The sequence below is a fragment of the Hypanus sabinus genome, unplaced genomic scaffold, assembly GCF_030144855.1.
Source record: "Hypanus sabinus isolate sHypSab1 unplaced genomic scaffold, sHypSab1.hap1 scaffold_1208, whole genome shotgun sequence".
Classification (NCBI taxonomy): Eukaryota; Metazoa; Chordata; class Chondrichthyes; order Myliobatiformes; family Dasyatidae; genus Hypanus; species Hypanus sabinus.
The window spans coordinates 61891-127686 of NW_026779269.1; the positions used below are offsets into that span (position 1 = coordinate 61891).

Genomic DNA, 65796 nt, shown 5'->3' on the forward strand with positions numbered 1-65796 from the left:
AGCCATAGAAAGGGTGCGGAGGAGATTTACAAGGATGTTGCCTGGATTGAGTTTAGGAGCCGAGAGGTAATGTTACAGCTCTATAGGACCCTGGTCAGACCCCACTTGGAGTACTGTGCTCAGTTCTGGTCGCCTCACTACAGGAAGGACGTGGAAACCATAGAAAGGGTGCGGAGGAGATTTACAAGGATGTTGCCTGGATTGAGTTTAGGAGCCGAGGGGTAATGTTACAGCTCTATAGGACCCTGGTCAGACCCCACTTGGAGTACTGTGCTCAGTTCTGGTCGCCTCACTACAGGAGGGACGTGGAAACCATAGAAAGGGAGCGGAGGAGATTTACAAGGATGTTGCCTGGATTGAGCTTAGGAGCCGAGGGGTAATGTTACAGCTCTATAGGACCCTGGTCAGACCCCACTTGGAGTACTGTGCTCAGTTTTGGTCGCCTCACTACAGGAAGGACGTGGAAACCATAGAAAGGGTGCGGAGGAGATTTACAAGGATGTTGCCTGGATTGAGTTTAGGAGCCGAGGGGTAATGTTACAGCTCTATAGGACCCTGGTCAGACCCCACTTGGAGTACTGTGCTCAGTTTTGGTCGCCTCACTACAGGAAGGACGTGGAAACCATAGAAAGGGTGCGGAGGAGATTTACAAGGATGTTGCCTGGATTGGGGAGCGTGCCCTGTGAGAATAGGTTGAGTGAACTCGTCCTTTTGTCCCTGGAGCGACGGAGGATGAGAGGTGACGTGATAGAGGGGTACGAGAGACCCCCAAATAGCCCTCGGGACACTGAGGAGCAGATAAGCAGGCAGATTTTAGAAAGGTGCAGGAAATACAGGGTAGTAGTTATGGGTGATTTCAACTTCCCTCATATTGACTGGCACCTCCTGAGTGCGAGGGGGAGAGACGGGGCTGAATTTGTCAGGTGTGTTCAAGAAGGATTCCTGACACAGTATGTGGACTGGCCGATGAGAGGAGAGGCCGTACTGGATCTAGTTCTGGGTAATGAACCTGGTCGGGTGACAGACATCTTGGTGGGGGAGCATTTTGGTGGGAGTGACCACAACTCCCTTAGCTTCAGCATAGCAATGGAAAGGGATAAAATCAGACAAAATGGTAAAGTGCTTAACTGGGGAAGGGCTAACTGTGAAGGGATGAGGCAGGAACTAACGGGAGTAAACTGGAAACAGGTGTTCAAAGGGGAAAGCACAGAAGTAATGTGGGAGAAGTTTAGGGACCACTTGAGCTGGGTTCAGGATAGGTTTGTCCCACTGAGGCAAGGAGAAAATGGTAGGAAAAGGGAACCGTGGCTGATGAAACATGTGAGGCAACTCGTCAAGAGGAAAAAGGAAGCGTATGTTAGATATAAGAAGCAGGAAGTAGGAGGGGCTCATGAGAAATATAGGGTAGCCAGGAAGGAGCTAAAGAAAGGACTTAGGAGAGCTCGAAGGGGGCATGAGAAGGCCTTGGCATGTAGGATTAAGGAGAACCCCAAGGCGTTCTATGCGTATGTGAAGAACAGGAGGATGACGTGAACGAAGGTGGGGCCGCTAAAGGATAAAGAGGGCAACATGCGCCTGGAGGCGGAGGAGGTTGGGGAGGTCCTAAATGAATACTTTGCTTCAGTATTCACAGGTGAAAGGGATCTTGATCAGGGTGAGGTCGAAGTCGAGCGGGCCTGTGCGCTGGACAATGTGGAGATTGAGGAAGAATAAGTGCTGGGTCTTCTTAAAAATCCCCAGGGCCGGATATGACACACCCCAGGTTGCTGTGGGAATTGAGAGAATAGATCGCAGGAGCATTAGCCATGATCGTTGAATTCTCTTTGGCTGCAGGGGAAGTGCCGGAGGACTGGAGAATGGCAAATGTAGTTCCCTTGTTTAAAAAGGGTAACAGGGAGAAACCTGGGAACTATAGACCGGTGAGTCTTACGTCAGTGGTATACAAACTACTGGAAAGGATTCTTAAGGAGAGGATCTACGAACATTTGGAGAAGTACGGTCTACTCATGGATAGTCAACATGGCTTTGTGAAGGGAAGATCGTGCCTCACGAGCCTGATTGAGTTTTTTGAAGAGGTAACAAAAGAAATTGATGAGGGTAGGGCAGTGGATATGGTCTGCATGGACTTTAACAAAGCACTGACTTAGGCAGTGCATTCCACGCACCAACCACTCTCTGAGTGAAAAACCTTCCTCTAATATCCCCCTTGAACTTCCCTCCCCTCACCTTAAAGCCACGTCCTCTTGTACTGAGCAGTGGTGCCCTGGGGAAGAGGCGCTGGCTGTCCACTCTGTCTATTCCTCTTAATATCTTGTACACCTCTACCATGTCACCTCTCGTCCTCCTTCTCTCCAGAGAGTAAAGCCCTAGCTCCCTTAATCTCTGATCATCATGCACACTCTCTAAACCAGGCAGCATCCTGGTAAATCTCCTCTGTTCCCTTTCCAGTGCTTCCACATCCTTCCTCTAGTGAGGCGACCAGAACTGGACACAGTACTCCAAGTGTGGCCCAACCAGAGTTTTATAGAGCTGCATCATTACCCCGTGACTATCCCTCCACTTGTGAAAGCTAACACCCCATAAGCTTTCGTAACTACCCTATCTACCTGTGAGGCAACTTTCAGGGATCTGTGGACATGTACCCCCAGATCCCTCTGGTCCTCCACACTACCCAGAATCCTGCCATTTACTTTGTACTCTGCCTTGGAGTTTGTCCTTCCAAAGTGTACCATTTCACTCTTCTCCGGGTTGAACTCCATCTGCCACTTCTCAGCCCACTTCTGCATCCCATCAATGTCCCTCTGCAATCTTCCACAATCCTCTACACTCTCCACAACACCAACAACCTTTGTGTCGTCTGCAAACTTGCCAACCCACCCTTCCACCCCCACATCCCGGTCTTGAGTTCAAGAGTAGAGAGGTCATGTTGCAACTCTACAAATCTCTGGTGAGACCACACTTGTGTCCAATTCCGGTCACCTCATTATGGGAAGGATGTGGAAGCTGTGGAGAGGGTGCAGTGGAGATTTACCAGGATGTTGCCTGGTTTGGAGAACAAGTCACGTGAAGCAAGGTCAGCAGAGCTGGGACTTTTCCCTTTGGAGCGTCGAAGAACGAGAGGGGACTTGATGGAGGTCTACAAGATTATGAGAGGCATAGATAGGGTGGATAGTCAGTCCCTGTTTCCCGGGGCACCAACAGCAAACACCAGAGGGCACAGGTACAAAATTAAGGGAGGGAAGTTTAGGGGAGACATCAGGGGTAAGTTTTTTTACACGGAGGGTTGTGAGCGCCTGCAATGACTTGGCAGGGATGGTGGTGGAGGCTAAAACATAAGGGGGTATTTAAGAGCCTCTTGGACAGGCACGTGGATGAAAGAAAAATGGAGGGTTATGGGGTAGTGTGGGTTTAGTACTTTTTTTAAGGATTATGTGGGTCAGCACAACATGAAGGGCTGAAGGGCCTGTACTGTGCTGTAGTGTTCTATGGTTCGACGATGAGAGGCATTGATGGTGTGGATAGTCAGAGGCTTTTCCCCAGGGCTGAAATGGTTGCCACAAGAGGACACAGGTTTGAGGTGCTGGGGAGCAGGTACAGAGGGGATGTCGGGGGTAAATTTTTCACTCAGAGAGTGGCGAGTGTGTGGAATGTTACAGCTCTATAGGACCCTGGTCAGACCCCACTTGGAGTACTGTGCTCAGTTCTGGTCGCCTCACTACAGGAAGGACGTGGAAACCATAGAAAGGGTGCGGAGGAGATTTACAAGGATGTTGCCTGGATTGAGTTTAGGAGCCGAGAGGTAATGTTACAGCTCTATAGGACCCTGGTCAGACCCCACTTGGAGTACTGTGCTCAGTTCTGGTCGCCTCACTACAGGAAGGACGTGGAAGCCATAGAAAGGGTGCGGAGGAGATTTACAAGGATGTTGCCTGGATTGAGTTTAGGAGCCGAGAGGTAATGTTACAGCTCTATAGGACCCTGGTCAGACCCCACTTGGAGTACTGTGCTCAGTTCTGGTCGCCTCACTACAGGAAGGACGTGGAAGCCATAGAAAGGGTGCGGAGGAGATTTACAAGGATGTTGCCTGGATTGAGTTTAGGAGCCGAGAGGTAATGTTACAGCTCTATAGGACCCTGGTCAGACCCCACTTGGAGTACTGTGCTCAGTTCTGGTCGCCTCACTACAGGAAGGACGTGGAAACCATAGAAAGGGTGCGGAGGAGATTTACAAGGATGTTGCCTGGATTGAGTTTAGGAGCCGAGAGGTAATGTTACAGCTCTATAGGACCCTGGTCAGACCCCACTTGGAGTACTGTGCTCAGTTCTGGTCGCCTCACTACAGGAAGGACGTGGAAGCCATAGAAAGGGTGCGGAGGAGATTTACAAGGATGTTGCCTGGATTGAGTTTAGGAGCCGAGAGGTAATGTTACAGCTCTATAGGACCCTGGTCAGACCCCACTTGGAGTACTGTGCTCAGTTCTGGTCGCCTCACTACAGGAAGGACGTGGAAGCCATAGAAAGGGTGCGGAGGAGATTTACAAGGATGTTGCCTGGATTGAGTTTAGGAGCCGAGAGGTAATGTTACAGCTCTATAGGACCCTGGTCAGACCCCACTTGGAGTACTGTGCTCAGTTCTGGTCGCCTCACTACAGGAAGGACGTGGAAGCCATAGAAAGGGAGCGGAGGAGATTTACAAGGATGTTGCCTGATTGAGTTTAGGAGCCGAGAGGTAATGTTACAGCTCTATAGGACCCTGGTCAGACCCCACTTGGAGTACTGTGCTCAGTTCTGGTTGCCTCACTACAGGAAGGACGTGGAAACCATAGAAAGGGTGCGGAGGAGATTTACAAGGATGTTGCCTGGATTGAGTTTAGGAGCCGAGGGGTAATGTTACAGCTCTATAGGACCCTGGTCAGACCCCACTTGGAGTACTGTGCTCAGTTCTGGTCGCCTCACTACAGGAAGGACGTGGAAACCATAGAAAGGGTGCGGAGGAGATTTACAAGGATGTTGCCTGGATTGAGTTTAGGAGCCGAGGGGTAATGTTACAGCTCTATCGGACCCTGGTCAGACCCCACTTGGAGTACTGTGCTCAGTTCTGGTCACCTCACTACAGGAAGGACGTGGAAGCCATAGAAAGGGTGCGGAGGAGATTTACAAGGATGTTGCCTGGATTGAGTTTAGGAGCCGAGGGGTAATGTTACAGCTCTATAGGACCCTGGTCAGACCCCACTTGGAGTACTGTGCTCAGTTCCGGTCGCCTCACTACAGGAAGGACGTGGAAGCCATAGAAAGGGTGCGGAGGAGATTTACAAGGATGTTGCCTGGATTGAGTTTAGGAGCCGAGAGGTAATGTTACAGCTCTATAGGACCCTGGTCAGACCCCACTTGGAGTACTGTGCTCAGTTCTGGTCGCCTCACTACAGGAAGGACGTGGAAACCATAGAAAGGGTGCGGAGGAGATTTACAAGGATGTTGCCTGGATTGAGTTTAGGAGCCGAGGGGTAATGTTACAGCTCTATAGGACCCTGGTCAGACCCCACTTGGAGTACTCTGCTCAGTTCTGGTCGCCTCACTACAGGAAGGACGTGGAAACCATAGAAAGGGTGCGGAGGAGATTTACAAGGATGTTGCCTGGATTGAGTTTAGGAGCCGAGGGGTAATGTTACAGCTCTATAGGACCCTGGTCAGACCCCACTTGGAGTACTGTGCTCAGTTCTGGTCGCCTCACTACAGGAAGGACGTGGAAACCATAGAAAGGGTGCGGAGGAGATTTACAAGGATGTTGCCTGGATTGGGGAGCGTGCCCTGTGAGAATAGGTTGAGTGAACTTGGCCTTTTCTCCTCGGAGCGACGGAGGGTGAGAGGTGACCCGATAGAGGGGTACGAGATGATGAGAGGCATTGATGGTGTGGATAGTCAGAGGCTTTTTCCCCAGGGCTGAAATGGTTGCCACAAGAGGACACAGGTTTAAGGTGCTGGGGGGCAGGTACAGAGGAGATGTCGGGGGTAAATTTTTCACTCAGAGAGTGGTGAGTGTGTGGAATGGGCTGCCGGCGACGGTGGGTTTGGGGGGATACGAGAGGGTCTTTTAAGAGACTCCTGGACGGCTACATGGAGCTTAGGAAAATAGAGGGGTAGAGAAATCATAGGCAGTTTCGAGAGTAGATTACACGGTCTGCACAACAATGTGGGCCGAAGGGCCTGTAATGTGCTGTAGATTTCTGTTCCACACGGGAGGCTTATTCAGAAAGTCAGAAGGCATGGGATCCAGGGAAGTGGGATTGAGTTTAGGAGCCGAGAGGTAATGTTACAGCTCTATAGGACCCTGGTCAGACCCCACTTGGAGTACTGTGCTCAGTTCCGGTTGCCTCACTACAGGAAGGACGTGGAAGCCATAGAAAGGGTGCGGAGGAGATTTACAAGGATGTTGCCTGGATTGGGGAGCGTGCCCTGTGAGAATAGGTTGAGTGAACTCGGCCTTTTCTCCTCGGAGCGATGGAGGGTGAGAGGTGACCCGATAGAGGGGTACAAGATGATGAGAGGCATTGATGGTGTGGATAGTCAGAGGCTTTTTCCCCAGGGCTGAAATGGTTGCCACAAGAGGACACAGGTTTAAGGTGCTGGGGAGTAGGTACAGAGGGGATGTCAGGGGTGAGTTTTTCACTCAGAGAGTGGTGAGTGTGTGGAATGGGCTGCCGGCGACGGTGGCAACAGGGTATTTAAAGAGTCTCTTAAATAGATACATGGGGCTATCCAGAAGGGTAATTCTAGGCATTTTCTAGAATAGATTACGTGGTTGGTACAACATGGAGGGCTGAAGGGTCTGTACTGTGCTGCAGATGTCAAATTTCTATCCCCCTTCGCCTAAAAAACTCGCCCTCTCCCTCCCCCTATCAACACCATCACACTGAGCACGGGGGCTCCCCAGGGCTGTGTGCTCAGTCCACTGCTGTTCACTCTGCTGACCCACGACTGTGCTACAACACACAGCTCGAACCACATCACCAAGTTCACCGATGACACGACCATGGTGGGTCTCATCAGCGAGAACGACGAGTCGGCTTACGGAGAGGAGGGGCAGAGGCAAACGGACCGGTGCGGAGCCAACAACCTGTCTCTGAATGTGAACGGTTGTTGACTTCAGGAGGGCACGGAGCGACCGCTCCCCGCTGAACATCGACGGCTCCTCGGTAGAGATCGTTCAGAGCACCAGATTCCTTGGTGTTCCCCTGTCGGAGAATCTCACCCGGTCCCTCGACACCAGCTCCACAGCAAAGAAAGCCCAGCAGCGTCTCTACTTTCTGCGAAGGCTGAGGAAAGTCCGTCTCCCACCACCCCCCCCATCCTCATCACATTCTACAAGGGTTGTACTGAGAGCATCCCGAGCAGCTGCATCACTGCCTGGTTCGGGAATTGCACCGTCTCGGATCGCAAGACCCTGCAGCGGATAGTGAGGTCAGCTGAGAAGATCACCGTGGTCTCTCTTCCCGCCGTCACGGACATTTCCACGACTCTCTGCATCCGCAAAGCAAACAGCATTATGAAGGACCCCACGCGCCCCTCATACAAACTCTTCTCCCTCCTGCCGTCTGGGAAAAGGCTCCGAAGCATTCGGGCTCTCACGACCAGACTGTGTAACAGTTTCTTCCCCCAAGCCATCAGACTCCTCAATACCCAGAGCCTGGACTGACACCTTACTGCCCGATTGTCCTGTTTATTATTTATTGTAATGCCTGCACTGTTCTGTGCACTGTATGCAGTCCTGGGTTTTTGTACTGTGTCATGTAACACCATGGTCCTGAAAAACGTTGTCTCGTTTTTACTGTGAACTGTGGTCAAAACTGTGCCGGCAGTTATGGTTGAAATGACAATAAAAGTGACTTGACTTGTCTTGGCAAGGGAGCATTAACGCCCGGCTCTTGCAGTTGGTCTGTAGTCTAGTGTAGCTTTTTCCTGTGTTGAAAACTGTCGTCTCGTTTTTACTGTGTACTGTGCCGGCAGTTATGGTCGAAATGCCAATTAAAAGTGACTTGACTTGTCTTGACTATTTCCAATCATTCCCCTCCCATGTCGCCCTCCCGCTCCACACTTAACCCCTCCCCTCTCAACGTTGACCCTCTCCGCCCCCTCTCCCCCAATCCCGAAGACACCCCCCCCCATCCGTTCGCTCCCCCCGGCCCCTCCACCTTCCCAGCGGGACCTCCACCCCCCCCCCAATGAGCCCCAGTGCAGAAAGGAGACTCCTGAAAGTCTGTCAAATTTCGTAAAACCAATGTTATCCTTTTGTGAATTCTTACAAATAGAAAAGCCAATCATCTGCATCTGTGAGTCTGCAATGGCCGTGTGTCGGGGGTGAGGGGGGGATGGGCCATAGAGAGAGGAAAGCGGGGGGGGGGAGAAGGAGAGGGATACGGGGTAGAGGGCAGGGAGAGGGGGGTAGAGGGAGAGAGAGAGAGAGAGTGAGGCAGAGAGATAAGGGAGAGTGGGGGATGGGCTGTAAAGAGAGGAAAGGGGTGGAGAAGGAGAGATACGGGGTAGAGGGAGAGAGGGAGAGGCAGAGATAAAGAAAGGAGAGAGGGAGACAGAGTGGGGGATGGGCCACAGAGAGAGGAAACGGGGGGTGAAGGAGAGGGATACGGGGTGGAGGGCAGGGAGAGGGGGGGTAGAGGGAGAGAGAGAGAGAGAGTGAGGCAGAGAGATAAGGGAGAGTGGGGGATGGGCTGTAAAGAGAGGAAAGGGGTGGAGAAGGAGAGATACGGGGTAGAGGGAGAGAGGGAGAGGCAGAGATAAAGAAAGGAGAGAGGGAGACAGAGTGGGGGGATGGGCCACAGAGAGAGGAAACGGGGGGTGAAGGAGAGGGATACGGGGTGGAGGGCAGGGAGGGGGGAAGAGGGAGAGAGGGTGAGAGTGAGAGAGGCAGAGAGATAAAGGAGAGGGAGGGAGAGAGAGAAAGGAGAGAGGGAGACAGAGGTATCGAGGAGAGAGAGGGGAGGGAAGGGAGAGCGATTGAGAGGGTAACAGAGAGAGGGGAGGAGGGAGGGATGGAGAGGAGAGAGAGAATGGGGAAGAAAGCAGAGAGAACAGAGAGGGAGGGAGAGGGGCCGACAGGGCGGGGAGGGGGGAGATGGGGGTGGGGATGGGGGGGGGGTGTCGGAACGGGCCAGGCACAGAGCCGCGGACAGCGCGGAGTTCAGTAGCATTGCGATCCTCCCCCCCCACCACCCTCCAGCTGCCCTCCCTGCGTTGCCCCCGCTGGGCCGGCGGATCACGGCTGGGTGTTCTTCACCCGGGAGGTGTGGCAGGCGAGGCAGAGGATGTGGCCGTCCAGGGGGTAGCAACCCTTCTCGTCGGCCTCCGTCGACAGCTGTGTCCCGCAGTCCTGGCGGGGAGAGAGGGGGGAAGAGGGTCAGCTCTGTCTGAGGAAGGGCGGAGGGTCGGAGGGACAGAAAGATGGGAAGGGAGGCTCGGTAAGGAGGGGGAGGCAGAATGGTTGAGTGAAAGAGGAAGGCGAGGTACGGGGGAAGGCGAGGGACGGGGGAGACGGGGACGGCTGGAAGAGGCGAGGGACAGGGAGACGGGGACGGCTGGAAGAGGCGAGGGACGGGGAGACGGGGACGACTGGAAGAGGCGAGGGACGGGGAGACGGGGACGGCTGGAAGAGGCGAGGGACAGGGGAGACGGGGACGGCTGGAAGAGGCGAGGGACGGGGAGACGGGGACGGCTGGAAGAGGCGAGGGACGGGGAGACGGGGACGGCTGGAAGAGGCGAGGGACAGGGGAGACGGGGACGGCTGGAAGAGGCGAGGGACGGGGAGACGGGGACGGCTGGAAGAGGAGAGGGACGGGGAGACGGGGACGGCTGGAAGAGGCGAGGGACGGGGAGACGGGGACGGCTGGAAGAGGCGAGGGACAGGGGAGACGGGGACGGCTGGAAGAGGCGAGGGACGGGGAGACGGGGACGGCTGGAAGAGGCGAGGGACGGGGAGACGGGGACGGCTGGAAGAGGCGAGGGACGGGGAGACGGGGACGGCTGGAAGAGGCGAGGGACGGGGAGACGGGGACGGCTGGAAGAGGCGAGGGACGGGGAGACAGGACGGCTGGAAGAGGCGAGGGACGGGGAGACGGGGACGACTGGAAGAGGCGAGGGACGGGGAGACGGGGACGACTGGAAGAGGCGAGGGACGGGGAGACGGGGACGGCTGGAAGAGGAGAGGGACGGGGAGATGGGGACGGCTGGAAGAGGCGAGGGACGGGGAGACGGGGACGACTGGAAGAGGCGAGGGACGGGGAAGGGGATGGACAGGAAGAGGCGAGGGACAGGGAAGGGGATAGACAGGAAGAGGAGAGGGACGGGGAAGGGGATGGACGGGGAAGGGGATGGACAGGAAGAGGCGAGGGACAGGGAAGGGGATGGACAGGAAGAGGAGAGGGACAGGGAAGGGGATGGACGGGGAAGGGGATGGACAGGAAGAGGAGAGGGACGGGGAAGGGGATGGACAGGAAGAGGAGAGGGACGGGGAAGGGGATGGACAGGAAGAGGAGAGGGACGGGGAAGGGGATGGACGGGGAAGGGGATGGACAGGAAGAGGAGAGGGACAGGGAAGGGGATGGACAGGAAGAGGAGAGGGACGGGGAAGGGGATGGACGGGGAAGGGGATGGACAGGAAGAGGAGAGGGACAGGGAAGCGGATGGACAGGGAAGGGGATGGACAGGAAGAGGAGAGGGACGGGGAAGGGGATGGACAGGAAGAGGAGAGGGACAGGGAAGGGGATGGACAGGGAAGGGGATGGACAGGAAGAGGAGAGGGACGGGAAAGGGGATGGACAGGAAGAGGAGAGGGACGGGAAAGGGGATGGACAGGAAGAGGCGAGGGACGGGGAAGGGGATGGACAGGAAGAGGAGAGGGACGGGGAAGGGGATGGACAGGAAGAGGAGAGGGACAGGGAAGGGGATGGACAGGAAGAGGAGAGGGACGGGGAAGGGGATGGACAGGAAGAGGAGAGGGACAGGGAAGGGGATGGACAGGAAGAGGAGAGGGACAGGGAAGGGGATGGACGGGGAAGGGGATGGACAGGAAGAGGAGAGGGATGGGGAAGGGGATGGACAGGAAGAGGAGAGGGACAGGGAAGGGGATGGACAGGAAGAGGAGAGGGACAGGGAAGGGGATGGACAGGAAGAGGAGAGGGACAGGGAAGGAGATGGACAGGAAGAGGAGAGGGACAGGGAAGGGGATGGACGGGGAAGGGGATGGACAGGAAGAGGAGAGGGACAGGGAAGGGGATGGACAGGAAGAGGAGAGGGACAGGGAAGGGGATGGACGGGGAAGGGGATGGACAGGAAGAGGAGAGGGACGGGGAAGGGGATGGACAGGAAGAGGAGAGGGACAGGAAGAGGAGAGGGACAGGGAAGGGGATGGACGGGGAAGGGGATGGACAGGAAGAGGAGAGGGACGGGGAAGGGGATGGACAGGAAGAGGAGAGGGACGGGGAAGGGGATGGACAGGAAGAGGAGAGGGACGGGGAAGGGGATGGACAGGAAGAGGAGAGGGACGGGGAAGGGGATGGACAGGAAGAGGAGAGGGACAGGGAAGGGGATGGACAGGAAGAGGAGAGGGACAGGGAAGGGGATGGACGGGGAAGGGGATGGACAGGAAGAGGAGAGGGACGGGGAAGGGGATGGACAGGAAGAGGAGAGGGACAGGGAAGGGGATGGACGGGGAAGGGGATGGACAGGAAGAGGAGAGGGACAGGGAAGGGGATGGACAGGGAAGGGGATGGACAGGAAGAGGAGAGGGACGGGAAAGGGGATGGACGGGGAAGGGGATGGACAGGAAGAGGAGAGGGACGGGGAAGGGGATGGACGGGGAAGGGGATGGACAGGAAGAGGAGAGGGACGGGGAAGGGGATGGACAGGAAGAATGGCGAGGGAGAGGGACAGGCGGGGGACAAGGGAAGGAGGAAGGAGCATGATGAGGGAAGGAGAGAGGTGAGGGACAAGGGACCGGGGGGGGGGATGACGGATGCAGTGAGGCTCGGCTTAGAGAGACCGAGGGAGGCCGGGGTCAGAGGGAAGGCAAGGGACGAGGAACAGGAGGGATGGAGGAAGTCGAGGGATGAGGAGCGGAGAGAGATGAATGACGAGGGAGGTGGTACGGAGGGTGAGAACGGACCAGGGACGGAGGGACGAGGGGCAGACCCACCTCGCAGCGGTAACAGTTGAGGTGAAAGTTCCTCTCGAGGGCAACGATCCTCAGCGTCTCCTCCCTCCCCTCCTCGGGGATGATGGGCTGCTGGCACACACTGCAGCGGGGGGCAAATCTCCTGTTCGGGAGGGGGGTAGACAGAGGCAGGTAGTTAGCGTCTGAAATAAAACCCCACCTTCAACACTGAACCCCTGTCCCTCCCTCCTTGACTTCCCCTTCCCCCATCCTTCCCTCAGCCACCTCTCGCTCTCTCCCCTTCACTCCCAACTGCCCTCAACCTCTCCCCTTTCTCCAACACCCTCCACTCTCCATTCCCTCATGCCCCCCTCCCTCCCTGACCGTCACCTCCAGCCTCCCCTCTTTCCTGACACTACTTGCCTCCACCCTACCCTGACTCTCCCCCTCTCCGTCCTCACACACTCAAGTGAAGAGATCTCCACTCCCTTTGCAATTTTTGCTCATTTCTATCTCGATTCCTGCTTTCGACAAGAAGGGACGAGATGGCCTGTTTCCGTGCAGTAATTATTATAGTTATTGAACACTCTCTCAACATGCATGTAATTTATCATTATATTCCAATCAGTAATTGTACTGTAATTTTGTGCACTGAATTTGGTCCCGGGTAGGTCTGAAGTCTGGTGTAGCTTTGTGTCGTTTCACGTAGTCTGGTGTAGTTTTGTGTCGTTTCACGTAGTCTGGTGTAGTTTTGTGTCGTTTCACGTAGTCTGGTGTAGTTTTCTGTCGTTTCGGGTAGTCTGGTGTAGTTTTGTGTCGTTTCAGGTAGTCTGGTGTAGTTTTCTGTCGTTTCACGTAGTCTGGTGTAGTTTTGTGTCGTTTCACGTAGTCTGGTGTAGTTTTGTGTCGTTTCACGTAGTCTGGTGTAGTTTTCTGTCGTTTCGGGTAGTCTGGTGTAGTTTTGTGTCGTTTCAGGTAGTCTGGTGTAGTTTTCTGTCGTTTCGGGTAGTCTGGTGTAGTTTTGTGTCGTTTCACGTAATCTGGTGTAGTTTTGTGTCGTTTCACGTAGTCTGGTGTAGTTTTCTGTCGTTTCGGGTAGTCTGGTGTAGTTTTGTGACGTTTCACGTAGTCTGGTGTAGTTTTGTGTCGTTTCGGGTAGTCTGGTGTAGTTTTGTGTCGTTTCACGTAGTCTGGTGTAGTTTTGTGTCGTTTCAGGTAGTCTGGTGTAGTTTTGTGTCGTTTCACGTAGTCTGGTGTAGTTTTCTGTCGTTTCGGGTAGTCTGGTGTAGTTTTGTGACGTTTCACGTAGTCTGGTGTAGTTTTGTGTCGTTTCGGGTAGTCTGGTGTAGTTTTGTGTCGTTTCACGTAGTCTGGTGTAGTTTTGTGTCGTTTCGGGTAGTCTGGTGTAGTTTTGTGTCGTTTCACGTAGTCTGGTGTAATTTTGTGTCGTTTCACGTAGTCTGGTGTAGTTTTGTGTCGTTTCTCGTAGTCTGGTGTAGTTTTGTGTCGTTTCGGGTAGTCTGGTGTAGTTTTGTGTCGTTTCACGTAGTCTGGTGTAGTTTTGTGTCGTTTCACGTAGTCTGGCGTAGTTTTGTGTCGTTTCACGTAGTCTGGTGTAGTTTTGTGTCGTTTCACGTAGTCTGGTGTAGTTTTGTGTCGTTTCGGGTAGTCTGGTGTAGTTTTGTGTCGTTTCGGGTAGTCTGGTGTAGTTTTGTGTCGTTTCACGTAGTCTGGTGTAGTTTTGTGTCGTTTCACGTAGTCTGGTGTAGTTTTGTGTCGTTTCGGGTAGTCTGGTGTAGTTTTGTGTCGTTTCGCGTAGTCTGGTGTAGTTTTGTGTCGTTTCGGGTAGTCTGGTGTAGTTTTGTGTCGTTTCGGGTAGTCTGGTGTAGTTTTGTGTCGTTTCACGTAGTCTGGTGTAGTTTTGTGTCGTTTCACGTAGTCTGGTGTAGTTTTGTGTCGTTTCGGGTAGTCTGGTGTAGTTTTGTGTCGTTTCACGTAGTCTGGTGTAGTTTTGTGTCGTTTCACGTAGTCTGGTGTAGTTTTGTGTCGTTTCGGGTAGTCTGGTGTAGTTTTGTGTCGTTTCGGGTAGTCTGGTGTAGTTTTGTGTCGTTTCACGTAGTCTGGTGTAGTTTTGTGTCGTTTCACGTAGTCTTGTGTAGTGTTGTGTCGTTTCACGTAGTCTGGTGTAGTTTTGTGTCGTTTCGGGTATTCTGGTGTAGTTTTGTGTCGTTTCGCGTAGTCTGGTGTAGTTTTGTGTCGTTTCGCGTAGTCTGGTGTAGTTTTGTGTCGTTTCACGTAGTCTGGTGTAGTTTTGTGTCGTTTCACGTAGTCTGGTGTAGTTTTGTGTCGTTTCGGGTAGTCTGGTGTAGTTTTGTGTCGTTTCAGGTAGTCTGGTGTAGTTTTGTGTCGTTTCACGTAGTCTGGTGTAGTTTTCTGTCGTTTCGGGTAGTCTGGTGTAGTTTTGTGACGTTTCACGTAGTCTGGTGTAGTTTTGTGTCGTTTCGGGTAGTCTGGTGTAGTTTTGTGTCGTTTCGGGTAGTCTGGTGTAGTTTTGTGTCGTTTCACGTAGTCTGGTGTAGTTTTGTGTCGTTTCGCGTAGTCTGGTGTAGTTTTGTGTCGTTTCGCGTAGTCTGGTGTAGTTTTGTGTCGTTTCGCGTAGTCTGGTGTAGTTTTGTGTCGTTTCGGGTAGTCTGGTGTAGTTTTGTGTCGTTTCGGGTAGTCTGGTGTAGTTTTGTGTCGTTTCGCGTAGTCTGGTGTAGTTTTGTGTCGTTTCGCGTAGTCTGGTGTAGTTTTGTGTCGTTTCGCGTAGTCTGGTGTAGTTTTGTGTCGTTTCGCGTAGTCTGGTGTAGTTTTGTGTCGTTTCGGGTAGTCTGGTGTAGTTTTGTGTCGTTTCGGGTAGTCTGGTGTACTTTTGTGTCGTTTCACGTAGTCTGGTGTAGTTTTGTGTCGTTTCGGGTAGTCTGGTGTAGTTTTGTGTCGTTTCGGGTAGTCTGGTGTAGTTTTGTGTCGTTTCGGGTAGTCTGGTGTAGTTTTGTGTCGTTTCGGGTAGTCTGGTGTAGTTTTGTGTCGTTTCACGTAGTCTGGTGTAGTTTTGTGTCGTTTCACGTAGTCTGGTGTAGTTTTGTGTCGTTTCGGGTAGTCTGGTGTAGTTTTGTGTCGTTTCGGGTAGTCTGGTGTAGTTCTGTGTCGTTTCGGGTAGTCTGGTGTAGTTCTGTGTCGTTTCGGGTAGTCTGGTGTAGTTCTGTGTCGTTTCACGTAGTCTGGTGTAGTTTTGTGTCGTTTCACGTAGTCTGGTGTAGTTTTGTGTCGTTTCACGTAGTCTGGTGTAGTTTTGTGTCGTTTCGGGTAGTCTGGTGTAGTTTTGTGTCGTTTCGGGTAGTCTGGTGTAGTTTTGTGTCGTTTCACGTAGTCTGGTGTAGTTTTGTGTCGTTTCGGGTAGTCTGGTGTAGTTTTGTGTCGTTTCGGGTAGTCTGGTGTAGTTTTGTGTCGTTTCGGGTAGTCTGGTGTAGTTTTGTGTCGTTTCACGTAGTCTGGTGTAGTTTTGTGTCGTTTCACGTAGTCTGGTGTAGTTTTGTGTCGTTTCACGTAGTCTGGTGTAGTTTTGTGTCGTTTCGGCTAGTCTGGTGTAGTTTTGTGTCGTTTCTCGTAGTCTGGTGTAGTTTTGTGTCGTTTCACGTAGTCTGGTGTAGTTTTGTGTCGTTTCACGTAGTCTGGTGTAGTTTTGTGTCGTTTCTCGTAGTCTGGTGTAGTTTTCTGTCGTTTCACCTAGTCTGGTGTAGTTTTGTGTCGTTTCACCTAGTCTGGTGTAGTTTTGTGTCGTTTCGGGAAGTCTGGTGTAGTTTTGTGTCGTTTCACGTAGTCTGGTGTAGTTTTGTGTCGTTTCACGTAGTCTGGTGTAGTTTTGTGTCGTTTCGGGTAGTCTGGTGTAGTTTTGTGTCGTTTCGGGTAGTCTGATGTAGTTTTGTGACGTTTCGGGTAGTCTGGTGTAGTTTTGTGTCGTTTCGGGTAGTCTGGTGTAGTTTTGTGTCGTTTCACGTAGTCTGGTGTAGTTTTGTGTCGTTTCTCATAGTTTGGTGTAGTTTTGTGTCGTTTCACGTAGTCTGGTGTAGTTTTGTGTCGATTCGGGTAGTCTGGTGTACTTTTGTGTCGTTTCGGGTAGTCTGGTGTAGTTTTGTGTCGTTTCACGTAGTCTGGTGTAGTTTTGTGTCGTTTCGGGAAGTCTGGTGTAGTTTTGTGTCGTTTCACATAGTCTGGTATAGTTTTGTGTCGTTTCACGTAGTCTGGTGTAGTTTTGTGTCGTTTCACGTAGTCTGGTGTAGTTTTGTGTCGTTTCGGGTAGTCTGGTGTAGTTTTGTGTCGTTTCACGTAGTCTGGTGTAGTTTTGTGTCGTTTCACCTAGTCTGGTGTAGTTTTGTGTCGTTTCGGGTAGTCTGGTGTAGTTTTGTGTCGTATCGGGTAGTCTGGTGTAGTTTTGTGTCGTTTCGGGTAGTCTGGTGTAGTTTTGTGTCGTTTCACGTAGTCTGGTGTAGTTTTGTGTCGTTTCACCTAGTCTGGTGTAGTTTTGTGTCGTTTCGGGTAGTCTGGTGTAGTTTTGTGTCGTTTCGGGTAGTCTGGTGTAGTTTTGTGTCGTTTAGGGTAGTCTGGTGTCGTTTTGTGTCGTTTCACGTAGTCTGGTGTAGTTTTGTGTCGTTTCACGTAGTCTGGTGTAGTTTTCTGACGTTTCGGGTAGTCTGGTGTAGTTTTGTGTCGTTTCACGTAGTCTGGTGTAGTTTTGTGTCGTTTCACGTAGTCTAGTGTAGTTTTGTTTCGTTTCACCTAGTCTGGTGTAGTTTTGTGTCGTTTCACGTAGTCTGGTGTAGTGTTGTGTCGTTTCGGGTAGTCTGGTGTAGTTTTGTGTCGTTTCGGGTAGTCTGGTGTAGTTTTGTGTCGTTTCGGGTAGTCTGGTGTAGTTTTGTGTCGTTTCGGGTAGTCTGGTGTAGTTTTGTGTCGTTTCGGGTAGTCTGGTGTAGTTTTGTGTCGTTTCGGGTAGTCTGGTGTAGTTTTGTGTCGTTTCCCGTAGTCTGGTGTAGTTTTGTGTCGTTTCCCGTAGTCTGGTGTAGTTTTGTGTCGTTTCACGTAGTCTGGTGTAGTTTTGTGTCGTTTCGGGTAGTCTAGTGTAGTTTTGTGTCGTTTCGGGTAGTCTGGTGTAGTTTTGTGTCGTTTCGGGTAGTCTGGTGTAGTTTTGTGTCGTTTCACGTAGTCTGGTGTAGTTTTGTGTCGTTTCACGTAGTCTGGTGTAGTTTTGTGTCGTTTCACGTAGTCTGGTGTAGTTTTGTGTCGTTTCGGGTAGTCTGGTGTAGTTTTGTGTCGTTTCGGGTAGTCTGGTGTAGTTTTGTGTCGTTTCGGGTAGTCTGGTGTAGTTTTGTGTCGTTTCGGGTAGTCTGGTGTAGTTTTGTGTCGTTTCACGTAGTCTGGTGTAGTTTTGTGTCGTTTCGGGTAGTCTGGTGTAGTTTTGTGTCGTTTCGGGTAGTCTGGTGTAGTTTTGTGTCGTTTCTCATAGTCTGGTGTAGTTTTGTGTCGTTTCACGTAGTCTGGTGTAGTTTTGTGTCGTTTCGGGAAGTCTGGTGTAGTTTTGTGTCGTTTCGGGTAGTCTGGTGTAGTTTTGTGTCGTTTCACGTAGTCTGGTGTAGTTTTGTGTCGTTTCACGAAGTCTGGTGTAGTTTTGTGTCGTTTCACGTAGTCTGGTGTAGTTTTGTGTCGTTTCGGGTAGTCTGGTGTAGTTTTGTGTCGTTTCGGGTAGTCTGGTGTAGTTTTGTGTCGTTTCACCTAGTCTGGTGTAGTTTTGTGTCGTTTCACGTAGTCTGGTGTAGTTTTGTGTCGTTTCACGTAGTCTGGTGTAGTTTTGTGTCGTTTCACGTAGTCTGGTGTAGTTTTGTGACGTTTCACCTAGTCTGGTGTAGTTTTGTGTCGTTTCATGTAGTCTGGTGTAGTTTTGTGTCGTTTCATGTTGTCTGGTGTAGTTTTGTGTCGTTTCACCTAGTCTGGTGTAGTTTTGTGTCGTTTCGGGTAGTCTGGTGTAGTTTTGTGTCGTTTCACGTAGTCTGGTGTCGTTTTGTGTCGTTTCACGTAGTCTGGTATCGTTTTGTGTCGTTTCACGTAGTCTGGTGTAGTTTTGTGTCGTTTCACCTAGTCTGGTGTAGTTTTGTGTCGTTTCACGTAGTCTGGTGTAGTTTTGTGTCGTTTCGGGTAGTCTGGTGTAGTTTTGTGTCGTTTCGGGTAGTCTGGTGTAGTTTTGTGTCGTTTCGGGTAGTCTGGTGTAGTTTTGTGTCGTTTCGGGTAGTCTGGTGTAGTTTTGTGTCGTTTCGGGTAGTCTGGTGTAGTTTTGTGTCGTTTCGGGTAGTCTGGTGTAGTTTTGTGTCGTTTCGGGTAGACTGGTGTAGTTTTGTGTCGTTTCACGTAGTCTGGTGTAGTTTTGTGTCGTTTCGGGTAGTCTGGTGTAGTTTTGTGTCGTTTCACGTAGTCTGGTGTAGTTTTGTGTCGTTTCACGTAGTCTGGTGTAGTTTTGTGTCGTTTCACGTAGTCTGGTGTAGTTTTGTGTCGTTTCGGGTAGTCTGGTGTAGTTTTGTGTCGTTTCGGGTAGTCTAGTGTAGTTTTGTGTCGTTTCGGGTAGTCTGGTGTAGTTTTGTGTCGTTTCACGTAGTCTGGTGTAGTGTTGTGTCGTTTCGGGTAGTCTGGTGTAGTTTTGTGTCGTTTCACGTAGTCTGGTGTAGTTTTGTGTCGTTTCACGTAGTCTGGTGTAGTTTTGTGTCGTTTCTCGTAGTCTGGTGTAGTTTTCTGTCGTTTCACCTAGTCTGGTGTAGTTTTGTGTCGTTTCACGTAGTCTGGTGTAGTTTTGTGTCGTTTCGGGTAGTCTGGTGTAGTTTTGTGTCGTTTCGGGTAGTCTGGTGTAGTTTTGTGTCGTTTCGGGTAGTCTGGTGTAGTTTTGTGTCGTTTCACGTAGTCTGGTGTAGTGTTGTGTCGTTTCGGGTAGTCTGGTGTAGTTTTGTGTCGTTTCACGTAGTCTGGTGTAGTTTTGTGTCGTTTCGGGTAGTCTGGTGTAGTTTTGTGTCGTTTCGGGTAGTCTGGTGTAGTGTTGTGTCGTTTCACGTAGTCAGGTGTAGTTTTGTGTCGTTTCGGGTAGTCTGGTGTAGTGTTGTGTCGTTTCACATAGTCTGGTGTAGTTTTGTGTTGTTTCGGGTAGTCTGGTGTAGTTTTGTGTCGTTTCACGTAGTCTGGTGTAGTTTTGTGTCGTTTCACGTAGTCTGGTGTAGTTTTGTGTCGTTTCGGGTAGTCTGGTGTAGTTTTGTGTCGTTTCGGGTAGTCTGGTGTAGTTTTGTGTCGTTTCGGGTAGTCTGGTGTAGTTTTGTGTCGTTTCGGGTAGTCTGGTGTAGTTCTGTGTCGTTTCGGGTAGTCTGGTGTAGTTTTGTGTCGTTTCACGTAGTCTGGTGTAGTTTTGTGTCGTTTCACGTAGTCTGGTGTAGTTTTGTGTCGTTTCGGGTAGTCTGGTGTAGTTTTGTGTCGTTTCGGGTAGTCTGGTGTAGTTTTGTGTCGTTTCGGGTAGTCTGGTGTAGTTTTGTGTCGTTTCGGGTAGTCTGGTGTAGTTTTGTGTCGTTTCGGGTAGTCTGGTGTAGTTTTGTGTCGTTTCGGGTAGTCTGGTGTAGTTTTGTGTCGTTTCGGGTAGACTGGTGTAGTTTTGTGTCGTTTCACGTAGTCTGGTGTAGTTTTGTGTCGTTTCGGGTAGTCTGGTGTAGTTTTGTGTCGTTTCACGTAGTCTGGTGTAGTTTTGTGTCGTTTCACGTAGTCTGGTGTAGTTTTGTGTCGTTTCACCTAGTCTGGTGTAGTTTTGTGTCGTTTCACGTAGTCTGGTGTAGTTTTGTGTCGTTTCGGGTAGTCTGGTGTAGTTTTGTGTCGTTTCGGGTAGTCTGGTGTAGTTTTGTGTCGTTTCGGGTAGTCTGGTGTAGTTTTGTGTCGTTTCGGGTAGTCTGGTGTAGTTTTGTGTCGTTTCGGGTAGTCTGGTGTAGTTTTGTGTCGTTTCGGGTAGACTGGTGTAGTTTTGTGTCGTTTCACGTAGTCTGGTGTAGTTTTGTGTCGTTTCGGGTAGTCTGGTGTAGTTTTGTGTCGTTTCACGTAGTCTGGTGTAGTTTTGTGTCGTTTCACGTAGTCTGGTGTAGTTTTGTGTCGTTTCACGTAGTCTGGTGTAGTTTTGTGTCGTTTCGGGTAGTCTGGTGTAGTTTTGTGTCGTTTCGGGTAGTCTAGTGTAGTTTTGTGTCGTTTCGGGTAGTCTGGTGTAGTTTTGTGTCGTTTCACGTAGTCTGGTGTAGTGTTGTGTCGTTTTGAGTAGTCTGGTGTAGTTTTGTGTCGTTTCACGTAGTCTGGTGTAGTTTTGTGTCGTTTCACGTAGTCTGGTGTAGTTTTGTGTCGTTTCTCGTAGTCTGGTGTAGTTTTCTGTCGTTTCACCTAGTCTGGTGTAGTTTTGTGTCGTTTCACGTAGTCTGGTGTAGTTTTGTGTCGTTTCGGGTAGTCTGGTGTAGTTTTGTGTCGTTTCTCGTAGTCTGGTGTAGTTTTGTGTCGTTTCGGGTAGTCTGGTGTAGTTTTGTGTCGTTTCACGTAGTCTGGTGTAGTGTTGTGTCGTTTCAGGTAGTCTGGTGTAGTTTTGTGTCGTTTCACGTAGTCTGGTGTAGTTTTGTGTCGTTTCGGGTAGTCTGGTGTAGTTTTGTGTCGTTTCGGGTAGTCTGGTGTAGTGTTGTGTCGTTTCACGTAGTCAGGTGTAGTTTTGTGTCGTTTCGGGTAGTCTGGTGTAGTGTTGTGTCGTTTCACATAGTCTGGTGTAGTTTTGTGTCGTTTCGGGTAGTCTGGTGTAGTTTTGTGTCGTTTCACGTAGTCTGGTGTAGTTTTGTGTCGTTTCACGTAGTCTGGTGTAGTTTTGTGTCGTTTCGGGTAGACTGGTGTAGTTTTGTGTCGTTTCGGGTAGTCTGGTGTAGTTTTGTGTCGTTTCGGGTAGTCTGGTGTAGTTTTGTGTCGTTTCGGGTAGTCTGGTGTAGTTTTGTGTCGTTTCGGGTAGTCTGGTGTAGTTTTGTGTCGTTTCGGGTAGTCTGGTGTAGTTTTGTGTCGTTTCACGTAGTCTGGTGTAGTTTTGTGTCGTTTCACGTAGTCTGGTGTAGTTTTGTGTCGTTTCGGGTAGTCTGGTGTAGTTTTGTGTCGTTTCTCGTAGTCTGGTGTAGTTTTGTGTCGTTTCTCGTAGTCTGGTGTAGTTTTGTGTCGTTTCACGTAGTCTGGTGTAGTTTTGTGTCGTTTCACGTAGTCTGGTGTAGTTTTGTGTCGTTTCACGTAGTCTGGTGTAGTTTTGTGACGTTTCGGGTAGTCTGGTGTAGTTTTGTGCCGTTTCACGTAGTCTGGTGTAGTTTTGTGTCGTTTCACGTAGTCTGGTGTAGTTTTGTGTCGTTTCGGGTAGTCTGGTGTAGTTTTGTGTCGTTTCGGGTAGTCTGGTGTAGTTTTGTGTCGTTTCGGGTAGTCTGGTGTAGTTTTGTGTCGTTTCGGGTAGTCTGGTGTAGTTTTGTGTCGTTTCGGGTAGTCTGGTGTAGTTTTGTGTCGTTTCGGGTAGTCTGGTGTAGTTTTGTGTCGTTTCGGGTAGTCTGGTGTAGTTTTGTGTCGTTTCGGGTAGTCTGGTGTAGTTTTGTGTCGTTTCGGGTAGTCTGGTGTAGTTTTGTGTCGTTTCGGGTAGACTGGTGTAGTTTTGTGTCGTTTCACGTAGTCTGGTGTAGTTTTGTGTCGTTTCGGGTAGTCTGGTGTAGTTTTGTGTCGTTTCACGTAGTCTGGTGTAGTTTTGTGTCGTTTCACGTAGTCTGGTGTAGTTTTGTGTCGTTTCACGTAGTCTGGTGTAGTTTTGTGTCGTTTCGGGTAGTCTGGTGTAGTTTTGTGTCGTTTCGGGTAGTCTACTGTAGTTTTGTGTCGTTTCGGGTAGTCTGGTGTAGTTTTGTGTCGTTTCACGTAGTCTGGTGTAGTGTTGTGTCGTTTCGGGTAGTCTGGTGTAGTTTTGTGTCGTTTCACGTAGTCTGGTGTAGTTTTGTGTCGTTTCACGTAGTCTGGTGTAGTTTTGTGTCGTTTCTCGTAGTCTGGTGTAGTTTTCTGTCGTTTCACCTAGTCTGGTGTAGTTTTGTGTCGTTTCACGTAGTCTGGTGTAGTTTTGTGTCGTTTCGGGTAGTCTGGTGTAGTTTTGTGTCGTTTCTCGTAGTCTGGTGTAGTTTTGTGTCGTTTCGGGTAGTCTGGTGTAGTTTTGTGTCGTTTCACGTAGTCTGGTGTAGTTTTGTGTCGTTTCGGGTAGTCTGGTGTAGTTTTGTGTCGTTTCACGTAGTCTGGTGTAGTTTTGTTTTGTGTCGTTTCGGGTAGTCTGGTGTAGTTTTGTGTTGTTTCACGTGGTCTGGTGTAGTTTTGTGTCGTTTCACGTGGTCTGGTGTAGTTTTGTGTCGTTTCACGTAGTCTGGTGTAGTTTTGTGTCGTTTCACGTAGTCTGGTGTAGTTTTGTGACGTTTCGGGTAGTCTGGTGTAGTTTTGTAACGTTTCACGTAGTCTGGTGTAGTTTTGTGTCGTTTCACGTAGTCTGGTGTAGTTTTGTGTCGTTTCGGGTAGTCTGGTGTAGTTTTGTGTCGTTTCGGGTAGTCTGGTGTAGTTTTGTGTCGTTTCGGGTAGTCTGGTGTAGTTTTGTGTCGTTTCGGGTAGTCTGGTGTAGTTTTGTGTCGTTTCGGGTAGTCTGGTGTAGTTTTGTGTCGTTTCGGGTAGTCTGGTGTAGTTTTGTGTCGTTTCGGGTAGTCTGGTGTAGTTTTGTGTCGTTTCGGGTAGTCTGGTGTAGTTTTGTGTCGTTTCGGGTAGTCTGGTGTAGTTTTGTGTCGTTTCGGGTAGTCTGGTGTAGTTTTGTGTCGTTTCGGGTAGACTGGTGTAGTTTTGTGTCGTTTCACGTAGTCTGGTGTAGTTTTGTGTCGTTTCCGGTAGTCTGGTGTAGTTTTGTGTCGTTTCACGTAGTCTGGTGTAGTTTTGTGTCGTTTCACGTAGTCTGGTGTAGTTTTGTGTCGTTTCACGTAGTCTGGTGTAGTTTTGTGTCGTTTCGGGTAGTCTGGTGTAGTTTTGTGTCGTTTCGGGTAGTCTACTGTAGTTTTGTGTCGTTTCGGGTAGTCTGGTGTAGTTTTGTGTCGTTTCACGTAGTCTGGTGTAGTGTTGTGTCGTTTCGGGTAGTCTGGTGTAGTTTTGTGTCGTTTCACGTAGTCTGGTGTAGTTTTGTGTCGTTTCACGTAGTCTGGTGTAGTTTTGTGTCGTTTCTCGTAGTCTGGTGTAGTTTTCTGTCGTTTCACCTAGTCTGGTGTAGTTTTGTGTCGTTTCACGTAGTCTGGTGTAGTTTTGTGTCGTTTCGGGTAGTCTGGTGTAGTTTTGTGTCGTTTCTCGTAGTCTGGTGTAGTTTTGTGTCGTTTCGGGTAGTCTGGTGTAGTTTTGTGTCGTTTCACGTAGTCTGGTGTAGTTTTGTGTCGTTTCGGGTAGTCTGGTGTAGTTTTGTGTCGTTTCACGTAGTCTGGTGTAGTTTTGTGTCGTTTCGGATATCTGGTGTAGTTTTGTGACGTTTCACGTAGTCTGGTGTAGTTTTGTGTCGTTTCACCTAGTCTGGTGTAGTTTTGTGTCGTTTCGGGTAGTCTGGTGTAGTTTTGTGTCGTTTCCCGTAGTCTGGTGTAGTTTTGTGTCGTTTCACGTAGTCTGGTGTAGTTTTGTGTCGTTTCACGTAGTCTGGTGTAGTTTTGTGTCGTTTCGGGTAGTCTAGTGTAGTTTTGTGTCGTTTCGGGTAGTCTGGTGTAGTTTTGTGTCGTTTCGGGTAGTCTGGTGTAGTTTTGTGTCGTTTCACGTAGTCTGGTGTAGTTTTGTGACGTTTCACGTAGTCTGGTGTAGTTTTGTGTCGTTTCACCTAGTCTGGTGTAGTTTTGTGTCGTTTCACGTAGTCTGGTGTAGTTTTGTGTCGTTTCGGGTAGTCTGGTGTAGTTTTGTGTCGTTTCTCATAGTCTGGTGTAGTTTTGTGTCGTTTCGGGTAGTCTGGTGTAGTTTTGTGTCGTTTCGGGTAGTCTGGTGTAGTTTTGTGTCGTTTCGGGTAGTCTGGTGTAGTTTTGTGTCGTTTCGGGTAGTCTGGTGTAGTTTTGTGTCGTTTCGGGTAGTCTGGTGTAGTTTTGTGTCGTTTCGGGTAGTCTGGTGTAGTTTTGTGTCGTTTCGGGTAGTCTGGTGTAGTTTTGTGTCGTTTCGGGTAGTCTGGTGTAGTTTTGTGTCGTTTCTCATAGTCTGGTGTAGTTTTGTGTCGTTTCGGGTAGTCTGGTGTAGTTTTGTGTCGTTTCGGGTAGTCTGGTGTAGTTTTGTGTCGTTTCACGTAGTCTGGTGTAGTTTTGTGTCGTTTCTCATAGTCTGGTGTAGTTTTGTGTCGTTTCACGTAGTCTGGTGTAGTTTTGTGTCGTTTCACGTAGTCTGGTGTAGTTTTGTGTCGTTTCTCGTAGTCTGGTGTAGTTTTGTGTCGTTTCGGGTAGTCTGGTGTATTTTTGTGTCGTTTCACGTAGTCTGGTGTAGTTTTGTGTCGTTTCACGTAGTCTGGTGTAGTTTTGTGTCGTTTCACGTAGTCTGGTGTAGTTTTGTGTCGTTTCACCTAGTCTGGTGTAGTTTTGTGTCGTTTCGGGTAGTCTGGTGTAGTTTTGTGTCGTTTCGGGTAGTCTGGTGTAGTTTTGTGTCGTTTCACGTAGTCTGGTGTAGTTTTGTTTTGTGTCGTTTCGGGTAGTCTGGTGTAGTTTTGTGTTGTTTCACGTGGTCTGGTGTAGTTTTGTGTCGTTTCACGTGGTCTGGTGTAGTTTTGTGTCGTTTCACGTAGTCTGGTGTAGTTTTGTGTCGTTTCACGTAGTCTGGTGTAGTTTTGTGTCGTTTCGGGTAGTCTGATGTAGTTTTGTGTCGTTTCGGGTAGTCTGGTGTAGTTTTCTGTCGTTTCGGGTAGTCTGGTGTAGTTTTGTGTCGTTTCGGGTAGTCTGGTGTAGTTTTGTGTCGTTTCACGTAGTCTGGTGTAGTTTTGTGTCGTTTCGGGTAGTCTGGTGTAGTTTTCTGTCGTTTCGGGTAGTCTGGTGTAGTTTTGTGCTGTTTCACGTAGTCTGGTGTAGTTTTGTGTCGTTTCACATAGTCTAGTGTAATTTGTGTTGTTTGACGTATCACCAGGGTCCAGCAGGAACGTTGTTTTGTTTTTACTGTTTACTGTAGCAGCAGTTTATGGTCGAAATGATAATTGAAGCGACTTAACGGATGCCTCCACCCTCCCCTCTCTCCTGACACTACCTCCCTCCACTCCTTGCTGTCCTCTCCCTTTCTCAATCCCGTCTCCCTCTTTCCCCTTCGCCCCCCATCTTCTCTCGTCCAGTCTTCCCCCCCCCGCTCCGCCTTTTCCCCCTTACCGGTGGTAATCCTCCACACAGTACACCTTGCCCTCAGGGTCCACCAGGAAGGGCTGCCCCTCCAGCCTGCGGCCGCAGTCCCCGCAGGTGAAGCACTCGGGGTGGAAGGCCTTCCCCGTGGCCCGCAGCATCTTCTCCCGGATCGGCTGCCCGCAGGCACTGCACTTCTCCAGGGTTTCCTGCGGCACAACGGTCACACCTCAGCCTCGGGGTGGGGCGGGGGGGTGGGGGGACGGCGCGGGTCGCCGCGGTACGGCTGCGGGGGGGACTCACCTGGTGGCATTCCTGGCACAGGGGCCTGCCCCCCACCTCGTAGAACTGCTGTCCCTGCAGCCGGCGGCCGCACTGGGAGCAGGTGAAGCACTCTACGTGGAACAGCTCCCCCATCGCCTTCACCGCCGCCTGGGCCCGCGACAGCTCCTTCCCGCAGTGGCTGCAGCGCTCTGCGGACGAGAGGGGGCACTCCGTCAGGTCGGGGCGCACCGCGGTACGTCAGGGGTCGGGGTGGGGCACACCGAGTCGCTTGGCAACGTCCGGCCCGGCCAGCCTGCCCCACCCTTCAATAAGATCACGGCCGATTGGTCCGTAAACTCAGCTCCATCTCTCTGCCTTTGCCCCGTAATCCTTAATTACCCCACTATGTAAAAAACTGTCTGTTTCTTAAATATATTCACTGAGGCAGCCCCCTCTGCTTCACGGGGCAGGGAATTCCACAGATTCACCACTCTCCGGAAAAAACTGTTCCTCCTCATCTACGTCCTAAATCTTCCCCCCCCCCCCACCCCGAATCTTCCGGCTGTCTCCCCTCGTTCTCGTCTCACCCACTGGTGGAAACCACTTTCCTGCCTCTATCTAATTTTGTATGTTTCTGTAAGATCCCCTCTCCTCCTTCTGCATTCCAGAGAGTACAGTCCCGGGTGACTCTGTCTCTCCTCACAGTCCAACCCCCTCATCCCTGGAATCACCCTGGTGAACCTCCCCTGCACTGCCCCCAAAGCCAGTCTACCCTTCCTCGAGTAAGGAGACCGGAACTGCCCACAGTACTCCAAGGGAAGGGCATGGGCTGATACCGCTCGATAACAGAAAGGGTTGGCGATCGGTGGCGAGCGGGGGTCGGTGCGGGGTCCACGACTATTCACGATACACATTAACGATCTGGACGAGGGACCGAGCGCGGCGTCTCGACGTTCGCCGGTGACACTAAAAGCAGATTGTACCCGGGACGGGGAGAGTCTGCAGAGGGATAGAGATGGGTTCAGTGAGCGGGCAAGGGTCTGGCGGGTGGAGTACAACGTACAAGGGATAATGGAAGAGCAGATGATTATTTAAATGGTGAAAGACTGCCGCACGCTGTCGTGCAGGGGGGACCGGGGAGCGCTTGTTCATGAATCGTTAAAGGTCGGTTTGCGGGCCCAGCGGGCTGTCGGGAAGGCAAATGGGAAGTTGACCTTAGTTGCTGGAGGGATTGAATTCAGGAGCAGGGAGGTCACGCTGCAAACTCTTCCTAAATCTTCCCCCCCCACCCCGAATCTTCAGGCTGTGTCCCCTCGCTCTCCTCTCACCCACCAGTGGAAACAGCTTTCCTGTCTCCATCTTATCCGTCCCTTCAAAATTCCGTACGTTTCGATAAGATCTCCCCTCATCCTTCTGAATTCCAGGGAGTTATTACTTTATTGTCACCAAACAATCGATACTGGAGCGTACAATCATCGCAGTGATATTTGTTTCTGCGCTTCGCGCTCCCTGGAATACTGATCGATAGTAAATATAACATAAATTTAAATAGAAAAGCGGGGAAAAACCCCGAGAGACGGGTCGGGATATGTGGAAGGTACGGCCCAGATCCGGGTCGGGATCCGTTCAGTCCCGGTAGACTCGATCTCTCCTCACAGTCTAACCCCCTCAATCCCCGGAATCAACCTGGTGAATCTCCCCTGCACTTACTCCTAAGCCAGTCTACCCTCCCTCGAGTCAGGAGACCGGAACTGCCCACAGGACTCCCGGTGCGGCCTCACCAGCACCCTGTACAGTTACAGCGTGCCCTCCCTGCTCCTGAATTCAATCCCTCCAGCAACGAAGGCCAACATCCCACTTGCCTTCCCGACAGCCCGCTGGGCCCGCAAACCGACCTTTTGCGATTCATGAACAAGCGCTCCCCGGTCCCCCCTGCACGACAGCGTGCGGCAATCTTTCACCATTTAAATAATCATCTGCTCTTCCGTTATCCCTCCCAAAGTGGGTGACCTCTCACTTACCAACGTTGTACTCCACCCGCCAGACCCTTGCCCACTCACTGAACCCATCTCTATCCCTCTGCAGACTCTCCCCGTCCCGGGTACAATCTGCTTTTAGTGTCACCGGCGAACGTCGAGACGCCGCGCTCGGCCCCTCGTCCAGATCGTTAATGTATATCGTGAATAGTCGTGGACCCCGCACCGACCCCCGCTCGCCACCGATCGCCAACCCTTTCTGTTATCGAGCGGTATCAGCCCATGCCCTTCCCTTGGAGTACAGTGGGCAGTTCCGGTCTCCTTACTCGAGGGAGGGTAGACTGGCTTTGGGGCCAGTGCAGGGGAGGTTCACCAGGGTGATTCCAGGGATGAGGGGGTTAGACTGTGAGGAGAGATCGAGTCGCCCGGGACTGTACTCTCTGGAATGCAGGAGGAGGAGAGGGGATTTTACAGAAACATACAACATTATGAAAGGGACGGATAAGATGGAGGCAGGAAAGCTGTTTCCACCGCTGGGTGAGACGAGAACGAGGGGACACAGCCTGAAGATTCGGGGGTGGGGGGGGGGGAAGATTTAGGACGGAGATGAAGAGGAACTGCTTTTCCCCAGAGAGCAGTTAATCTGTGGAACTCTCTGCCCCGTGAAGCAGAGGGGGCTGCCTCAGTGAATATAGTTAAGGCAAAGTTGGGCAGATTTTTGCAGAGTCGGGGGGGATTGAGGGTTACGGGGAAAAATCTTCTACACATCCACTCTATCTGTGTCCTCTGGTCCTAGACTCTCCCACGATAGGAAACATCCTCTCCACATCTACTCTATCTGTGTCCTCTGGTCCTAGACTCCCCCACTACAGGAAACATCCTCTCCACATCCACTCTATCTGTGTCCTCTGGTCCTAGACTCCCCCACTACAGGAAACATCCTCTCCACATCCACTCTATCTGTGTCCTCTGGTCCTAGACTCCCCCACTACAGGAAACATCCTCTCCACATCCACTCTATCTGTGTCCTCTACTCCTAGACTCACCCACTACAGGAAACATCCTCTCCACTTCTACTCTATCTGCGTCCTCTGGTCCTAGACTCCCCCACTACAGGAAACATCCTCTCCACATCCACTCTCTCTGTGTCCTCTGGTCCTAGACTCCCCCACTACAGGAAACATCCTCTCCACATCCACTCTATCTGTGTCCTCTGGTCCTAGACTCCCCCACTACAGGAAACATCCTCTCCACATCCACTCTATCTGTGTCCTCTGGTCCTAGACTCCCCCACTGCAGGAAACATCCTCTCCACATCCACTCTCTCTGTGTCCTCTGGTCCTAGACTCCCCCACTACAGGAAACATCCTCTCCACATCCACTCTATCTGTGTCCTCTGGTCCTAGACTCCCCCACTACAGGAAACATCCTCTCCACATCCACTCTATCTGTGTCCTCTGGTCCTAGACTCACCCACTACAGGAAACATCCTCTCCACATCCACTCTATCTGTGTCCTCTGGTCCTAGACTCCCCCACTACAGGAAACATCCTCTCCACATCCACTCTATGTGTGTCCTCTGGTCCTAGACTCCCCCACTACAGGAAACATCCTCTCCACATCCACTCTATGTGTGTCCTCTGGTCCTAGACTCCCCCACTACAGGAAACATCCTCTCCACATCCACTCTATCTGTGTCCTCTGGTCCGAGACTCCCCCACTACAGGAAACATCCTCTCCACATCCACTCTATCTGTGTTCTCAGGTCCTAGACTCCCCCACTATAGGAAACATCCTCTCCACATCCACTCTATCTGTGTCCTCTGGTCCATGACTCCCCCACTACAGGAAACATCCTCTCCGCATCCACTCTATCTGTGTCCTCTGGTCCTAGACTCCCCCACTGCAGGAAACATCCTCTCCACATCCACTCTATCTGTGTCCTCTGGTCCTAGACTCCCCCACTACTGGAAACATCCTCTCCACATCCACTCTATGTGTGTCCTCTGGTCCTAGACTCCCCCACTACAGGAAACATCCTCTCCGCATCCACTCTATCTGTGTCCTCTGGTCCTAGACTCCCCCACTGCAGGAAACATCCTCTCCACATCCACTCTATCTGTGTCCTCTGGTCCTAGACTCCGCCACTACAGGAAACATCCTCTCCACATCCACTCTATGTGTGTCCTCTGGTCCTAGACTCCCCCACTACAGGAAACATCCTCTCCACATCCACTCTATCTGTGTCCTCTGGTCCTAGACTCACCCACTACAGGAAACATCCTCTCCACATCCACTCTATCTGTGTCCTCTGGTCCTAGACTCCCCCACTACAGGAAACATCCTCTCCACATCCACTCTATCTGTGTCCTCTGGTCCTAGACTCCCCCACCACAGGAAACATCCTCTCCACATCCACTCTATCTGTGTCCTCTGGTCCTAGACTCCCCCACTACAGGAAACATCCTCTCCACATCCACTCTCTTTGTGTCCTCTGGTCCTAGTCTCCCCCACTACAGGAAACTTCCTCTCCACATCCACTCTCTCTGTGTCCTCTGGTCCTAGACTCCCCCACAACAGGAAACATCCTCTCCAAATCCACTCTATCTGTGTCCTCTGGTCCTAGACTCCCCCACTACAGAAAACATCCTCTCCACATCCACTCTATCTGTGTCCTCTGGTCCTAGACTCCCCCACGACAGGAAACATCCTCTCCACATCCACTCTATCTGTGTCCTCTGGTCCTAGACTCCCCCACTATAGGAAACATCCTCTCCACATCCACTCTGTCTTTGTCCTCTGGTCCTAGACTCCCCCACTACAGGAAACATCCTCTCCACATCCACTCTATCTGTGTCCTCTGGTCCTAGACTCCCCTACTATAGGAAACATCCTCTCCACATCCACTCTATCTGTATCCTCTGGTCCTAGACTCCCCCACTACAGGAAACATCCTCTCCACATCCACTCTATCTGTGTCCTCTGGTCCTAGACTCCCCCACTACAGGAAACATCCTCTCCACATCCAATCTATCTGTGTCCTCTGGTCCTAGACTCCCCCACTACAGGAAACATCCTCTCCACATCCACTCTCTCTGTCCTCTGGTCCTAGACTCCCCCACTACAGGAAACATCCTCTCCACATCCACTCTATCTGTGTCCTCTGGTCCTAGACTCCCCCACTACAGGAAACATCCTCTCCACATCCACTCTCTCTGTGTCCTCTGGTCCTAGACTCCCCCACAACAGGAAACATCCTCTCCACATCCACTCTCTCTGTGTCCTCTGGTCCTAGACTCCCCCACTACAGGAAACATCCTCTCCACATCCACTCTCTCTGTGTCCTCTGGTCCTAGACTCCCCCACTACAGGAAACATCCACTCCACATCCACTCTCTCTGTGTCCTCTGGTCCTAGACTCCCTCAGTACAGGAAACAACCTCTCCACATCCACTCTATCTGTGTCCTCTGGTCCTAGACTCCCTCACTACAGGAAACAACCTCTCCACATCCACTCTATCTGTGTCCTCTGGTCCTAGACTCCCCCACTACAGGAAACATCCTCTCCACATCCACTCTATCTGTGTCCTCTGGTCCTAGACTCCCCCACTATAGGAAACATCCTCTCCACATCCACTCTATCTGTGTCCTCTGGTCCTAGACTCCCCCACCACAGGAAACATCCTCTCCACATCCACTCTATCTGTGTCCTCTGGTCCTAGACTCCCCCACTACAGGAAACATCCTCTCCACATCCGCTCTCTTTGTGTCCTCTGGTCCTAGACTCCCCCACTACAGGAAACTTCCTCTCCACATCCATTCTCTCTGTGTCCTCTGGTCCTAGACTCCCCACTATAGGAAACATCCTCTCCACATCCACTCTATCTGTGTCCTCTACTCCTAGACTCACCCACTGCAGGAAACATCCTCTCCACTTCCACTCTATCAGCGTCCTCTGGTCCTAGACTCCCCCACTACAGGAAACATCCTCTCCACATCCACTCTATCTGTGTCCTCTGGTCCTAGACTCACCCACTACAGGAAACATCCTCTCCACATCCACTCTATCTGTGTCCTCTGGTCCTAGACTCCCCCACTACAGGAAACATCCTCTCCACATCCACTCTATGTGTGTCCTCTGGTCCTAGACTCCCCCACTACAGGAAACATCCTCTCCACATCCACTCTATCTGTGTCCTCTGGTCCGAGACTCCCCCACTACAGGAAACATCCTCTCCACATCCACTCTATCTGTGTTCTCAGGTCCTAGACTCCCCCACTATAGGAAACATCCTCTCCACATCCACTCTATCTGTGTCCTCTGGTCCTAGACTCCCCCACTACAGGAAACATCCTCTCCGCATCCACTCTATCTGTGTCCTCTGGTCCTAGACTCCCCCACTGCAGGAAACATCCTCTCCGCATCCACTCTATCTGTGTCCTCTGGTCCTAGACTCCCCCACTGCAGGAAACATCCTCTCCACATCCACTCTATCTGTGTCCTCTGGTCCTAGACTCCCCCACTACTGGAAACATCCTCTCCACATCCACTCTATGTGTGTCCTCTGGTCCTAGACTCCCCCACTACAGGAAACATCCTCTCCGCATCCACTCTATCTGTGTCCTCTGGTCCTAGACTCCCCCACTGCAGGAAATATCCTCTCCACATCCACTCTATCTGTGTCCTCTGGTCCTAGACTCCGCCACTACAGGAAACATCCTCTCCACATCCACTCTATGTGTGTCCTCTGGTCCTAGACTCCCCCACTACAGGAAACATCCTCTCCACATCCACTCTATCTGTGTCCTCTGGTCCTAGACTCAACCACTACAGGAAACATCCTCTCCACATCCACTCTATCTGTGTCCTCTGGTCCTAGACTCCCCCACTACAGGAAACATCCTCTCCACATCCACTCTATCTGTGTCCTCTGGTCCTAGACTCCCCCACCACAGGAAACATCCTCTCCACATCCACTCTATCTGTGTCCTCTGGTCCTAGACTCCCCCACTACAGGAAACATCCTCTCCACATCCACTCTCTTTGTGTCCTCTGGTCCTAGTCTCCCCCACTACAGGAAACTTCCTCTCCACATCCACTCTCTCTGTGTCCTCTGGTCCTAGACTCCCCCACAACAGGAAACATCCTCTCCACATCCACTCTATCTGTGTCCTCTGGTCCTAGACTCCCCCACTACAGAAAACATCCTCTCCACATCCACTCTATCTGTGTCCTCTGGTCCTAGACTCCCCCACGACTGGAAACATCCTCTCCACATCCACTCTATCTGTGTCCTCTGGTCCTAGACTCCCCCACTATAGGAAACATCCTCTCCACATCCACTCTGTCTTTGTCCTCTGGTCCTAGACTCCCCCACTACAGGAAACATCCTCTCCACATCCACTCTATCTGTGTCCTCTGGTCCTAGACTCCCCTACTATAGGAAACATCCTCTCCACATCCACTCTATCTGTATCCTCTGGTCCTAGACTCCCCCACTACAGGAAACATCCTCTCCACATCCACTCTATCTGTGTCCTCTGGTCCTAGACTCCCCCACTACAGGAAACATCCTCTCCACATCCAATCTATCTGTGTCCTCTGGTCCTAGACTCCCCCACTACAGGAAACATCCTCTCCACATCCACTCTCTCTGTCCTCTGGTCCTAGACTCCCCCACTACAGGAAACATCCTCTCCACATCCACTCTATCTGTGTCCTCTGGTCCTAGACTCCCCCACTACAGGAAACATCCTCTCCACATCCACTCTCTCTGTGTCCTCTGGTCCTAGACTCCCCCACAACAGGAAACATCCTCTCCACATCCACTCTCTCTGTGTCCTCTGGTCCTAGACTCCCCCACTACAGGAAACATCCTCTCCACATCCACTCTCTCTGTGTCCTCTGGTCCTAGACTCCCCCACTACAGGAAACATCCACTCCACATCCACTCTCTCTGTGTCCTCTGGTCCTAGACTCCCTCAGTACAGGAAACAACCTCTCCACATCCACTCTATCTGTGTCCTCTGGTCCTAGACTCCCTCACTACAGGAAACAACCTCTCCACATCCTCTCTATCTGTGTCCTCTGGTCCTAGACTCCCCCACTACAGGAAACATCCTCTCCACATCCACTCTATCTGTGTCCTCTGGTCCTAGACTCCCCCACTATAGGAAACATCCTCTCCACATCCACTCTATCTGTGTCCTCTGGTCCTAGACTCCCCCACCACAGGAAACATCCTCTCCACATCCACTCTATCTGTGTCCTCTGGTCCTAGACTCCCCCACTACAGGAAACATCCTCTCCACATCCGCTCTCTTTGTGTCCTCTGGTCCTAGACTCCCCCACTACAGGAAACTTCCTCTCCACATCCATTCTCTCTGTGTCCTCTGGTCCTAGACTCCCCACTATAGGAAACATCCTCTCCACATCCACTCTATCTGTGTCCTCTACTCCTAGACTCACCCACTGCAGGAAACATCCTCTCCACTTCCACTCTATCAGCGTCCTCTGGTCCTAGACTCCCCCACTACAGGAAACATCCTCTCCACATCCACTCTATCTGTGTCCTCTGGTCCTAGACTCACCCACTACAGGAAACATCCTCTCCACATCCACTCTATCTGTGTCCTCTGGTCCTAGACTCCCCCACTACAGGAAACATCCTCTCCACATCCACTCTATGTGTGTCCTCTGGTCCTAGACTCCCCCACTACAGGAAACATCCTCTCCACATCCACTCTATCTGTGTCCTCTGGTCCGAGACTCCCCCACTACAGGAAACATCCTCTCCACATCCACTCTATCTGTGTTCTCAGGTCCTAGACTCCCCCACTATAGGAAACATCCTCTCCACATCCACTCTATCTGTGTCCTCTGGTCCTAGACTCCCCCACTACAGGAAACATCCTCTCCGCATCCACTCTATCTGTGTCCTCTGGTCCTAGACTCCCCCACTGCAGGAAACATCCTCTCCACATCCACTCTATCTGTGTCCTCTGGTCCTAGACTCCCCCACTACTGGAAACATCCTCTCCACATCCACTCTATGTGTGTCCTCTGGTCCTAGACTCCCCCACTACAGGAAACATCCTCTCCGCATCCACTCTATCTGTGTCCTCTGGTCCTAGACTCCCCCACTGCAGGAAACATCCTCTCCACATCCACTCTATCTGTGTCCTCTGGTCCTAGACTCCCCCACTACAGGAAACATCCTCTCCACATCCACTCTATGTGTGTCCTCTGGTCCTAGACTCCCCCACTACAGGAAACATCCTCTCCACATCCACTCTATCTGTGTCCTCTGGTCCTAGACTCACCCACTACAGGAAACATCCTCTCCACATCCACTCTATCTGTGTCCTCTGGTCCTAGACTCCCCCACTACAGGAAACATCCTCTCCACATCCACTCTATCTGTGTCCTCTGGTCCTAGACTCCCCCACCACAGGAAACATCCTCTCCACATCCACTCTATCTGTGTCCTCTGGTCCTAGACTCCCCCACTACAGGAAACATCCTCTCCACATCCACTCTCTTTGTGTCCTCTGGTCCTAGTCTCCCCCACTACAGGAAACTTCCTCTCCACATCCACTCTCTCTGTGTCCTCTGGTCCTAGACTCCCCCACAACAGGAAACATCCTCTCCACATCCACTCTATCTGTGTCCTCTGGTCCTAGACTCCCCCACTACAGAAAACATCCTCTCCACATCCACTCTATCTGTGTCCTCTGGTCCTAGACTCCCCCACGACAGGAAACATCCTCTCCACATCCACTCTATCTGTGTCCTCTGGTCCTAGACTCCCCCACTATAGGAAACATCCTCTCCACATCCACTCTGTCTTTGTCCTCTGGTCCTAGACTCCCCCACTACAGGAAACATCCTCTCCACATCCACTCTATCTGTATCCTCTGGTCCTAGACTCCCCCACTACAGGAAACATCCTCTCCACATCCACTCTATCTGTGTCCTCTGGTCCTAGACTCTCCCACTACATGAAACATCCTCTCCACATCCAATCTATCTGTGTCCTCTGGTCCTAGACTCCCCCACTACAGGAAACATCCTCTCCACATCCACTCTCTCTGTCCTCTGGTCCTAGACTCCCCCACTACAGGAAACATCCTCTCCACATCCACTCTATCTGTGTCCTCTGGTCCTAGACTCCCCCACTACAGGAAACATCCTCTCCACATCCACTCTCTCTGTGTCCTCTGGTCCTAGACTCCCCCGCAACAGGAAACATCCTCTCCACATCCACTCTCTCTGTGTCCTCTGGTCCTAGACTCCCCCACTACAGGAAACATCCTCTCCACATCCACTCTCTCTGTGTCCTCTGGTCCTAGACTCCCCCACTACAGGAAACATCCACTCCACATCCACTCTCTCTGTGTCCTCTGGTCCTAGACTCCCTCAGTACAGGAAACAACCTCTCCACATCCACTCTATCTGTGTCCTCTGGTCCTAGACTCCCTCACTACAGGAAACAACCTCTCCACATCCACTCTATCTGTGTCCTCTGGTCCTAGACTCCCCCACTACAGGAAACATCCTCTCCACATCCACTCTATCTGTGTCCTCTGGTCCTAGACTCCCCCACTATAGGAAACATCCTCTCCACATCCACTCTATCTGTGTCCTCTGGTCCTAGACTCCCCCACCACAGGAAACATCCTCTCCACATCCACTCTATCTGTGTCCTCTGGTCCTAGACTCCCCCACTACAGGAAACATCCTCTCCACATCCGCTCTCTTTGTGTCCTCTGGTCCTAGACTCCCCCACTACAGGAAACTTCCTCTCCACATCCATTCTCTCTGTGTCCTCTGGTCCTAGACTCCCCACTATAGGAAACATCCTCTCCACATCCACTCTATCTGTGTCCTCTACTCCTAGACTCACCCACTGCAGGAAACATCCTCTCCACTTCCACTCTATCAGCGTCCTCTGGTCCTAGACTCCCCCACTACAGGAAACATCCTCTCCACATCCACTCTATCTGTGTCCTCTGGTCCTAGACTCACCCACTACAGGAAACATCCTCTCCACATCCACTCTATCTGTGTCCTCTGGTCCTAGACTCCCCCACTACAGGAAACATCCTCTCCACATCCACTCTATCTGTGTCCTCTGGTCCTAGACTCCCCCACGACAGGAAACATCCTCTCCACATCCACTCTATCTGTGTCCTCTGGTCCTAGACTCCCCCACTACAGGAAACATCCTCTCCACATCCACTCTCTCTGTGTCCTCTGGTCCTAGACTCCCCCACAACAGGAAACATCCTCTCCACATCCACTCTCTCTGTGTCCTCTGGTCCTAGACTCCCCCACTACAGGAAACATCCTCTCCACATCCACTCTCTCTGTGTCCTCTGGTCCTAGACTCCCCCACTACAGGAAACATCCACTCCACATCCACTCTCTCTGTGTCCTCTGGTCCTAGACTCCCTCAGTACAGGAAACAACCTCTCCACATCCACTCTATCTGTGTCCTCTGGTCCTAGACTCCCTCACTACAGGAAACAACCTCTCCACATCCACTCTATCTGTGTCCTCTGGTCCTAGACTCCCCCACTACAGGAAACATCCTCTCCACATCCACTCTATCTGTGTCCTCTGGTCCTAGACTCCCCCACTATAGGAAACATCCTCTCCACATCCACTCTATCTGTGTCCTCTGGTCCTAGACTCCCCCACCACAGGAAACATCCTCTCCACATCCACTCTATCTGTGTCCTCTGGTCCTAGACTCCCCCACTACAGGAAACATCCTCTCCACATCCACTCTCTTTGTGTCCTCTGGTCCTAGACTCCCCCACTACAGGAAACTTCCTCTCCACATCCATTCTCTCTGTGTCCTCTGGTCCTAGACTCCCCACTATAGGAAACATCCTCTCCACATCCACTCTATCTGTGTCCTCTACTCCTAGACTCACCCACTGCAGGAAACATCCTCTCCACTTCCACTCTATCAGCGTCCTCTGGTCCTAGACTCCCCCACTACAGGAAACATCCTCTCCACATCCACTCTATCTGTGTCCTCTGGTCCTAGACTCCCCCACTACAGGAAACATCCTCTCCACATCCACTCTATCTGTGTCCTCTGGTCCTAGACTCACCCACTACAGGAAACATCCTCTCCACATCCACTCTATCTGTGTCCTCTGGTCCTAGACTCCCCCACTACAGGAAACATCCTCTCCACATCCACTCTATGTGTGTCCTCTGGTCCTAGACTCCCCCACTACAGGAAACATCCTCTCCACATCCACTCTATCTGTGTCCTCTGGTCCGAGACTCCCCCACTACAGGAAACATCCTCTCCACATCCACTCTATCTGTGTTCTCAGGTCCTAGACTCCCCCACTATAGGAAACATCCTCTCCACATCCACTCTATCTGTGTCCTCTGGTCCTAGACTCCCCCACTACAGGAAACATCCTCTCCGCATCCACTCTATCTGTGTCCTCTGGTCCTAGACTCCCCCACTGCAGGAAACATCCTCTCCACATCCACTCTATCTGTGTCCTCTGGTCCTAGACTCCCCCACTACTGGAAACATCCTCTCCACATCCACTCTATGTGTGTCCTCTGGTCCTAGACTCCCCCACTACAGGAAACATCCTCTCCGCATCCACTCTGTCTTTGTCCTCTGGTCCTAGACTCCCCCACTATAGGAAACACCCTCTCCACATCCACTCTATCTGTGTCCTCTGGTCCTAGTCTCCCCACTACAGGAAACATCCTCTCCACATCCACTCTATCTGTGTCCTCTGGTCCTAGACTCCCCCACTACAGGAAACATCCTCTCCACATCCAATCTATCTGTGTCCTCTGGTCCTAGACTCCCCCACTACAGGAAACATCCTCTCCACATCCACTCTCTCTGTCCTCTGGTCCTAGACTCCCCCACTACAGGAAACATCCTCTCCACATCCACTCTATCTGTGTCCTCTGGTCCTAGACTCCCCCACTACAGGAAACATCCTCTCCACATCCACTCTCTCTGTGTCCTCTGGTCCTAGACTCCCCCACTACAGGAAACATCCTCTCCACATCCACTCTCTCTGTGTCCTCTGGTCCTAGACTCCCCCACTACAGGAAACATCCACTCCACATCCACTCTCTCTGTGTCCTCTGGTCCTAGACTCCCTCAGTACAGGAAACAACCTCTCCACATCCACTCTATCTGTGTCCTCTGGTCCTAGACTCCCTCACTACAGGAAACAACCTCTCCACATCCACTCTATCTGTGTCCTCTGGTCCTAGACTCCCCCACTACAGGAAACATCCTCTCCACATCCACTCTATCTGTGTCCTCTGGTCCTAGACTCCCCCACTATAGGAAACATCCTCTCCACATCCACTCTATCTGTGTCCTCTGGTCCTAGACTCCCCCACCACAGGAAACATCCTCTCCACATCCACTCTATCTGTGTCCTCTGGTCCTAGACTCCCCCACTACAGGAAACATCCTCTCCACATCCACTCTCTTTGTGTCCTCTGGTCCTAGACTCCCCCACTACAGGAAACTTCCTCTCCACATCCATTCTCTCTGTGTCCTCTGGTCCTAGACTCCCCACTATAGGAAACATCCTCTCCACATCCACTCTATCTGTGTCCTCTACTCCTAGACTCACCCACTGCAGGAAACATCCTCTCCACTTCCACTCTATCAGCGTCCTCTGGTCCTAGACTCCCCCACTACAGGAAACATCCTCTCCACATCCACTCTATCTGTGTCCTCTGGTCCTAGACTCACCCACTACAGGAAACATCCTCTCCACATCCACTCTATCTGTGTCCTCTGGTCCTAGACTCCCCCACTACAGGAAACATCCTCTCCACATCCACTCTATGTGTGTCCTCTGGTCCTAGACTCCCCCACTACAGGAAACATCCTCTCCACATCCACTCTATCTGTGTCCTCTGGTCCGAGACTCCCCCACTACAGGAAACATCCTCTCCACATCCACTCTATCTGTGTTCTCAGGTCCTAGACTCCCCCACTATAGGAAACATCCTCTCCACATCCACTCTATCTGTGTCCTCTGGTCCTAGACTCCCCCACTACAGGAAACATCCTCTCCGCATCCACTCTATCTGTGTCCTCTGGTCCTAGACTCCCCCACTGCAGGAAACATCCTCTCCACATCCACTCTATCTGTGTCCTCTGGTCCTAGACTCCCCCACTACTGGAAACATCCTCTCCACATCCACTCTATGTGTGTCCTCTGGTCCTAGACTCCCCCACTACAGGAAACATCCTCTCCGCATCCACTCCATCTGTGTCCTCTGGTCCTAGACTCCCCCACTACAGGAAACATCCTCTCCACATCCACTCTATCTGTGTCCTCTGGTCCTAGACTCACCCACTACAGGAAACATCCTCTCCACATCCACTCTATCTGTGTCCTCTGGTCCTAGACTCCCCCACTACAGGAAACATCCTCTCCACATCTACTCTATGTGTGTCCTCTGGTCCTAGACTCCCCCACTACAGGAAACATCCTCTCCACATCCACTCTATCTGTGTCCTCTGGTGCGAGACTCCCCCACTACAGGAAACATCCTCTCCACATCCACTCTATCTGTGTTCTCTGGTCCTAGACTCCCCCACTACAGGAAACATCCTCTCCACATCCACTCTATCTGTGTCCTCTGGTCCTAGACTCTCCCACTGCAGGAAACATCCTCTCCACATCCACTCTCTCTGTGTCCTCTGGTCCTAGACTCCCCCACTACAGGAAACATCCTCTCCACAACCACTCTATCTGTGTCCTCTGGTCCTAGACTCCGCCACTACAGGAAACATCCTCTCCACATCCACTCTATCTGTGTCCTCTGGTCCTAGACTCCCCCACCACAGGAAACATCCTCTCCACATCCACTCTATCTGTGTCCTCTGGTCCTAGACTCCCCCACTACAGGAAACATCCTCTCCACATCCACTCTCTTTGTGTCCTCTGGTCCTAGTCTCCCCCACTACAGGAAACTTCCTCTCCACATCCACTCTCTCTGTGTCCTCTGGTCCTAGACTCCCCCACAACAGGAAACATCCTCTCCACATCCACTCTATCTGTGTCCTCTGGTCCTAGACCCCCCCACTACAGAAAACATCCTCTCCACATCCACTCTATCTGTGTCCTCTGGTCCTAGACTCCCCCACGACAGGAAACATCCTCTCCACATCCACTCTATCTGTGTCCTCTGGTCCTAGACTCCCCCACTATAGGAAACATCCTCTCCACATCCACTCTGTCTTTGTCCTCTGGTCCTAGACTCCCCCACTACAGGAAACATCCTCTCCACATCCACTCTATCTGTATCCTCTGGTCCTAGACTCCCCCACTACAGGAAACATCCTCTCCACATCCACTCTATCTGTGTCCTCTGGTCCTAGACTCCCCCACTACAGGAAACATCCTCTCCACATCCAATCTATCTGTGTCCTCTGGTCCTAGACTCCCCCACTACAGGAAACATCCTCTCCACATCCACTCTCTCTGTCCTCTGGTCCTAGACTCCCCCACTACAGGAAACATCCTCTCCACATCCACTCTATCTGTGTCCTCTGGTCCTAGACTCCCCCACTACAGGAAACATCCTCTCCACATCCACTCTCTCTGTGTCCTCTGGTCCTAGACTCCCCCACAACAGGAAACATCCTCTCCACATCCACTCTCTCTGTGTCCTCTGGTCCTAGACTCCCCCACTACAGGAAACATCCTCTCCACATCCACTCTCTCTGTGTCCTCTGGTCCTAGACTCCCCCACTACAGGAAACATCCACTCCACATCCACTCTCTCTGTGTCCTCTGGTCCTAGACTCCCTCAGTACAGGAAACAACCTCTCCACATCCACTCTATCTGTGTCCTCTGGTCCTAGACTCCCTCACTACAGGAAACAACCTCTCCACATCCACTCTATCTGTGTCCTCTGGTCCTAGACTCCCCCACTACAGGAAACATCCTCTCCACATCCACTCTATCTGTGTCCTCTGGTCCTAGACTCCCCCACTATAGGAAACATCCTCTCCACATCCACTCTATCTGTGTCCTCTGGTCCTAGACTCCCCCACCACAGGAAACATCCTCTCCACATCCACTCTATCTGTGTCCTCTGGTCCTAGACTCCCCCACTACAGGAAACATCCTCTCCACATCCACTCTCTTTGTGTCCTCTGGTCCTAGACTCCCCCACTACAGGAAACTTCCTCTCCACATCCATTCTCTCTGTGTCCTCTGGTCCTAGACTCCCCACTATAGGAAACATCCTCTCCACATCCACTCTATCTGTGTCCTCTACTCCTAGACTCACCCACTGCAGGAAACATCCTCTCCACTTCCACTCTATCAGCGTCCTCTGGTCCTAGACTCCCCCACTACAGGAAACATCCTCTCCACATCCACTCTATCTGTGTCCTCTGGTCCTAGACTCACCCACTACAGGAAACATCCTCTCCACATCCACTCTATCTGTGTCCTCTGGTCCTAGACTCCCCCACTACAGGAAACATCCTCTCCACATCCACTCTATGTGTGTCCTCTGGTCCTAGACTCCCCCACTACAGGAAACATCCTCTCCACATCCACTCTATCTGTGTCCTCTGGTCCGAGACTCCCCCACTACAGGAAACATCCTCTCCACATCCACTCTATCTGTGTTCTCAGGTCCTAGACTCCCCCACTATAGGAAACATCCTCTCCACATCCACTCTATCTGTGTCCTCTGGTCCTAGACTCCCCCACTACAGGAAACATCCTCTCCGCATCCACTCTATCTGTGTCCTCTGGTCCTAGACTCCCCCACTGCAGGAAACATCCTCTCCACATCCACTCTATCTGTGTCCTCTGGTCCTAGACTCCCCCACTACTGGAAACATCCTCTCCACATCCACTCTATGTGTGTCCTCTGGTCCTAGACTCCCCCACTACAGGAAACATCCTCTCCGCATCCACTCTGTCTTTGTCCTCTGGTCCTAGACTCCCCCACTACAGGAAACATCCTCTCCACATCCACTCTATCTGTATCCTCTGGTCCTAGACTCCCCCACTACAGGAAACATCCTCTCCACATCCACTCTATCTGTGTCCTCTGGTCCTAGACTCCCCCACTACAGGAAACATCCTCTCCACATCCAATCTATCTGTGTCCTCTGGTCCTAGACTCCCCCACTACAGGAAACATCCTCTCCACATCCACTCTCTCTGTCCTCTGGTCCTAGACTCCCCCACTACAGGAAACATCCTCTCCACATCCACTCTATCTGTGTCCTCTGGTCCTAGACTCCCCCACTACAGGAAACATCCTCTCCACATCCACTCTCTCTGTGTCCTCTGGTCCTAGACTCCCCCACTACAGGAAACATCCTCTCCACATCCACTCTCTCTGTGTCCTCTGGTCCTAGACTCCCCCACTACAGGAAACATCCACTCCACATCCACTCTCTCTGTGTCCTCTGGTCCTAGACTCCCTCAGTACAGGAAACAACCTCTCCACATCCACTCTATCTGTGTCCTCTGGTCCTAGACTCCCTCACTACAGGAAACAACCTCTCCACATCCACTCTATCTGTGTCCTCTGGTCCTAGACTCCCCCACTACAGGAAACATCCTCTCCACATCCACTCTATCTGTGTCCTCTGGTCCTAGACTCCCCCACTATAGGAAACATCCTCTCCACATCCACTCTATCTGTGTCCTCTGGTCCTAGACTCCCCCACCACAGGAAACATCCTCTCCACATCCACTCTATCTGTGTCCTCTGGTCCTAGACTCCCCCACTACAGGAAACATCCTCTCCACATCCACTCTCTTTGTGTCCTCTGGTCCTAGACTCCCCCACTACAGGAAACTTCCTCTCCACATCCATTCTCTCTGTGTCCTCTGGTCCTAGACTCCCCACTATAGGAAACATCCTCTCCACATCCACTCTATCTGTGTCCTCTACTCCTAGACTCACCCACTGCAGGAAACATCCTCTCCACTTCCACTCTATCAGCGTCCTCTGGTCCTAGACTCCCCCACTACAGGAAACATCCTCTCCACATCCACTCTATCTGTGTCCTCTGGTCCTAGACTCACCCACTACAGGAAACATCCTCTCCACATCCACTCTATCTGTGTCCTCTGGTCCTAGACTCCCCCACTACAGGAAACATCCTCTCCGCATCCACTCTATCTGTGTCCTCTGGTCCTAGACTCCCCCACTACTGGAAACATCCTCTCCACATCCACTCTATGTGTGTCCTCTGGTCCTAGACTCCCCCACTACAGGAAACATCCTCTCCGCATCCACTCCATCTGTGTCCTCTGGTCCTAGACTCCCCCACTGCAGGAAACATCCTCTCCACATCCACTCTATCTGTGTCCTCTGGTCCTAGACTCCCCCACTACAGGAAACATCCTCTCCACATCCACTCTATGTGTGTCCTCTGGTCCTAGACTCCCCCACTACAGGAAACATCCTCTCCACATCCACTCTATCTGTGTCCTCTGGTCCTAGTCTCCCCCACTACAGGAAACTTCCTCTCCACATCCACTCTCTCTGTGTCCTCTGGTCCTAGACTCCCCCACAACAGGAAACATCCTCTCCACATCCACTCTATCTGTGTCCTCTGGTCCTAGACTCCCCCACTACAGAAAACATCCTCTCCACATCCACTCTATCTGTGTCCTCTGGTCCTAGACTCCCCCACGACAGGAAACATCCTCTCCACATCCACTCTATCTGTGTCCTCTGGTCCTAGACTCCCCCACTATAGGAAACATCCTCTCCACATCCACTCTGTCTTTGTCCTCTGGTCCTAGACTCCCCCACTACAGGAAACATCCTCTCCACATCCACTCTATCTGTATCCTCTGGTCCTAGACTCCCCCACTACAGGAAACATCCTCTCCACATCCACTCTATCTGTGTCCTCTGGTCCTAGACTCCCCCACTACAGGAAACATCCTCTCCACATCCAATCTATCTGTGTCCTCTGGTCCTAGACTCCCCCACTACAGGAAACATCCTCTCCACATCCACTCTCTCTGTCCTCTGGTCCTAGACTCCCCCACTACAGGAAACATCCTCTCCACATCCACTCTATCTGTGTCCTCTGGTCCTAGACTCCCCCACTACAGGAAACATCCTCTCCACATCCACTCTCTCTGTGTCCTCTGGTCCTAGACTCCCCCACAACAGGAAACATCCTCTCCACATCCACTCTCTCTGTGTCCTCTGGTCCTAGACTCCCCCACTACAGGAAACATCCTCTCCACATCCACTCTCTCTGTGTCCTCTGGTCCTAGACTCCCCCACTACAGGAAACATCCACTCCACATCCACTCTCTCTGTGTCCTCTGGTCCTAGACTCCCTCAGTACAGGAAACAACCTCTCCACATCCACTCTATCTGTGTCCTCTGGTCCTAGACTCCCTCACTACAGGAAACAACCTCTCCACATCCACTCTATCTGTGTCCTCTGGTCCTAGACTCCCCCACTACAGGAAACATCCTCTCCACATCCACTCTATCTGTGTCCTCTGGTCCTAGACTCCCCCACTATAGGAAACATCCTCTCCACATCCACTCTATCTGTGTCCTCTGGTCCTAGACTCCCCCACCACAGGAAACATCCTCTCCACATCCACTCTATCTGTGTCCTCTGGTCCTAGACTCCCCCACTACAGGAAACATCCTCTCCACATCCACTCTCTTTGTGTCCTCTGGTCCTAGACTCCCCCACTACAGGAAACTTCCTCTCCACATCCATTCTCTCTGTGTCCTCTGGTCCTAGACTCCCCACTATAGGAAACATCCTCTCCACATCCACTCTATCTGTGTCCTCTACTCCTAGACTCACCCACTGCAGGAAACATCCTCTCCACTTCCACTCTATCAGCGTCCTCTGGTCCTAGACTCCCCCACTACAGGAAACATCCTCTCCACATCCACTCTATCTGTGTCCTCTGGTCCTAGACTCACCCACTACAGGAAACATCCTCTCCACATCCACTCTATCTGTGTCCTCTGGTCCTAGACTCCCCCACTACAGGAAACATCCTCTCCACATCCACTCTATGTGTGTCCTCTGGTCCTAGACTCCCCCACTACAGGAAACATCCTCTCCACATCCACTCTATCTGTGTCCTCTGGTCCGAGACTCCCCCACTACAGGAAACATCCTCTCCACATCCACTCTATCTGTGTTCTCAGGTCCTAGACTCCCCCACTATAGGAAACATCCTCTCCACATCCACTCTATCTGTGTCCTCTGGTCCTAGACTCCCCCACTACAGGAAACATCCTCTCCGCATCCACTCTATCTGTGTCCTCTGGTCCTAGACTCCCCCACTGCAGGAAACATCCTCTCCACATCCACTCTATCTGTGTCCTCTGGTCCTAGACTCCCCCACTACTGGAAACATCCTCTCCACATCCACTCTATGTGTGTCCTCTGGTCCTAGACTCCCCCACTACAGGAAACATCCTCTCCGCATCCACTCTGTCTTTGTCCTCTGGTCCTAGACTCCCCCACTACAGGAAACATCCTCTCCACATCCACTCTATCTGTATCCTCTGGTCCTAGACTCCCCCACTACAGGAAACATCCTCTCCACATCCACTCTATCTGTGTCCTCTGGTCCTAGACTCCCCCACTACAGGAAACATCCTCTCCACATCCAATCTATCTGTGTCCTCTGGTCCTAGACTCCCCCACTACAGGAAACATCCTCTCCACATCCACTCTCTCTGTCCTCTGGTCCTAGACTCCCCCACTACAGGAAACATCCTCTCCACATCCACTCTATCTGTGTCCTCTGGTCCTAGACTCCCCCACTACAGGAAACATCCTCTCCACATCCACTCTCTCTGTGTCCTCTGGTCCTAGACTCCCCCACTACAGGAAACATCCTCTCCACATCCACTCTCTCTGTGTCCTCTGGTCCTAGACTCCCCCACTACAGGAAACATCCACTCCACATCCACTCTCTCTGTGTCCTCTGGTCCTAGACTCCCTCAGTACAGGAAACAACCTCTCCACATCCACTCTATCTGTGTCCTCTGGTCCTAGACTCCCTCACTACAGGAAACAACCTCTCCACATCCACTCTATCTGTGTCCTCTGGTCCTAGACTCCCCCACTACAGGAAACATCCTCTCCACATCCACTCTATCTGTGTCCTCTGGTCCTAGACTCCCCCACTATAGGAAACATCCTCTCCACATCCACTCTATCTGTGTCCTCTGGTCCTAGACTCCCCCACCACAGGAAACATCCTCTCCACATCCACTCTATCTGTGTCCTCTGGTCCTAGACTCCCCCACTACAGGAAACATCCTCTCCACATCCACTCTCTTTGTGTCCTCTGGTCCTAGACTCCCCCACTACAGGAAACTTCCTCTCCACATCCATTCTCTCTGTGTCCTCTGGTCCTAGACTCCCCACTATAGGAAACATCCTCTCCACATCCACTCTATCTGTGTCCTCTACTCCTAGACTCACCCACTGCAGGAAACATCCTCTCCACTTCCACTCTATCAGCGTCCTCTGGTCCTAGACTCCCCCACTACAGGAAACATCCTCTCCACATCCACTCTATCTGTGTCCTCTGGTCCTAGACTCACCCACTACAGGAAACATCCTCTCCACATCCACTCTATCTGTGTCCTCTGGTCCTAGACTCCCCCACTACAGGAAACATCCTCTCCGCATCCACTCTATCTGTGTCCTCTGGTCCTAGACTCCCCCACTACTGGAAACATCCTCTCCACATCCACTCTATGTGTGTCCTCTGGTCCTAGACTCCCCCACTACAGGAAACATCCTCTCCGCATCCACTCCATCTGTGTCCTCTGGTCCTAGACTCCCCCACTGCAGGAAACATCCTCTCCACATCCACTCTATCTGTGTCCTCTGGTCCTAGACTCCCCCACTACAGGAAACATCCTCTCCACATCCACTCTATGTGTGTCCTCTGGTCCTAGACTCCCCCACTACAGGAAACATCCTCTCCACATCCACTCTATCTGTGTCCTCTGGTCCTAGACTCACCCACTACAGGAAACATCCTCTCCACATCCACTCTATCTGTGTCCTCTGGTCCTAGACTCCCCCACTACAGGAAACATCCTCTCCACATCTACTCTATGTGTGTCCTCTGGTCCTAGACTCCTCCACTACAGGAAACATCCTCTCCACATCCACTCTATCTGTGTCCTCTGGTGCGAGACTCCCCCACTACAGGAAACATCCTCTCCACATCCACTCTATCTGTGTTCTCTGGTCCTAGACTCCCCCACTACAGGAAACATCCTCTCCACATCCACTCTATCTGTGTCCTCTGGTCCTAGACTCTCCCACTGCAGGAAACATCCTCTCCACATCCACTCTCTCTGTGTCCTCTGGTCCTAGACTCCCCCACTACAGGAAACATCCTCTCCACAACCACTCTATCTGTGTCCTCTGGTCCTAGACTCCGCCACTACAGGAAACATCCTCTCCACATCCACTCTATCTGTGTCCTCTGGTCCTAGACTCCACCACTGCAGGAAACATCCTCTCCACGTCCACTCTCTCTGTGTCCTCTGGTCCTAGACTCCCCCACTACAGGAAACATCCTCTCCACATCCACTCTATCTGTGTCCTCTGGTCCTAGACTCCCCGACTACAGGAAACATCCTCTCCACATCCACTCAATCTGTGTCCTCTGGTCCTAGACTCCCCCACTATAGGAAACATCCTCTCCACATCCACTCTATCTGTGCCCTCTGGTCCTAGACTCCCCCACTGCAGGAAACATCCTCTCCACATCCACTCTATCTGTGTCCTCTGGTCCTAGACTCCCCCACTACAGGAAACATCCTCTCCACATCCACTCTATCTGTGTCCTCTGGTCCTAGACACCCCCACTGCAGGAAACATCCTCTCCACATCCACTCTCTCTGTGTCCTCTGGTCCTAGACTCCCCCACTACAGGAAACATCCTCTCCACATCCACTCTATCTGTGTCCTCTGGTCCTAGACTCCCCGACTATAGGAAACATCCTCTCCACATCCACTCTATCTGTGCCCTCTGGTCCTAGACTCCCCCACTACAGGAAACATCCTCTCCACATCCACTCTCTCTGTGTCCTCTGGTCCTAGACTCCCTCAGTACAGGAAACAACCTCTCCACATCCACTCTATCTGTGTCCTCTGGTCCTAGACTCCCTCACTACAGGAAACAACCTCTCCACATCCACTCTATCTGTGTCCTCTGGTCCTAGACTCCCCCACTACAGGAAACATCCTCTCCACATCCACTCTATCTGTGTCCTCTGGTCCTAGACTCCCCCACCACAGGAAACATCCTCTCCACATCCACTCTATCTGTGTCCTCTGGTCCTAGACTCCCCCACTACAGGAAACATCCTCTCCACATCCACTCTCTTTGTGTCCTCTGGTCCTAGTCTCCCCCACTACAGGAAACTTCCTCTCCACATCCACTCTCTCTGTGTCCTCTGGTCCTAGACTCCCCCACAACAGGAAACATCCTCTCCACATCCACTCTATCTGTGTCCTCTGGTCCTAGACTCCCCCACTACAGAAAACATCCTCTCCACATCCACTCTATCTGTGTCCTCTGGTCCTAGACTCCCCCACGACAGGAAACATCCTCTCCACATCCACTCTATCTGTGTCCTCTGGTCCTAGACTCCCCCACTATAGGAAACATCCTCTCCACATCCACTCTGTCTTTGTCCTCTGGTCCTAGACTCCCCCACTACAGGAAACATCCTCTCCACATCCACTCTATCTGTGTCCTCTGGTCCTAGACTCCCCTACTATAGGAAACATCCTCTCCACATCCACTCTATCTGTATCCTCTGGTCCTAGACACCCCCACTACAGGAAACATCCTCTCCACATCCACTCTATCTGTGTCCTCTGGTCCTAGACTCCCCCACTACAGGAAACATCCTCTCCACATCCAATCTATCTGTGTCCTCTGGTCCTAGACTCCCCCACTACAGGAAACATCCTCTCCACATCCACTCTCTCTGTCCTCTGGTCCTAGACTCCCCCACTACAGGAAACATCCTCTCCACATCCACTCTGTCTGTGTCCTCTGGTCCTAGACTCCCCCACTACAGGAAACATCCTCTCCACATCCACTCTCTCTGTGTCCTCTGGTCCTAGACTCCCTCAGTACAGGAAACAACCTCTCCACATCCACTCTATCTGTGTCCTCTGGTCCTAGACTTCCTCACAACAGGAAACAACCTCTCCACATCCACTCTATCTGTGTCCTCTGGTCCTAGACTCCCCCACTACAGGAAACATCCTCTCCACATCCACTCTATCTGTGTCCTCTGGTCCTAGACTCCCCCACTACAGGAAACATCCTCTCCACATCCATTCTCTCTGTGTCCTCTGGTCCTAGACTCCCCCACTACAGGAAACATCCTCTCCACATCCACTCTCTCTGTCCTCTGGTCCTAGACTCCCCCACTACAGGAAACATCCTCTCCACATCCACTCTATCTGTGTCCTCTGGTCCTAGACTCCCCCACTACAGGAAACATCCTCTCCACATCCACTCTCTCTGTGTCCTCTGGTCCTAGACTCCCCCACAACAGGAAACATCCTCTCCACATCCACTCTCTCTGTGTCCTCTGGTCCTAGACTCCCCCACTACAGGAAACATCCTCTCCACATCCACTCTCTCTGTGTCCTCTGGTCCTAGACTCCCCCACTACAGGAAACATCCACTCCACATCCACTCTCTCTGTGTCCTCTGGTCCTAGACTCCCTCAGTACAGGAAACAACCTCTCCACATCCACTCTATCTGTGTCCTCTGGTCCTAGACTTCCTCACTACAGGAAACAACCTCTCCACATCCACTCTATCTGTGTCCTCTGGTCCTAGACTCCCCCACTACAGGAAACATCCTCTCCACATCCACTCTATCTGTGTCCTCTGGTCCTAGACTCCCCCACTACAGGAAACATCCTCTCCACATCCATTCTCTCTGTGTCCTCTGGTCCTAGACTCCCCCACTACAGGAAACATCCTCTCCACATCCACTCTCTCTGTCCTCTGGTCCTAGACTCCCCCACTACAGGAAACATCCTCTCCACATCCACTCTATCTGTGTCCTCTGGTCCTAGACTCCCCCACTACAGGAAACATCCTCTCCACATCCACTCTCTCTGTGTCCTCTGGTCCTAGACTCCCCCACAACAGGAAACATCCTCTCCACATCCACTCTCTCTGTGTCCTCTGGTCCTAGACTCCCCCACTACAGGAAACATCCTCTCCACATCCACTCTCTCTGTGTCCTCTGGTCCTAGACTCCCCCACTACAGGAAACATCCACTCCACATCCACTCTCTCTGTGTCCTCTGGTCCTAGACTCCCTCAGTACAGGAAACAACCTCTCCACATCCACTCTATCTGTGTCCTCTGGTCCTAGACTCCCTCACTACAGGAAACAACCTCTCCACATCCACTCTATCTGTGTCCTCTGGTCCTAGACTCCCCCACTACAGGAAACATCCTCTCCACATCCACTCTATCTGTGTCCTCTGGTCCTAGACTCCCCCACTATAGGAAACATCCTCTCCACATCCACTCTATCTGTGTCCTCTGGTCCTAGACTCCCCCACCACAGGAAACATCCTCTCCACATCCATTCTCTCTGTGTCCTCTGGTCCTAGACTCCCCACTATAGGAAACATCCTCTCCACATCCACTCTATCTGTGTCCTCTACTCCTAGACTCACCCACTGCAGGAAACATCCTCTCCACTTCCACTCTATCAGCGTCCTCTGGTCCTAGACTCCCCCACTACAGGAAACATCCTCTCCACATCCACTCTATCTGTGTCCTCTGGTCCTAGACTCACCCACTACAGGAAACATCCTCTCCACATCCACTCTATCTGTGTCCTCTGGTCCTAGACTCCCCCACTACAGGAAACATCCTCTCCACATCCACTCTATGTGTGTCCTCTGGTCCTAGACTCCCCCACTACAGGAAACATCCTCTCCACATCCACTCTATCTGTGTCCTCTGGTCCGAGACTCCCCCACTACAGGAAACATCCTCTCCACATCCACTCTATCTGTGTTCTCAGGTCCTAGACTCCCCCACTATAGGAAACATCCTCTCCACATCCACTCTATCTGTGTCCTCTGGTCCTAGACTCCCCCACTACAGGAAACATCCTCTCCGCATCCACTCTATCTGTGTCCTCTGGTCCTAGACTCCCCCACTGCAGGAAACATCCTCTCCACATCCACTCTATCTGTGTCCTCTGGTCCTAGACTCCCCCACTACTGGAAACATCCTCTCCACATCCACTCTATGTGTGTCCTCTGGTCCTAGACCCCCACTACAGGAAACATCCTCTCCGCATCCACTCTATCTGTGTCCTCTGGTCCTAGACTCCCCCACTGCAGGAAACATCCTCTCCACATCCACTCTCTCTGTGTCCTCTGGTCCTAGACTCCCCCACTACAGGAAACATCCTCTCCACATCCACTCTATCTGTGTCCTCTGGTCCTAGACTCACCCACTACAGGAAACATCCTCTCCACATCCACTCTATCTGTGTTCTCTGGTCCTAGACTCCCCCACTACAGGAAACATCCTCTCCACATCCACTCTATCTGTGTCCTCTGGTCCTAGACTCCCCCACCACAGGAAACATCCTCTCCACATCCACTCTATCTGTGTCCTCTGGTCCTAGACTCCCCCACTACAGGAAACATCCTCTCCACATCCACTCTCTTTGTGTCCTCTGGTCCTAGTCTCCCCCACTACAGGAAACTTCCTCTCCACATCCACTCTCTCTGTGTCCTCTGGTCCTAGACTCCCCCACAACAGGAAACATCCTCTCCACATCCACTCTATCTGTGTCCTCTGGTCCTAGACTCCCCCACTACAGAAAACATCCTCTCCACATCCACTCTATCTGTGTCCTCTGGTCCTAGACTCCCCCACGACAGGAAACATCCTCTCCACATCCACTCTATCTGTGTCCTCTGGTCCTAGACTCCCCCACTATAGGAAACATCCTCTCCACATCCACTCTGTCTTTGTCCTCTGGTCCTAGACTCCCCCACTACAGGAAACATCCTCTCCACATCCACTCTATCTGTATCCTCTGGTCCTAGACTCCCCCACTACAGGAAACATCCTCTCCACATCCACTCTATCTGTGTCCTCTGGTCCTAGACTCCCCCACTACAGGAAACATCCTCTCCACATCCAATCTATCTGTGTCCTCTGGTCCTAGACTCCCCCACTACAGGAAACATCCTCTCCACATCCACTCTCTCTGTCCTCTGGTCCTAGACTCCCCCACTACAGGAAACATCCTCTCCACATCCACTCTATCTGTGTCCTCTGGTCCTAGACTCCCCCACTACAGGAAACATCCTCTCCACATCCACTCTCTCTGTGTCCTCTGGTCCTAGACTCCCCCACAACAGGAAACATCCTCTCCACATCCACTCTCTCTGTGTCCTCTGGTCCTAGACTCCCCCACTACAGGAAACATCCTCTCCACATCCACTCTCTCTGTGTCCTCTGGTCCTAGACTCCCCCACTACAGGAAACATCCACTCCACATCCACTCTCTCTGTGTCCTCTGGTCCTAGACTCCCTCAGTACAGGAAACAACCTCTCCACATCCACTCTATCTGTGTCCTCTGGTCCTAGACTCCCTCACTACAGGAAACAACCTCTCCACATCCACTCTATCTGTGTCCTCTGGTCCTAGACTCCCCCACTACAGGAAACATCCTCTCCACATCCACTCTATCTGTGTCCTCTGGTCCTAGACTCCCCCACTATAGGAAACATCCTCTCCACATCCACTCTATCTGTGTCCTCTGGTCCTAGACTCCCCCACCACAGGAAACATCCTCTCCACATCCACTCTATCTGTGTCCTCTGGTCCTAGACTCCCCCACTACAGGAAACATCCTCTCCACATCCACTCTCTTTGTGTCCTCTGGTCCTAGACTCCCCCACTACAGGAAACTTCCTCTCCACATCCATTGTCTCTGTGTCCTCTGGTCCTAGACTCCCCACTATAGGAAACATCCTCTCCACATCCACTCTATCTGTGTCCTCTACTCCTAGACTCACCCACTGCAGGAAACATCCTCTCCACTTCCACTCTATCAGCGTCCTCTGGTCCTAGACTCCCCCACTACAGGAAACATCCTCTCCACATCCACTCTATCTGTGTCCTCTGGTCCTAGACTCACCCACTACAGGAAACATCCTCTCCACATCCACTCTATCTGTGTCCTCTGGTCCTAGACTCCCCCACTACAGGAAACATCCTCTCCACATCCACTCTATGTGTGTCCTCTGGTCCTAGACTCCCCCACTACAGGAAACATCCTCTCCACATCCACTCTATCTGTGTCCTCTGGTCCGAGACTCCCCCACTACAGGAAACATCCTCTCCACATCCACTCTATCTGTGTTCTCAGGTCCTAGACTCCCCCACTATAGGAAACATCCTCTCCACATCCACTCTATCTGTGTCCTCTGGTCCTAGACTCCCCCACTACAGGAAACATCCTCTCCGCATCCACTCTATCTGTGTCCTCTGGTCCTAGACTCCCCCACTGCAGGAAACATCCTCTCCACATCCACTCTATCTGTGTCCTCTGGTCCTAGACTCCCCCACTACTGGAAACATCCTCTCCACATCCACTCTATGTGTGTCCTCTGGTCCTAGACTCCCCCACTACAGGAAACATCCTCTCCGCATCCACTCTGTCTTTGTCCTCTGGTCCTAGACTCCCCCACTACAGGAAACATCCTCTCCACATCCACTCTATCTGTATCCTCTGGTCCTAGACTCCCCCACTACAGGAAACATCCTCTCCACATCCACTCTATCTGTGTCCTCTGGTCCTAGACTCCCCCACTACAGGAAACATCCTCTCCACATCCAATCTATCTGTGTCCTCTGGTCCTAGACTCCCCCACTACAGGAAACATCCTCTCCACATCCACTCTCTCTGTCCTCTGGTCCTAGACTCCCCCACTACAGGAAACATCCTCTCCACATCCACTCTATCTGTGTCCTCTGGTCCTAGACTCCCCCACTACAGGAAACATCCTCTCCACATCCACTCTCTCTGTGTCCTCTGGTCCTAGACTCCCCCACAACAGGAAACATCCTCTCCACATCCACTCTCTCTGTGTCCTCTGGTCCTAGACTCCCCCACTACAGGAAACATCCTCTCCACATCCACTCTCTCTGTGTCCTCTGGTCCTAGACTCCCCCACTACAGGAAACATCCACTCCACATCCACTCTCTCTGTGTCCTCTGGTCCTAGACTCCCTCAGTACAGGAAACAACCTCTCCACATCCACTCTATCTGTGTCCTCTGGTCCTAGACTCCCTCACTACAGGAAACAACCTCTCCACATCCACTCTATCTGTGTCCTCTGGTCCTAGACTCCCCCACTACAGGAAACATCCTCTCCACATCCACTCTATCTGTGTCCTCTGGTCCTAGACTCCCCCACTATAGGAAACATCCTCTCCACATCCACTCTATCTGTGTCCTCTGGTCCTAGACTCCCCCACCACAGGAAACATCCTCTCCACATCCACTCTATCTGTGTCCTCTGGTCCTAGACTCCCCCACTACAGGAAACATCCTCTCCACATCCACTCTCTTTGTGTCCTCTGGTCCTAGACTCCCCCACTACAGGAAACTTCCTCTCCACATCCATTCTCTCTGTGTCCTCTGGTCCTAGACTCCCCACTATAGGAAACATCCTCTCCACATCCACTCTATCTGTGTCCTCTACTCCTAGACTCACCCACTGCAGGAAACATCCTCTCCACTTCCACTCTATCAGCGTCCTCTGGTCCTAGACTCCCCCACTACAGGAAACATCCTCTCCACATCCACTCTATCTGTGTCCTCTGGTCCTAGACTCACCCACTACAGGAAACATCCTCTCCACATCCACTCTATCTGTGTCCTCTGGTCCTAGACTCCCCCACTACAGGAAACATCCTCTCCACATCCACTCTATGTGTGTCCTCTGGTCCTAGACTCCCCCACTACAGGAAACATCCTCTCCACATCCACTCTATCTGTGTCCTCTGGTCCGAGACTCCCCCACTACATGAAACATCCTCTCCACATCCACTCTATCTGTGTTCTCAGGTCCTAGACTCCCCCACTATAGGAAACATCCTCTCCACATCCACTCTATCTGTGTCCTCTGGTCCTAGACTCCCCCACTACAGGAAACATCCTCTCCGCATCCACTCTATCTGTGTCCTCTGGTCCTAGACTCCCCCACTGCAGGAAACATCCTCTCCACATCCACTCTATCTGTGTCCTCTGGTCCTAGACTCCCCCACTACTGGAAACATCCTCTCCACATCCACTCTATGTGTGTCCTCTGGTCCTAGACTCCCCCACTACAGGAAACATCCTCTCCGCATCCACTCCATCTGTGTCCTCTGGTCCTAGACTCCCCCACTGCAGGAAACATCCTCTCCACATCCACTCTATCTGTGTCCTCTGGTCCTAGACTCCCCCACTACAGGAAACATCCTCTCCACATCCACTCTATGTGTGTCCTCTGGTCCTAGACTCCCCCACTACAGGAAACATCCTCTCCACATCCACTCTATCTGTGTCCTCTGGTCCTAGACTCACCCACTACAGGAAACATCCTCTCCACATCCACTCTATCTGTGTCCTCTGGTCCTAGACTCCCCCACTACAGGAAACATCCTCTCCACATCTACTCTATGTGTGTCCTCTGGTCCTAGACTCCCCCACTACAGGAAACATCCTCTCCACATCCACTCTATCTGTGTCCTCTGGTGCGAGACTCCCCCACTACAGGAAACATCCACTCCACATCCACTCTATCTGTGTTCTCTGGTCCTAGACTCCCCCACTACAGGAAACATCCTCTCCACATCCACTCTATCTGTGTCCTCTGGTCCTAGACTCTCCCACTGCAGGAAACATCCTCTCCACATCCACTCTCTCTGTGTCCTCTGGTCCTAGACTCCCCCACTACAGGAAACATCCTCTCCACAACCACTCTATCTGTGTCCTCTGGTCCTAGACTCCGCCACTACAGGAAACATCCTCTCCACATCCACTCTATCTGTGTCCTCTGGTCCTAGACTCCACCACTGCAGGAAACATCCTCTCCACGTCCACTCTCTCTGTGTCCTCTGGTCCTAGACTCCCCCACTACAGGAAACATCCTCTCCACATCCACTCTATCTGTGTCCTCTGGTCCTAGACTCCCCGACTACAGGAAACATCCTCTCCACATCCACTCAATCTGTGTCCTCTGGTCCTAGACTCCCCCACTATAGGAAACATCCTCTCCACATCCACTCTATCTGTGCCCTCTGGTCCTAGACTCCCCCACTGCAGGAAACATCCTCTCCACATCCACTCTATCTGTGTCCTCTGGTCCTAGACTCCCCCACTACAGGAAACATCCTCTCCACATCCACTCTATCTGTGTCCTCTGGTCCTAGACTCCCCCACTGCAGGAAACATCCTCTCCACATCCACTCTCTCTGTGTCCTCTGGTCCTAGACTCCCCCACTACAGGAAACATCCTCTCCACATCCACTCTATCTGTGTCCTCTGGTCCTAGACTCCCCGACTATAGGAAACATCCTCTCCACATCCACTCTATCTGTGCCCTCTGGTCCTAGACTCCCCCACTACAGGAAACATCCTCTCCACATCCACTCTCTCTGTGTCCTCTGGTCCTAGACTCCCTCAGTACAGGAAACAACCTCTCCACATCCACTCTATCTGTGTCCTCTGGTCCTAGACTCCCTCACTACAGGAAACAACCTCTCCACATCCACTCTATCTGTGTCCTCTGGTCCTAGACTCCCCCACTACAGGAAACATCCTCTCCACATCCACTCTATCTGTGTCCTCTGGTCCTAGACTCCCCCACCACAGGAAACATCCTCTCCACATCCACTCTATCTGTGTCCTCTGGTCCTAGACTCCCCCACTACAGGAAACATCCTCTCCACATCCACTCTCTTTGTGTCCTCTGGTCCTAGTCTCCCCCACTACAGGAAACTTCCTCTCCACATCCACTCTCTCTGTGTCCTCTGGTCCTAGACTCCCCCACAACAGGAAACATCCTCTCCACATCCACTCTATCTGTGTCCTCTGGTCCTAGACTCCCCCACTACAGAAAACATCCTCTCCACATCCACTCTATCTGTGTCCTCTGGTCCTAGACTCCCCCACGACAGGAAACATCCTCTCCACATCCACTCTATCTGTGTCCTCTGGTCCTAGACTCCCCCACTATAGGAAACATCCTCTCCACATCCACTCTGTCTTTGTCCTCTGGTCCTAGACTCCCCCACTACAGGAAACATCCTCTCCACATCCACTCTATCTGTGTCCTCTGGTCCTAGACTCCCCTACTATAGGAAACATCCTCTCCACATCCACTCTATCTGTATCCTCTGGTCCTAGACTCCCCCACTACAGGAAACATCCTCTCCACATCCACTCTATCTGTGTCCTCTGGTCCTAGACTCCCCCACTACAGGAAACATCCTCTCCACATCCAATCTATCTGTGTCCTCTGGTCCTAGACTCCCCCACTACAGGAAACATCCTCTCCACATCCACTCTCTCTGTCCTCTGGTCCTAGACTCCCCCACTACAGGAAACATCCTCTCCACATCCACTCTGTCTGTGTCCTCTGGTCCTAGACTCCCCCACTACAGGAAACATCCTCTCCACATCCACTCTCTCTGTGTCCTCTGGTCCTAGACTCCCTCAGTACAGGAAACAACCTCTCCACATCCACTCTATCTGTGTCCTCTGGTCCTAGACTTCCTCACTACAGGAAACAACCTCTCCACATCCACTCTATCTGTGTCCTCTGGTCCTAGACTCCCCCACTACAGGAAACATCCTCTCCACATCCACTCTATCTGTGTCCTCTGGTCCTAGACTCCCCCACTACAGGAAACATCCTCTCCACATCCATTCTCTCTGTGTCCTCTGGTCCTAGACTCCCCCACGACAGGAAACATCCTCTCCACATCCACTCTATCTGTGTCCTCTGGTCCTAGACTCCCCCACTATAGGAAACATCCTCTCCACATCCACTCTATCTGTGTCCTCTGGTCCTAGACTCCCCCACTACAGGAAACATCCTCTCCACATCCACTCTATCTGTGTCCTCTGGTCCTAGACTTCCCCACTACAGGAAACATCCTCTCCACATCCAATCTATCTGTGTCCTCTGGTCCTAGACTCCCCCACTACAGGAAACATCCTCTCCACATCCACTCTATCAGGTCCCTCTGGTCCTAGACTCACCCACTACAGGAAACATCCTCTCAACATCCACTCTATCTGTGTCCTCTGGTCCTAGACTCCCCCACTACAGGAAACATCCTCTCCACATCCACTCTGTCTGTGTCCTCTGGTCCTAGACTCCCCCACTACAGGAAACATCCTCTCCACATCCACTCTATCTGTGTCCGAGGTGACTTTTTCCCGAGGGAGGGTGGAAAAGGGGAATAATTTCTCCGGAGATCAGAGGAAAGCATCAGCGGTTTTACACAGAGAGCGGTGGGTGTGTGACAGGTGCAGTGGTAGAGACAGGTAAATGAGGGACAGACGGGTGATCAATCAGACAGAGGGATCAGCAATTGGTTCTCAATGAATCTCACTCAGGCTGGGGTGGGGAGGATTACTCACCGCCAGTCCCAGTCTGCACATCGGGCTGCTTGTCCATCTCCCGAATCAGGTTCTGGGCCAGATTCTCCAGTTCCTGCACGTCCCTGTAGCTGAGGGGGGAGGCTCTCTCCGCTTCCCCAGCCGGGCGGGCAAGCTGTAACAGAGATTCACTCTGTAACAAAGGCAGTTGTGTGAGGTAACAAGGGGAGTGTGTGATGGAACGGTGTGGAGGGAGATTCACTCTGTGTCTGACCCCGGGAGTGTGTGATGGGACGGTTTGGAGGGAGATTCACTCTGTCTGACCCTGGGACTGTGTGATGGGACGGTGTGGAGGGAGATTCACTCTGTCTGAACCTGGGACTGTGTGATGGGACGGTGTGGAGGGAGATTCACTCCGTGTCTGACCCCGGGAGTGTGTGATGGGACGGTGTGGAGGGAGATTCACTCTGTGTCTGACCCCCGGGAGTGTGTGATGGGATGGTGAGGAGGGAGATTCACTCTGTCTGAACCTGGGACTGTGTGATGGACGGTGTGGAGGGAGATTCACCCTGTGTCTGACCCCGGATTGTGTGATGGGGTGGTGTGGAGGGAGATTCACTCCCTGTCTGACCCCGGGAGTGTGTGATGGGACGGTGCGGGGGGAGATTCACTCTGTGTCTGACCCCGGGAGTGTGTGATGGGACGGTATGGAGGGAGATTCACTCTGTGTCTGACCCCGGGAGTGTGTGATGGGACGGTGTGGAGGGAGATTCACTCTATGTCTGACTCCGGGAGTGTGTGAGGGGACGGTGTGGAGGGAGATTCACTCCGTGTCTGACCCGGGAGTGTGTGATGGGACGGTGTGGAGGGAGATTCACTCTGTGTCTGACCCCGGGAGTGTGTGATGGACGGTGTGGAGGGAGATTCACTCTGTGTCTGACCCCGGGAGTGTGTGATGGGACGGTGCGGAGGGAGATTCACTCTGTGTCTGACCCGGGAGTGTGTGATGGGACGGTGCGGAGGAGATTCACTCTGTGTCTGACCCCGGGAGTGTGTGATGGGACGGTGCGGAGGGAGATTCACTCTGTGTCTGACCCCGGGAGTGTGTGATGGGACGGTGTGGAGGGAGATTCACTCTGTGTCTGACCCGGGAGTGTGTGATGGGACGGTGTGAGGGAGATTCACTCTGTGTCTGACCCCGGGAGTGTGTGATGGGACGGTGTTGAAGGAGATTCACTCTGTGTCTGACCCCAGGAGTTTGTGATGGGACGGTGTGGAGGGAGATTCACTCTGTGTCTGACCCCGGGAGTGTGTGATGGGACGGTGTGGAGGGAGATTCACTCTGTGTCTGACCCGGGAGAGTGTGATGGGACGGTGTGGAGGGAGATTCACTCTGTGTCTGACCCCGGGAGAGTGTGATGGGACGGTGTGGAGGGAGATTCACTCTGTCTGACCCCGGGAGTGTGTGATGGGACGGTGTGGAGGGAGATTCACTCTGTGTCTGACCCCGGGAGTGTGCGATGGGACGGTGTGGAGGGAGATTCACGCTGTGTCTGACCCCAGGAGAGTGTGATGGGACGGTGTGGAGGGAGATTCACTCTGTGTCTGACCCCGGGAGTGTGTGATGGACGGTGTGGAGGAGATTCACGCTGTGTCTGACCCCAGGAGAGTGTGATGGGACGGTGTGGAGGGAGATTCACTCTGTGTCTGACCCCGGGAGTGTGTGCGGAGGGAGATATATTTCACCTACCTCAGCGGGGTCCTCTTCCTCGGTGTCTGGGAGACCTGACGGACTCCCTCTTGCTCTTTTAAGACGGGCGTGGGGACTTTTGGTAAGACCTGTGTCTTGGGGTGGGGCGCCTGTGGTTTGGGGGCCTTGGCAGGCGGGAACGCTGTGGTCCGGAGGCCGAACTTGGCTCCAGGGCCCTGAGTGGACGAAGCCGAGTGAGGGGCCGTTCCCGAAGGAGGGGCCGTTCCTGAAGGAGGGGCCGTTCCTGAAGGAGGGGCCGTTCCCGAAGGAGGGGCCGTTCCCGAAGGAGGGGCCGTTCCTGAAGGAGGGGCCATTACCAAAAGAGGGGGTTTACTGCTCAGAGTAAATCCGGACTGGATGCTGACCTGCAACGGTGAGGGGAGGAGGTCAGTCTCAATTACCCCACTCCTCCCCCTATGCCCCTCGCTGTCTCCGTCACCCCTCACTCCCCACACCCTTCCCCGTCACCCCCTTCCTCTCCTACACACCTCCCCATCTCCGACACCCCCTCCCTCTCCTACACCCCTCCCCGTCTCCCTCACCCCCTTCCTCTCCTACACCCCTCCCCGTCTCCGTCACCCCCTCCCTCCCCTACACCCCTCCCCGTCTCCGTCACCCCCCTCCCTCCCCACACCCCTCCCCGTCTCCCTCACCCCCTTCCTCTCCTACAACCCCCTCCCCGTCTCCGTCACCCCCTCCCTCCCCTACACCCCTCCCCGTCTCCCTCACCCCCTCCCTCCCCCACACCCCTCCCCGTCTCCGTCACCCCCTCCCTCCCCTACACCCCTCCCTATCTCCGTCACCCCCTCCCCTCCCCTACACCCCTCCCTGTCTCCATCACCCTCTCCCTCTCCTACACCCCTCCCCATCTCCCTCACCCCCTCCCTCCCCTACACCCCTCCCCATCTCCGACACCCCCTCCCTCCCCTACATCCCTCCCCGTCTCCGTCACCCCTTCCCTCCCACACCTTTCCCCCTCCATCCACCCCCTAACTCCCCTACACCCCTCCCTGTCTCCCTCACCCCTCCCTCCCCACACCCTTCCCCGTCACCCCCTTCCTCTCCTACACACATCCCCATCTCTGACACCCCCTCCCTCCCCTCCACCCCCTCCCCGTCTCCGTCACCCCCTCCCTCTCCTACACCCCTCTCCGTCTCCGTCACCCCCTCACTCCCCTACACCCCTCCCTGTCTCCGTCACCCCCTCCCTCCCCTACACCCCTCCCCGTCTCCGTCACCCCTCACTCCCTACACCCCTCCCCATCTCCGACACCCCCTCCCTCCCCTCCACCCCTCCCCGTCTCCGTCACCCCCCTCCCTCTCCTACACCCCTCCCCATCTCCCTCACCCCCTCCCTCCCCTAAACCCCTCCCTAACTCCGTCACCACCTCCCTACCCCACACCCCTCCCCGTCTCCGTCACCCCTCCCTCCGCTACACCCCTCCCCGTCTCCGTCACCCCTTCCCTCCCATACACCCCTCCCTCCCCTACACCCCTCCCCGTCTCCCTCACACCCTACTCTCCCCTACACCCCTCCCCGTCACCGTCACCCCCTCCCTCCCCTACACCCCTCCCCGTCTCCCTCACCCCCTCCCCTCCCCTACACCCCTCCCCATCTCAGTCACCGCTCCCTCCCCTACACCCCTCCCTGTCTCCACCCCCTCCCTCCCCTACTCCCTCCCCGTCTCCGTCACCTCCTCCCTCCCCTACACCCCTCCCCGTCTCAGTCACCCCCTCCCTTACACCCCTCCCTCCCCCTCCCTCACCCCCTCACTCCCCTACACCCCTCCCCGTCTCCGTCACCCCTCCCCCCCCTACACCTCCCCCTCCATCACCCCCTACCTCCCCTACACCCCTCCCTGTCTCCCTCACCCCCTCCCTCCCCTACACCCCTCCCCGTCTCAGTCACCCCTTCCCCCCCACAACCCTCCCCCTCCATCACCCCCTCCCTCCCCTACACCGCTCCCCGTCTCCGTCACCCCCTCCCTCCCCCACACCCCTCCCCGTCTCCGTCACCCCCTCCCTCCCCTACACCCCTCCACGTCTCCATCACCCAATCCCCCCACACCCCTCCCCGTCTCCATCACCCCTCCCTCCCCTACACCCTCCCCGTCTCCCTCACCCCCTCCCTCCCCACACCCCTCCCCGTCTCCCGTCACCCCCTCCCTCCCCTACACCCCTCCCCGTCACCCTCACCCCTTCCCTCCCCTACACCTCCCCGTCTCCGTCACCCCTCCCTCCCTACACACCTCCCGCTCCGTCAACCCCTCCCTCCCCTACACCCCTCCCCGTCTCCGTCACCCCCTCCCTCCCCGTCACCCCCTCCCTCCCCTACACACCTCCCCGTCTCCGTCACCCCTCCCCATCTCCATCACCCCCCTCCCTCCCCTACACCCCTCCCCGTCTCCGTCACCCCTCCCTCCCCTACACCCCTCCCCATCTCCCTCACCCCCTCCCTCCCCTACACCGCTCCCCGTCTCCGTCACCCCCTCCCTCCCCTACACCGCTCCCCGTCTCCGTCACCCCCTCCCTCCCCTACCACCCCTCCCGTCTCAGTCAACCCCTCCCTCCCCTACACCCCTCCCCGTCTCCGTCACCCCTCCCTCCCCCTACACACCTCCCCGTCTCCGTCACCCCTCCCTCCCCTACACCCCTCCCCCATCTCCATCACCCCCTCCACCCCACACCCTCCCCGTCTCCGTCACCCCCTCCCTCCCCTACACCCCTCCCCGTCTCCGTCACCCCCTCCCTCCCCTACACCGCTCCCGTCTCCGTCACCCCTCCTCCCTCCCCTACACACCTCCCCGTCTCCGTCACCCCCTCCCTCCCCTACACCCCTCCCCGTCTCCGTCACCCCCTCCCTCCCCTACACCCTCCCCGTCTCCCTCACCCCCTCCCTCCCCTACACCCCTCCCCGTCTCCGTCACCCCCTCCCTCCCCTACACCCCCTCCCCGTCACCGTCACCCCTCCCTCCCCTACACCCCTCCCCGTCTCCCTCACCCCCTCCCTCCCCTACACCCCTCCCCGTCTCCGTCACCACCTCCCTCCCCCACACCCCTCCCTCCCCTACACCCTTCCCTGTCTCCACCCCCTCCCTCCCCTACTCCTCCCCGTCTCCGTCACCTCCTCCCTCCCTACACCCCACCCCGTCTCAGTCACCCCCTCCCTTACACCCCTCCCTCCCCGTCTCCCTCACCCCCTCTCTCCCCTACACCCCTCCCCGTCTCCGTCACCCTTCCCCCCCACACCCCTCCCCCTCCCACCCCTACCTCCCCTACACCCCTCCCTGTCTCCCTCACCCCCTCCCTCCCCTACACCCCTCCCGTCTCAGTCACCCCTTCCCCCCCACAACCCTCCCCCTCCATCACCCCCTCCCTCCCCTACACCCCTCCCCGTCTCCATCACCCCCTCCCTCCCCTACACACCTCCCCGTCTCCGTCAACCCCTCCCTCCCCTACAACCCCTCCCCGTCTCCGTCACCCCCTTCCCTCCCCTACACCCCTCCCCGTCTCCGTCACCCCCTCCCTCCCCTACACCCCTCCCCGTCTCCCTCACCCCCTCCCTCCCCTACACCCCTCCCCGTCTCCGTCACCCCCTCCCTCCCCTACACCCCTCCCCGTCTCCGTCACCCCCTCCCTCCCCCACAACCCTCCCCGTCTCCGTCACCCCCTCCTCCCCTACACCCCTCCCCGTCCTCCGTCACCCCCATACCTCCCCTACACCCCTACCCGTCTCCGTCACCCCCTCCCTCCCCCACACCCCTCCCCATCTCCATCACCCCTCCCTCCCCTACTCCCTCCCGTCTCCGTCACCTCCACCCTCCCCTACACCCCTCCCCGTCTCAGTCAACCCCTCCCTTACACCCCTCCTCCCCGTCTCCCTCACCCCCTCCCTCCTACACCCCTCCTCCCGTCTCTGTCACCCCTTCCCCCTCACACCCCTCCCCCTCTATCACCCCCTACCTCCCCTACACCCCTCCCCGTCTCCCTCACCCCCTTCCTCTCCTACACCCCTCCCCGTCTCCGTCACCCCCCTCCCTCCCCTACACCCCTCCCCGTCTCCGTCACCACCTCCCTCTCCTACACCCCTCCCCGTCTCCGTCACCCCTCCCTCCCCTACACCCCTCCCCGTCTCCGTCACCCCCTCCCTCCCCACACCCCTCCCCGTCTCCGTCACCCCTCCCTCCCCACACCCCTCCCCGTCTCCCTCACCCCCCTTCCTCTCCTACACACCCCTCCCCGTCTCCGTCACCCCCTCCCTCCCCTACACCCCTCCCCGTCTCCTCACCCCACCCTCCCCTACACCCCTCCCCGTCTCCGTCACCCCCTCCCTCCCCTACACCCCTCCCCGTCTCCCTCACCCCTTCCCTCCCCCTACACCTCCCCGTCTCCGTCACCCCCTCCCTCCCCTACACACCTCCCGTCTCCGTCAACCCCTCCCTCCCCTACACCCCTCCCCGTCTCCGTCACCCCCTCCCTCCCCTACAC

General features: G+C 53.2%; 1 protein-coding gene across 1 annotated transcript; it reads right to left on the minus strand.

Moving 5' to 3' along the window:
* Positions 1-8256: 8256 nt before the first annotated feature.
* LOC132386558 (zyxin-like) lies at positions 8257-59788 on the minus strand. The gene is made up of 5 exons (XM_059958837.1): positions 59601-59788; positions 25899-26068; positions 25626-25804; positions 12202-12322; positions 8257-9381 (listed from the first exon to the last, which is right to left on the minus strand). The coding sequence occupies exons 1-5, from the start codon at positions 59635-59637 to the stop codon at positions 9268-9270; spliced, it is 621 nt and encodes a 206-aa protein (XP_059814820.1). The 5' UTR covers positions 59638-59788; the 3' UTR covers positions 8257-9267.
* Between the last annotated feature and the right edge of the window lie 6008 nt (positions 59789-65796).

Bases quoted from the DNA above. Each gene is read 5' to 3' on its own strand.
- LOC132386558 (XM_059958837.1), bottom strand. From the start codon at position 59,637: ATGGACAAGCAGCCCGATGTGCAGACTGGGACTGGCG. The intron at 26,069-59,600 runs GTGAGTAATCCT...TCTCGTCCGCAG, and splicing joins TGTGCAGACTGGGACTGGCG to AGCGCTGCAGCCACTGCGGG. The intron at 9,382-12,201 runs GTGGGTCTGCCC...TCTCCCCGCCAG, and splicing joins TCAACTGTTACCGCTGCGAG to GACTGCGGGACACAGCTGTC.